This window comes from Astyanax mexicanus, chromosome 5 (genome assembly GCF_023375975.1).
Source record: "Astyanax mexicanus isolate ESR-SI-001 chromosome 5, AstMex3_surface, whole genome shotgun sequence".
Lineage (NCBI taxonomy): Eukaryota > Metazoa > Chordata > Actinopteri > Characiformes > Acestrorhamphidae > Astyanax > Astyanax mexicanus.
The window spans coordinates 49,640,705-49,710,927 of record NC_064412.1 but is presented as its reverse complement, the minus strand read 5'-3'; the positions used below and the strand labels follow the sequence as shown (position 1 = coordinate 49,710,927).

The window sequence follows — 70,223 nt, the reverse complement described above, 5'->3', positions numbered from 1 at the left end:
GCAAGATGGCATCACAAAATCAGATTCTGGGTCACGGAGGAGAGGAGGAGGATCGGTAGAAAAAAGGAGGTACCTTTGGGGTTTCTGGATGCAGAATAAGATTGTCTAAATCAGTGGTTCTCAAACTGTGGTACACAAAGCATTTCAGGGTGGTACACCCGATGATATGAGAAAATTTAATGCATGCACAAAAATATTTTTATATGTTTTAACCTTCAACTGTTATAACATCAGGTGTGTTTGCTTACACTTCAGCTCTTTACAGTTTCATATGCCCTACAACTTAACCCTGTGGAACTCCACAATTCACAACAGTTCCTGTATTAGTAATGATAGAAATTTAATTAGCCTATAGTTCCAGGGGTTACTTCTCTGTAGTCCACTACTCCCCATTCTCTCACACTCCCCACTGTGCAAAAGGACACTGGGCCAGATCCGTTTTGAATTGTGCCGGATCCGGGCCAGATCCTTTTTGCTATCTGGGTCCTGTTATTTTTCCCTCTGTCTCAAACTTTTCGATATGTTTTAGAAGGCTTACTGCATTTACAAAAAAAACAATAATTAAATTGCTTTAAAAGTTTAAGATCTGCTGGTCTAAATAAATACATTTAATAGTTTATTAACAAGAAAATGGCTGAAAATTGATCCACCTCAACAAGATGATTGATATTGTACAGAAATGACAGACAGCAAAAAATACCAGTTTTAAAAAAAAAGTTTAATAAAGACAAAGAAGATACACTCTTGAGAGGCTCTATATGCTCTATGCATTTAATGTTTAATGAAAATGTGGGAAAACAGCTAGTTTAATTTGTACCCATTGCTGACTGATGTGCAAATAAACACACACACACAGCTTGCCTAGTAATTGTAGACATATGCCAAATAATATAGGACAAATGACAGGTGTGGGCTATAGAGGGAAAGAAAGTCCCCAATATTGAGCTTTGGAGCAGTGGAACTGTGTAGTTTGGAATTGTTAAAATCCATCCAATACTTAATAAGCTTGGGTACTGATAATTTTTGCAGAATGCAATCAAATACTCACAGCAATCCTCCGAATCTTACCTGGACATTAGACACACTTACACACTTGCTTACGTACAAGAAAAGCAGAAGTAACTCTTTTTAATACCACTGAAGAAACAATGTATGATCATGTAAAAATATATACATAATTGACAAATAAAGCACTAAGGCAAAATCAACATATTGTGTATGTATAACTGACGTTATTACACAATTTTTTGAAACAATTATTACATATAAAAAGAAAAAAAAGGCTTTTGTAATAAAAAAAAACACCCATTATAACGAGATCCCTCTGGCCGATAAATGGCATCATATCTTTTGCGGCTCTTTGTGTGAAGGAAAGTCATTCCCCCAGGTTTGTCCCTGGTGTGCAGTGTCCCCTAACTCCCTTAAGAGGTGCTAACTCACGGTGCAGTGAGGGATGAGAGAGATAAGACTCCAACTGTGCATGAAATTGCACCAGATCAAATCAGCTGCATTCGCCTTCTGCTTAAAATAGCTCCGTTCACCTTCTATTACCAGCCAGGTACAAAACAGCAGCGGCACAGACGAGCGGGCCTCACCTGCAGAACCCCCTCATACTGATGCAGAACCACACGCCAGTGCGCCTCAGAGAGCCAGCCAACGTTTCATATTTATACTGCATGCTTTTTCAGTTTGAATAGAGAAAAGGACTGCACAAACACAATCATCATCAAAAAAATAATAATTGGTTGCACCCAGAAGGAAGTGTAGGATTGTGAGGGTATTTAGAAGGAAGATAAAAGTTACCAGGAACGATTAATGATGTGAGCAATTCTTATGTCAAATTTATTAAGCTTCACACACTGAAATGTGCAATGCAATATTGCAGAGATGTTCCTAATGGTGATTCTGCAAATCCTTTTGGAATAGCGCACCGGTGTGTGCAATCAAAAAATGAAGACCAAAGGTGATCTTCATTATACTGAATTGCATCCCATACACCAGGCCTTCTGAAGGTGTGACACATGACAACAAATCTTTGATTGTGGTGCTGACCACTCACAGAATCATTAGATGTTTCCACCAAGACAAAAGCGTGATTTCTTACTGATGATGACCTGCTGCCTTTCTGATACACTACATGAAAGTCTGACATAAAACTATTGCACTCATTATTGTTTTTTTTATCTTTGTTTTAATGGTCTGTGTGCATGTAGTCCGGTGTCATGCAGCAGTCTGCCAATGGTGCTGGCACTAAAAGGATGTACTGCTTTTACTGAGAGGTACTGGCATCATGCCTAAGCCAGGTGTGGGGTATAGAGGTATAAAGACCCCCAGTATTGAGCTGTGAAACAGTATAACTACATTGGTGTGAACAAGTGTTTGCCCTCTTCATGATGTCTTTTTTTTTTTGCATTCTGTCACTGTTTTAGTTCGTCAAACAAAAATAAATATTAGTCAGACAACACAAGTAAAAACAGCAGTTTTTAAATAAGTGTTTTTATTATTAAAGTTGAAAAAAATATCCAAACCTACATGGCCCTGTGTGAAAAAGAGTTTGCCCCCTAAACCTAATAACTTGTTGGGCCACCTTTAGCAGCAATTGTCTTTCTTGCAATGAGTTTTCACAGTGCTGTGGAGGAATTTTGGTCCAATCATATTTGCAAAATTGTTGTAATTTAGCCACAGTGGAGGGTTTTCCAGCATGAACCGCCTGTTTAAGATCATGCCACAGTATCTCAAAAGGTTTTTTATGTTATGACTTTGACTAGTGTGGGACCCTAATTAAGATATTAGGGACACTAGGCCACTCCATTCTTCAGCAATTAAAAGTTGGACTTGCTGGTGTGTTTTGGATCATTGTCCTGCTGCAGAACCCAACTTTGTTTTAGCTTGAGGTCACAAACAGATGGCTGGACATTATCTTTCAGGATTTTTTGGTAGACAGCGGAATTCATGGTTCCATTTATCACAGCAAGTCTTCCAGGTCCTGAAGCAGCAAAACAGCCCCAGATCACCACACTTCCACCACCTTGTTTTACTGTAGGTATGCTGCTCTTTTTCTGAAATGCGTTCTTTCTTGTACGCCATATGTAACGGGACACACACCTTCCAAAAAGTTCAACTTTTGTCACACCATTCCACATATTTTCACAAAAGTCTTGGGGATCATCAAGATAATTTCTGGCAAAATTTATATAAGTCTTAATGTTCTTTTTGTTCAGCAATGGTTTTCATCTTAGCACCCTGCGATAAAGACCATTTTTGCCCAGTCTCTTTCTTATGGTGGAGTCATGAACGCTAACCTTAACTGAGGCAAATGAGGCCTGCAGTTCTTCGGATATTATTGTGGGATCTTTTGTGACCTCTTGGATGAGTTGAGCTGCACTCTTAGTGTAAATCTGAGCGGCCGGCCACTCCTGGAAAGGTTCACCACTCTTCCATGTTTTTGCTATTTGTGGATAATGGCCCTCATTGCGGTTTTCTGGAGTCCTAAAACTTTATAAATGGCTTTATAACCTTCTTCAGACTAATAGATCTCAACTTTCCTCTTACTTTCTTTTTTATTTGTTCCTAAATTTCTTTGGATCTCGGCATGATGTCTAGCTTTTGAGTACCTTGTGGTCTACTTGGCTTTGTCAGGCAGGTCCTATTTAAGTGATTTCTTGATTGAGAACAGGTGTGGTAGTAATCAGACCTGGGTGTGGCAAAAGAAATTGAACTTATGTAAGATTAACCAGTTATGTTTTAACTGAGGGCTAACGCTTTTTAAACAGGGCCACATGTAGGTTTTTTTCTCCCTTAATAAAGAAAACCTTCACCTTTTAACCTGCATTTTGTGTTTAATTGTGTTGTCTTTGACTAAAATTCTAATTTGTTTGATGATCTGGAACATTTAAGAGTAACAAACATGCAAAAAAAAAAAAGAAATCATGAAGGGGTAAATACTTTTTCACACCATGCTATGTTTACCAGAATGATGGAGCTCAATCCAATACTTTGAGGATGATTTTGGAAGTGCTGCTGCTTGTTCAGCACTTTCTTATGGTTGCCTGTATGCCTGGAGATGTTCAAAGCCTGCTGTAATACAGAATGTCAGTGCTCACAGATGGATGAATTTATAGTCAATTCTGCACAACAGCATCTCTCTGGTTTCCCTCAAGCAATATAAGGCTCACACAGTTCAGATTATATCATTTTATGACTATTTTGAATATGTGCTAATTCCTGCAGCTACAGAGATACAGAAGTGACACCTCTCTAAAATGATAAGAAGTCTAACATCGTGAGAACGCTGCTAAGACAGCGCCTCAGTTTGAAACCTGACTCTAATATGAGCGCTGTTCTGCCAGTGTTCTCACCTGATCTCTGGAACAGGATTTTGGAATGCAGTGGATGGTATTGTGGAAGTGTCGGTTTCGTTAGTTTTTTTTAGCACCTTTCTGAAGTGGTTTCCCAGTCTGTGTTTTTCTCTCTTCTGCAAGAGGTGTGAGAAAAAGGTGCAGAATAAATTGATTTTAGGCTTGTTTGCTTCACCAGTTTTATAGCCCTGAAAAATTCTCAGTAACAAAGCTTTCTTTATCTTCTTTTTAGCCTTTGATGCAGACCATTCTGAAGATGTTCTTATAAAAGCTGTTTCTTTTTCTCTGTCACCAACAGAGTCACTGAAATGGAGAAGCACTTTTTCTTGACTATGAATTCCATTGGTTCATTTATTAATAGGGACGCACCACTGTAGTGGACATAAATCTGAAGCCTGTAAATCAAGCACTATGTATTCAGATTGTTGGAGTCCTATTATACTTTCCAGTCCACAGGACACCCTGCCCTGAGGAATTTATATGCATGGAAAAGGCTAGGTGAAATTTAGGTGGGTTTTCAAAATATACCCATCTTTACCACCCACATTACTCTCCTTTGTGTCTCATCTTGGCTTAATGTGCAGAGTACAACCCAGATGGGACTAGTGTAGGTCGATTATTGTATTTTTTCGCACTATAAAACACACCGGATTATAAAGCGCATTTTAAAAGACACTAAAGGGAACTTTTAATTTAGCAGGTCTTGCCACTGGGTGATGGTGGGGTAGCTAACTAAGCTAAGCTAAGTAAACAAAACTGTATTAAAAAAGACATTCATTTAAAGTCAAACGACCGCTGGATGTTAATCTACACAGATTTCTCTCCTGAAAACTGTTTATTTGGGTGAGTAAAGCTCTTCCGTTTATTTATACTAAAATGGCGCCGAGTGGTCCAGCGGTCTAAAGCGCTGCCACTATGAGCAGGAGGTCGCAGGTTCGAACCCCTGCTCATGCAGCTTTGCCTTTAAGCTGTCGGTGCTCAGAGGGAGCACAATTGGCCAGGTGGGTGGGTAGATGGCGCTCTCTCCCCACATCACTCCTAGGGTGATGTCTGCAGCACAGGGCATCTGTGAGCTGATGTATCAGAGCCGAGCCGCTGCGCTGTCCTCCAGGCGCGCTGGCTGCTCGGCAATGCTGCATCAGCAGCAGCTCGAAAAGAAGCCGTGGCTGACTTCACATGTATCTGAGGAAGCATGTGTTAGTCTTCACCCTCCTGGTGTGTTGGAGCATTACTAGTGATAGGGGGAGTCCTAATGAGTGGGTTGGATAATTGGCCGTATAAATTGGGGAGAAAAAGGGAAAAGCATTAGCTGGAGCATTAGCATTAGCCGCCCAACAGAGCTAAACTGAGGTAAGCCAGGGTGATATTAGCTAGCGGTTCGTCACACGTAGCTTGTTTTAACACAGTAAATGTGCAGGCTACAGTCCGATTTACTTCCCTCTGAGTGGCGCAAGAGCTAGCACAGTTAGCAGGTAATGCTTATGCTGCTTTAGCAGTGTTCAGCTTGGTTTGAAGGCTTGTGGTCATTCATCTTCCTCTTGATTATATTCCAGAGGTTTTCAATTTAGTAAAATCAAAGAAACTCATCATTTTTAAGTGGTCTCTTATTTTTTCCAGAGCTGTATATTCTATCTAGCTCACATTCCAGCAATGTAAGCTGCACATAAGCATATTGGCTGAGGTATTGATCTGCAGCACATATGCAGTTTTCCATACTTCCAGATCTTCAGTAACTCTGATAGAGTATCAGTACGCTTCTAGGAGAACAGAGCGGACAGAGAGAAAGCTTCACTCGCCCCACTCGAGAGGCAAGACAATCACTTCATTAAATAGACAGTGAGGGATGGGCCTGTTCACCAGGATTGGACGAGGCATCCAAGCTGAGAGCATGCACAAGATACATCTATTAAAACGTCCTGAAGACAGAGAGGGAACGAAGCATGTGTGCGGGATACACTGCCAACTGCACCAACAGGGCCAAAGAGACCACTGACTGCAAACAGAGCTAGAGAACTAATGTAGCCAGGTACATAATATGGAAAAGTATTGGGGCACCTGCTCATTAACTGTTGAAAGATTGTGAACCCCTTTTGAATTTTCTATATTTCTGCATAAATATAAGCTACATCATCAGATTTAAAAGTAGATTAACCCAGTTAACAAGTAATTGCACTGGGTCATTTATTTATTGAGGAAAATGATCCAATATTACATCACTATTGCACACTTTGCTCTTGGAATGATCTTTGTTGGGCTCCTGGGAAATAGGAGTCTCGAATTTCCTCCATTTGCACACTGCAATCTGTCTGACTGTGGATTGGTGGAGCCCAAAGTCTTTGGAGATGGTTTTGTAACCTTTTCCAGTCTGATGAGCATCAACACGTCTTTGTCAGAGGTCCTTAGAAATCTTCTTTTTTATTATGCAATGATCACTTCCACAGACATGTGCTGTGAGGAGTAGACTTTGATAGATACCTGTTCTTTAAATAAAACAGTTTGCCCACTCAACCCTGATTGCCATCCTATTGATTGAAAACACCTGATTCTAATTTCACATTCAAATTAAATGCTAATCCTAGAGGTTCACATACTTTTGCCACTCACAAATATGTAATATTATATATTTTTTCTCAATAAATTAAGACCAAGTAAAATATTTTTTATCTAATTTCTTTTACTGGGTTCTCTTCATCTAATCTGATGATGTTTTAGATTTTAGGTCAAGGGGTTCACAGACTTACAAGCACCACTGTACATACCTTCCTACCTACGTACCTACCTATCTAACTAAAGCTACGTTCACATTACAAGCCATATTGTTCAAATCCGATTTTTTGCTCAGATCGTATTTGGATCTTTACGGTTCACATTCACAAATGTAAGTGATCTGTATGTGTGGGTAATGTGAATGAATGTGTCCCTGAAATGCCTCACATGCGCACATTGATACCTGTATAAACGTCTCCTTCTTCACCAACAGTAAAAAACATCATATTTAAGAGACGACTCGTAGCTTTATAAATGGAAATGAATGAGTTAGCAGCTCATATGTGGAGCATCTTTTGTTTGAGAGTAGGGGTGGGTGATATGGCTCTAAAATATACAATACAATACAATTATACAATACATACACCTAAAGCTTCACAGTAAATAATAGACTACTTTTAAAACAGAACAGCCCTATTATCACAATATGGATTTTCAATATCACGATATTTCTGTGTCACGATATATTGCATACGATATAATATTGCCCACCCCTACTCGAGAGAGAAAAACGTAGCGCATGCGTAAAAGCAAAAAGACGCATGAATTCTGATTTGACCGTTCACATTTATGTCGCTTGTCCATGGATTGGATATGTATGCGATTTAGGACCACATATGAAAGTGGCTCAAATGATAGCTCTGATATTTAAAAAATCTGAATTGTTACGTTCACACAGCCACAAAAACAAAAAAATGTGATCTGAGACACATTGAACAAAAATCAGATTTGAGTCACTTCAGCCTGGTAATGTGAATGTAACCTAAAGGAATAATGTCATCTCTGACATCTCTGAATCAGACTGGAAAAAATCCACAATTAAAGTGCATGCAGTTTTAGACACAATAGGAAATCTGTGAGGCTATGAATTAGAAAAGCCACACTGACAACAATTTCTAAGCCCATATCTATAAATGTGTTATTAATAATTAATACAATATTTCAGCAATCAGTGGACCAAATCAAATACTGAAACAAAGTCAGAAATCCAGTTTAGTCTAGTTCAGTGTAAATTTGGACAGGGATAGATTACTTTTGAAATACTGTATATATAAAGAGGATAAATTCTATCTATCCCCAGTTTCCCAGCCATTACACAAACACTGTCCTTACAGTACTTCAAACTGCAGACTGTTATTGAACCTGGGACGCTGTTACTATTCCAGTGGGATATTTTATACAGTGTGTGATAGTGGTGTTAGTGTTTAGTGCTGTTGGCATGTGAGACTACCGGTACTTCTATTTGTGGAGCATGGCTTGTTTTAGCTGGGTAGAAGGCAATGGATTTTACATAGAAATATGACAATTTAAGTACCATATTGATCTCTTTAGGTTTTAAACTGATAAAGAAACTAATATTAACTAAACGGTAAGGCTGCATTATCTAGAATAGCTTTGGCCTATTTAGCACAAGATACTGTATTGTCCCTCACAGATCAGAAATATATTAAATATATTGATTATATTTGATTATATATGTTATATTACAGATATATTACTTAATTTAACTTGTAAAATTAATTTAAATGTGTTTGAAACAATTGTTGTAAATAACATATCATTTAAAATTGCAAATGCAGTCCAACAATATTAATAATACTATGAGAATATGCTTTGACTGAATGGAACTTTGTATATGGTACACATATGATATCCTTACATCCTAATTTAGTTAGTCTGGTATGTAAATGGCTGATGTTCAAATGCCTGACTGTTTAGGTGATAAATATTGTTTTGATTCTCAATAAACTAAGCTAGTTTAAAAGAACACACGCAGTATATTAAGGATAAATACATATTTGGCCATTTCCATTTGTCTTTCATAAAATCATTGTACATATTGTCACTGTTTAATGAAAAACAAGTATCTCCAAAATGGCAAATTTACAGGAGAGAGAAATAAAAACTTCTTAACTTTCGATAAAAGTCAATATAAAAATAGTTAATTTCAGGTCATTTTGGAGAAATTCTATTTGTCCATTCAACAAGAAATGTTGACACAGTGTAAGTGACAGTTTGTGTGTCCAAATTATGTAGTAAACAAAAATCCACAAAAAGGAACTTACTTGTTTTTCATTGGACAACGACAATATATTTATTTTCTATATGGAGTGACATCCCTAGGGGTGGCTGTTATTTTTTTAATTAATAAATTAAAATATATATATTGTATATGTTTTATATATATTTTTAAGATTTTGAAAGTGATTTTCTTTCTGGTTATTAGTATAATTTATAATAGAATATTAGAATGCATAGTTCAGGCTCATGAAATGACACCAAACTTCAGCTAAATAGCAAGAGCTCCCTCTTGTGTTTATTTTACTGATGCACTGGCTGATTTGGGTGCTGAAGTCCCAAAGTCATTCAACAGGGATTTAAACATATATCAGTAAATGTCCATTTATTAATCACATCTGTAAGTAATTATTATAGGCCTAGCTACTAGTCTAGACTTGCCTTGATCTGCTAATGCAGCATTATATTACATTATATCATGCTATTCTCTTTTATATTAACATATATCAGCGTGCTCTTGAACTGCATAACCTCTGACCATAAAACAGACTAATATAGCCTTGCACTAATAGCTTTTTAAACGATTCAAAGTTAAATGGTAAACATCATTAACTTACAATCAGGCAGAGCTATAATGAACCATGCCTGGCTTTAAGCTGGGTTGTCATACTCTGTACTGTAGCAGATCTCCAAGGAAACTGTGTGTGTTTACTCCACCCACCCACCAGCTGTTCCTCACTCCAACACACTGACTTACACACTCTAAATAACCTGTTTTTACTCTAAACTCCTAAATTACACTTTTCTTCAGAGCCATGCTGGAAACTTCTGCTTATCTCGGCTTTAGATACGATAGTTTGCTAACCTCGTTTATGTGCACCATGGTCCTTGGAGGAACGTTGTTTCGTTTCACTGTGTACTCTGTAACTTATATAGCTGAAATGACAATAAAAACCACTTTGACTTTGACTTTGGAGGAGTCTGGGAGCTCAGGTAAGTTTACCTGTTATATAACGTTAACTGAAGCTGAACTCAGATGCTCCAGTTTTATTCCTCGTTTTAATTCGTTTATTTTCTTTTTAATACTCCGTAAACACACTCACAGGCTGGGAAGGCTTTAAAGATAGTCCCAGTTTTTCTAGAAATTAGGGAAGAAGCGTGTTTAGGGCGAACGGCAACTGAAAACTGTAACTTAGTTAGTTAACTAGCTAAATAAACAATAGTTAGAACCGTTAGCTTAGCTTAGCTTAGCATAGCTAGATACCCACGGACCATTAACAAACAGTTCTTATAACTTAGCCTAGCTAAACTAAAGCCAGCTAACGTTAGCTACTTTCTGGAAGACGAACTAAAGGCTAAACTCGTCAGAATAATCTTGGATTAACTTAAATGTTATGAGGTAAAAGCAGGATTATTCAGGTTTATTTTGTTGTAAGATATAGTAGCTAACTTACCAACTAACTCTAGCTGGATTTTCGCATATTTTCCTCACAGAAAGTCTGGCGTTAACCCTTTCAAAAGTGATATGGCAAATAATTTCCAGACAAAAACACAGTATTCTTGTATTTTTACCATCACTGGATGAATGTAATAAGTAACGGAAACGTTAGAGTTAACAGTAATTTAAGCTGTAGAGGCTTTGTTTTTATTAATATCGTGCTGTCTATGCGTGTAGGTGCTAAAATATGCGATAGTATATGTGTTTTTGTTTTTTTACCAGCATGTTAGGTTAATATATTTATAAAAGAGCGAAGTTAACGACGTCCAGCTTCCAGCGATGACTCGAATCGATTCATTTGAACGAGTTCTGAACGCTGATTCGGGCACACAACGATTCACCTAAGATAAGGTGAAAAGTTATTATCACCGCACAATGTACTAATAAATAGAGCAGCAGTCTTGTTGTGCTTACAAATAAAATAACTAATTATAAAACACAAATGAAGACTTAGCAACAATACTGCTACATCAGTATACATTACCACTGAAAAACTTTAGGCACACCTTCTCTTTCAGTCTGTTTATTTCTTAATTTATGTTCTACATTGTAGATTAATATTAAACAGATTAAAGAGAAATCAATTAAAGGAACACATATAGAATTAGGAAGTAAACAGTAAAACAATCTTTGTGCTTCATAAACCTGATCACATGGTGATTTGGGATGAGCTGGGGCTTCACAGAGTGAAGGAAAAGCATTAACTATTGTTCAGCACCTCCAGGAACTCCTTCAAGATGCTGAAAAAAACTATTCCAAGGGACTCTACCTCATCTAGACACTGAGAAAATATAAGCTAAATGTACACTTCACATAATTCTGCATGTGTTCCTGTATAGCTTTAATATGGTATTCAATATTACATTTACAATGTAAAAAATATAAAAAGAAAGTAAACACAGTGAATGAGAAGAGATGTGTTCAAACATTTGGCTGTGTTTTCTTTAAGTGCACTATATTGCCAAAAGTATTCACTTGCTTGCATTGCTGTGTTTGGTAATGTAAGGATTAGATGAAGCTGCACGGTCATGGAAACCCATTTCACGAGTCTCTCTACACTCTACTGTTCTTGATCTAATCTAAAGCTACATGAAGTTTGGAAGTGTGTAGTGATGTTATTTTACACTGACAGTTGCTGCCTTCCACTGTGTTATACTATCACTGACAGTTGGCTGTGGAATATTTAGTAGTGAGAAAATTCCACAACTGGACTCGTTGCACAGGTGCTGCATCCTATCATGGTACCATGCTGGAGTTCACTGAGCTCCTGAGAGTGACCCATTCTTTCACTAATGTTTGTATAATCAGTCTGAATGCCTTGGTGCATGGTTTTATACATCTGTGATATAGTGCAAGACAATGCAGGTTTACCCTGTTCATTTGATTAGCACCACCACGTGGAGTAATGAAGCAGTGACTTTAGTAAGTCTAATTGGGGAGCGAGTCTCACACCACAAATCAATAATATATTGCAAACAAAAGTGATACAATCGATCACAATAACATATAATAGAATATATATTTGGTCCCACCCTTACTCTCTTTAATGCCCTTTAAACAAAATCATACAAAACATAAAATCTTAGTAGCACCAAACAAGGTGTAAAGCACAAAACATTAGGATTGTGAAACTTCTTCATTCTCTACCCAATCAAATCAACTAAAATGTATTTGTATATGAATTTTGGCAACTGATATTATCACAAAGCAGTTTTAAAAAATCTAGTAATAAGACAATAAAACTTATCTGGAATGATGGCGCTCTGCCAAATACTTTTGAATAGGATGAGCTGAGAAACTGGGGAGATGTAAAGGGGAGATGAAAAGGAAGTGATGATAACCCAACATTGTGAGCCCAGTAACACTCTGATTGTAATCAGATCCTCCCCATGAGGATTTGCTTGATTTTGGCACTCCCCAAATCATCTCAAAAGTATTGGATGGAGCTCCATCATTCCAAAGAACACAGCTCCACTGCTCCACAGCTCAGTACTGGGTGGCTTTATGTCTTTATGGCTATATGTAAGGGGTGTGCCATATCATATCATAAGCAATAATATCACCAAGAGAAAAAAGCAAAAAAAAAGCTTGAAAGCAGTCTATTTTTAATATGTTTTTTTCATATATATACAGTAGATTTACCATGAGAGTTTCAGTTTATAGAAATAGACTGTTCAAAAGAATCGGTTCAGTAACTTGATTCCAAAGGAATCAATAGTAACTTCTGTCAGCGTGAAGGGACGCCGTTGCTAGGGGGCGTGGCTACGCTGCTGCTTGTTTTGGGCGCGGTAATTGTGTTGCTAGGGGGCGTGGTCTTATCAGCCGTCCTCACCAGGACAGATCAGAAAATAGCGCCACCCATCGGGATTAACCCTGACCAGTTTAATACTGAACATTTACTAGAGTTTCACTGCTGTAACCTTAATAATAATAATCTCAGTGATTGTCAGTGAGTCTTTTTTTTTAAACATAGTAAAAAGAAACTAAATATCTATATTTAAATATTTTTGTTTAATATTTTCTCATTAGAATATAATAATGGTTAAATAAGTGTAATATAGGTGTATTGAATTGTTTTACTTACCTGCAGGATGTTAAATTTCAGGCCTCATTGCTTTACACACTGCTGACATGCAGCACTGATCAATATTCACATTGTATCTGGTAAATAAAACATTATATTAAATACTAATGTTTTGTCTAAAATCAAGCACTCAAACTTCATTTTAACTTGGGAAAACATTGATGGTAATCCTCCTTCTTTAAGGGCATCCTCATTTCCAATGCAGCTGACCATTTGCTATTTAAAGGGTCTGGAAATTTAAAATAATATTTAAATAAAGTTTTTTATTAGGTTAAACTAACATAAGTTACTTAATAAACAAAACAATAAAAATTAAAACAAACAGTTATTATTTAGGAAGAATTAAAATGATTCAGAATAAAAGAATAAGTAATGAGGCTGCAGTCACATTAAAAAATAAATAATTAGAATAATACAAAATAGCGAACACAAAAAACAATAGAAGACTAAAAAATGAAGTAACTAAATTAACACTAAGATATAAAGTAAATTATAAAATAAACTGTAAAAATAAAACAAACATGAAAAAAACATAAAATTTAATATTTAAAAATAGTAAAATAAATAACATAAATAATAAAATGTAAAATGTAAAAAAAAAAATGCATTTTGAATGACTTTGATTCATTGCAATGCTTTTTAAAAATCATGGCATGTTAACAGTATTTGTTTGGAACGCTATATTTTTGTCATCATTTGTTGCCATTGCTGTAATGATTGAGCATTTTGTATGATAGTACATTCTGGAATGATTTAGTTCAGTTAGTGAGGTGTGGACTGAAGGAGGGGCATCTGGTTGTCTAGAAACAGAGGCCAGTCAAAAAGCTGCTGTAGTATAGAACAATGGAGTTCCACACTCTGCTAAGAAACTAAGAGTGTTTACACACACACTCCGGGGTAACAGAACTACACTGATCATCTTCAGCTAGATATTTGACAAAGAAGATGAGTCATTTCCAAATATACAGCCAGGTAAACAAAGCTCTTTTTTTAGGAGTGTGTCAATAAAGTTATATATATATATATGTATTAAAATTATTGATCTAATAGTGTTACCTCTTATTGTTATTAATACAGAAAGGAGGGATTTCTACATTTGTGTGCATATTTATTATTTCACTTGATATTATTACAGTGTACTCTATTTCATTCAATTTTGCTCAGATCAGTAAAAGTTTGTTATCTATCTGTTTGTCTCCATGTCGGTCTCTCAGTTGAGCTGTCCATCTGCATGTCTTTCATATGCTTGTCTGCATCTTACTGCTTACTTGCTTGTCTTTGTATCTGTTCTCCGATACATCTGTTTATGTACTGCTCTGAAAAAAAATTAAGAGAAAACTTCTGTTTCTGAATCAGTTTCTCTGATTTTGTTATTTACAGCTATATGTTTGGGTAAAATTAACATTATTTTTTAATCTATAAACTACAGTTAACATTTCTCACAAATTCTAAATAAACATATTGTCATTTAGAGCATTTATTTGCAGAAAATGAGAAATGGCTGAAATTACAAAAAAGATGCAGAGCTTTCAGACCTCAAAAATTGCAAAGAAAACAAGTTCATATTCATAAAGTTTTAAGAGTTCAGAAATCAATATTTGGTGGAATTATCCTGTTTTTTAATCACAGTTTTCATGCATCTTGGCATCATGTTCTCCTCCACCAGTCTTACACACTGCTTTTGGATAATGTTATGCCACTCCTGGTGCAAAAATGCAAGTAGATCAGATAAGGTTGATGGTTGTGGTCATCAATCTTCCTCTTGATTATATTCCAGAGGTTTTCAACTTGGTAAAATGAAAGAAACTCATGATTTTTAAGTGGTCTCTTATTTTTTTTCCAGAGCTGTACATCCATTGGTTTGTCTGTCTGTCAGTCTGTAGCTCTGTCTATGTATTTCTTTCTATCTGTCTGTCCGCATTTTGTACTATATGTCTGTCTACATCTATCCATCCATCCTGCTTGCATGTCTGTCTGTCTATCTGTCTGTCCTCATGTCTGCATGCTTAGTTGAGTGTCCTGCATAATAAGCTCTATACCATTTGTGTAAATGACACATAAATATTGTACCTGTTAGTGTGTGTGTGTGTGTGTGTGTGAGTGTGTGTGTGTGTGTGTGTGTGTGTGTGTTGGTGTCGTATGTTACTGTTTAGGGATTGTTGAGCGCTCTGTGGGTTTGTCTTACAGATACATTTTCAATGAGTTGGATCAATTCTCTGGTCTGATAGCTCTAACCTCTCTCTCTTTTTCTCTCTCTCTCTCTCTCTCTCTCTCTCTCTCTCTCTCTCTCTCTTTTTCTCTCTCTCTCTCTGTCTCTCTCTCTCTCTCTCTCTCTCTGTCTCTCTCTCTCTCTCTCTCTCTCCCTCTCCCCTCCATAAGCCCTTCTTTAGAAGTGGTCACTACTCCTCATCCCGCCCTCTCTTCACTAAACCTCTTATCATGCCAGGCCAGTTCTCCCCAGCAGAGCCCCGCTCTCCGCTGGTCACTCCCCTGTCCTGGAGCACCGGACCCCCTGCCCTGCCCTTCCACTTCCGCTCCCGCACCGAGCCCATGGACTGGCGGCGTCTCTCAGCTCTGGACGTGGACAGGGTGGCGAGAGAGATGGACATAAACGTCCTGCAGGAGTTCATCACCGCTGTGACCTTCTGTGATGCTGAGAGTGAGCGGTGCCCACACTGCCGAGGGGCCACAGACCCCACCCTGCTGAAGGTCCTGCGCATGTCCCAGCTCAGCACTGAGTACCTGCTGCACTGCCAGGACTACCTGAGCACTCAGGTGTCTGCCCTGGAGGAGCGCCTGCATGGGGCACTGTCCCAGAACCAGCGGGACACAGAGGAGCAGGCGCGGCTGGAGAAGGAGTTGCAGGAGGTGAAGCTGGAGAGTCGGCGCAGGAAGAAAATGATCTCGACTCAGCAGCTCCTCCTACAGGCCAGTGCCAATAATTACCACAAGGTGAGCTGCTTAACCCTTTCAGACCCTGAGCACATTACAGTGGACATGTGTTTTCTTTTTTATGTTTTGTTGCACAGAACACTAATTAAAGCCTATTGTCCATCAGAATAGAACATTAACCAGCCAATGAAAAATTTACAGTAGCTTAGCCCCTGCCCACTTCATTAGAAAGAAAACAAAAACAAAACTGCAAATCAGGCATTAGGGCATGGCAGCACTAGAGCCAACTAGGCAAAAAAAGTAAAAGGTAATTTTTACTAATTTCAGATTTAGAACACTTTTATTATGTTAAAACTACTGTTTTATGATGCTTTATAAAGCAAAAAATGTCAATATCAAATCCAAAATAAAAATGTTAAACACAGACATCAAATGCAATGTATATTACAGAAAGCAATTAAATATTTTAGTTAAATGCATTTAATTTTTATACAGATTTCTCTAAGTCTGATTTTGTGTGCACCAAACAGAAAACAGAAAAGCATTTTTATATTTGTCACTGGGACATAATTCAGGTCTAAAAATGGTTAATTACCATAATACCTGTATGAAGCCTGTATGAAAACTTTATTGAGACACAAGCTTATTGATCAGTGTTTCTTCTAAAATCAGTTTCATCTAAAAGATTTTCTTCTTCTTTTGTTAAAGTAACTATCTCTACTGTCCAGTGGGGAATGCTTCCTCCTAAATTTTCTAGCATTGCTCTAAAGATTTGATTGCATTTAGTGACAAGATAAACATTAATAAGGCCAGAAAGTTGTATTATCACCACCCCAACTCATCTACAACTCCCAAACTCATTTCACCATCCCAAAAGTATTGTATAGGGCTCCATCATTCCAGAGAACACATTTCCACTGCTTCAAGGCTCAATACTGGGGGCTTTATACCCCTCTATAGTAGGGCTGCAACTAATGATTATTTTGGTAGTCGACTAATCTGATGATCTTTTTTTTTTTCGATTAGTCGATTAGCCAATGATTATTTCTGTCATGTCCTCATCTATAAAAACAACAGAAAAACAGCTAAACATAAGATTTAAAAGGCATTTAAATGTCCACATGTTGTTTAAACGTGGAGAGTACTGATATTTAGTGAATAATTATGTAATCTGTTGAGTTTGGGCACTTTTGGAGACACAGACCAAGTTTTTTCTGTCCCCAGCACTTTGTGTAATGTGGTACTGTTACAAATTAACAATTAGTCGACAATGAATAAATAATTAATAATAATCATTGTAATTTATATCGACTAATCGTTGCAGCCTTACTCTATAGCCCATGCCTGGCAATAAGCATGGCACCAATAGGTTTGTGTTAGTTTATCTACTTCAGAGAGTCCTTTTTTATTGGCAGTACTCCTCTACTAGGACTAGATTAACTTTGTGTTCATTTTTTTTGCGCGTATGTGTCAGGTGCAACTTAAAGCAGCTGAATACAGCATTAGTTAAAAAAAAATGTTCACAAACTTTTAGACAAATAAACTAATGTCAAAAGTCACGAGGCAGCATTCTGTAAACTGAATTGAAAATATGAACTTTTTTTTTCAGGGAACAACCTAAAAAGACCACTGCAGTATAAGTTGTGAGGTGTTATCTTGTGAGTGAGGATTATTAAACACTGGCCAGCAAGCTCATGGTAAGGCCAGGTGAATTGTGGGAGTTAGAGTCAGGCATTTAAACATTCCTCAAACCACAGTGTCAAATGTGTATCAGGAATACCTCATGAAAGGCATTGACACTCACAGTGGACAGTGCACTGGGTGGTAATTATAATGATTGTGATCGGCGGAGTCTGGCTGAAACTGTCCGAGTGAACAGACAAGTGACTCTGGCAGAAATCACATCCACATTCAATCAATAAATACAGAAGAAATATCCCACCCACATATCCCAAAGGTCAGTGCAGTGTTCTATGTGACATGGCAAATGTCATTATTTGACATGATACTAGTTCCCGTCCCAGTCCCATGACTTTTGGCATGTCAGTGTAGTGTAGCGTCTAAGACATTGAAGACAGTTTTGATGAAAAAGCCAATCTCTGCAATGATAAGTTAGGGTGTTAGCAATCTTTGAAAGTTTGTAAAAAGAAAAAGTTGGGATGTTGACTAAAATCTCCTGCTCGTCTCTCGTTTCAGTGCCAGTTCTGTGAGAAATCCTTCGTCAATTACTCCTACCTGCAGTCACACATCCAGCGGCGGCATCCTGAGATCACAGATGCAGGTACAGAACCTCCCACGTGTATCATGAGGAGAACTCACAGTGTGTCAGTCCTACAAGTTCTGGGAGTGGGTTTAATCATTAGTTTCTTAAGACATGTTTTGCAAAATGTGAGAAAATATGCAGATTTTCTTCTGGTTTAATGTGTGGGCTGCTGGGTCTAAAGTGTATCACGCTATGCAGATTTGCTTTTTGATGTGTGGAGATGTGTGGGGAAGGGTCATCTGTGTTCAAGCAATACTCTGATTTATTGAGTTCACATATAGCAAATGTAATGTGTAGGCCTGAATATGCCTGTCCTGATAATTATAATTATATTATCGACCTATTGTTAGGCCTGTCACAATAACTACATTATTGACTTATTGTTGAATAAATGAACATGACCTCAGTTATTTTAATAATCATTATATCGTCCATTGTGTTTGCACTTACAAAAATGCACTTACTTAGTGCAGAAGCACAGAGAGACACCGACACATGGAGTGAATTAACTAAAAATGTACCTTTATTAGGAAAAAAGCCTTCTATCAACACCGAAAACAAACATAAATAAACATAGTAACGGCCCAGTGCGGCTCTAGTTGCTTAACTTTAGTGTCTTAGGTTCATGTTGCCTTAGCCTGAGGCAGTGTCTTTATGCCGGTTCAACGCGGGCCAGCTGGGACAGACTGGGGCTGCATGTCATGGTGTGGGGCAGACCCACGGTTCCCCTGCCTCCGCACTTCACAATGTGTGTCTTTAAAAGGGTTATTTCCTTTGTTAAGATATTATGTTATAATTTTATTAGTGCCAAATTAGTGGTTTAAAAATGCCAACAATATAGTTTATCGCAATAATTTCTGGGACAAAATATTGTTTGCTATTGTGACAGGCCTACCTATCGTACAATAAATGGACTCTCCCACAGGTCAGACGAGGGACAGACATTTGCAGATAGAAATGACAGAGTTTATTACAAAAGGGACTAGGCTTACAAGAATTGTGAGGGACAGGCAAGGTCAGTAACAGAATGGCAGCAAATGTAAACACATTCCAGAGAGAAGTCAGGCAAGCAGAGTCAAACACGGTAAATCAAACAAAACAAGGGAAAAAGCAAAAGAGAAATGGTCGGTAACAGGTAATCAATAGAATGGGCAAGGCAAAAGACTATAAATGGTAATACAAAAAAGGGTCAGTAGTGAAGAAGGCAAAGCAAAGAAATATGTCATAGAAGAGCTAGAAAAAATAGATTCAATACTAGATGCAAGGAACTGAGTAAACTGAGGGGTACATATACTAGGGAGGGCAGGTGGAGCAAATTAGTAACTTGGAGAGCAGGAGCACCGTAGCGTCAAGTGATCAGTGTCAGAGTCAGGTTAGTCCAATGTGGGTGTATGCTGGGAACTTAGGTCTTTATGGCACAGTTCACAGAGTCTTGAGCAGGCAAATTGACAGCATCATGACTGACATGGACATTACCTTAAAAATATTAATTAATCATTATCTTCTATTGTGTTTATTTGTATTTTTTTCATGTATATAACAGTAAACAGTATTTTAGCCAGTTGTGCAATGCCCAATGTTTCAATAACTGTGATTTCATACTCACAGTGTGGACTGCAGTGGGTAAACAAAAATACATATATTTCCCAAACTATGATTAATATTTTTTGAAGACTGTAATTGCTTTTTTTTTTTTTTTTTATAATTCTAGTATCATTATATTTGTTGAATTTAATGGCCTGACAATTACAATAAAAATTGTTTATCGCAATAATTTTTGGGATGATATAGTGTCCACAAAAAAAAATTGCGAGCCTGCATTTACTGTGCAGATTCCAGTAGAGAAGTGGATGATGCTTCTGTAAATAGGTAAAATAAGTCTTCTGTTCTGCACAGTTTTTGACATTGAAAAGTGGCATTTGTGAATATAACTTTAAATCTATTTTTTCAGATAAATTGACCTAAATAAATGATCTAAAATAAAGGTTTTTCAGAGTACGTGGTTGCAGCAACCTGTAATCTCATTAAATAGTTCTCAGCTTCAAATAGCAACTGTGATTCTGTTTCAGAGAGACAGAAGAAGAAGCAGGTGGAGCAGATGGAGGACGGGATCGAGGAACTGAAGGAGAAACTGAGGCTGACTCAGCTTAAACTGGCAGCAGAGAAGGAGGCAGATGCTCACCAGAGACAGCAGGTGCGTCTGGACCTGCATGACAAGCAGCATTTTAGGTTGTGCTGCATATTTGTTTTATTGCGATTAAAGTGGAGAGAGTGGATGCAGGGCTAGTCAAAAAATTTATTTAAAGTTAAAGTACATATATATAAGATCAAATATTAAAGACAATGTCTACATACAGTACCCATGAAATGTTTGGGCACACCTTCTCATACATTGTATTCTTTATTTGTGTGTAACCCCACCCATCCCCATAGGTTTTAATGGCAAAACAGACAACGTTCAAAGAAGTTTTTTTCCAATATACTGTAATTATTTTAATGTAACAGCTAGTATAACCTCTGCTTATATTGACAAAGTTTTATATCCCCACAGAATTTGTTTTTTAACACGTTATTCAGCTCTATTCAAAAAGGTGTGGTTATTGTAAAAGGGCTGGGTTACACGTAGCCGGGGTGGGACCAATGACTTTATGGGCGGGACCATAGACTGTGTGAGCTCAGCCCTCAGGCAGCCCTCAGGGGCGGGGTTATTTAAATGAGTAGGCTGTCTCTCTACAGTCTTTTCATTGAACGAATGGGAACGGCGACACATGGCGTCCATCTTTTTTACAGTCTCTGATATTAACCAATACAAGCAAACACATTAATTTAAATAATTGCATCTAAATAGTCTCATAATGTTTGTCACTGCCCTTAACCCTTTAGGAGCAGGAGGAGCAGCGTAGGAGAGAGACGGCAGAGAAGGAGGCGATGGAGAGATGGAAGGAGGAGGAGAGGAAAAAGTTTCAGCAGGAGATTCAGGAACTGCGCCAGCTCTTTCTGCAGGAGTTTAAAGGCATGGCTAACAGGAGCTTCTCCATAGAAAATGTGAGGAAAAATATCAGCAATATCTTTCTGGAGCCACTAGATGGAGACACACACTTAGATCCTGAATAAATAAGACAGACTAGTTGGACCTGATAGAAGACAGCATGCATGTGAAGAGGTAGAGCTGGTATACAGTAAAAAGGATGCTTTAAAAGTATCCTCATATGCTGTCACAACGATCTTAAAAAAAAAGATATGATAAAACTGGCGCTCATCAGGCAAGGAATACCAAGGGCCCCCTTTTTTAGTAATCTATAATCAAGCCATCAACTGTGCACTGCTTAATTTAGGGCTTGTCGGTGTGCCAAGCAGCGTATCACTTGACATTCCCTTTAAGAGCACTTTCACACTGCAGTTTAGTGACTGAGCGCACAAAACATTTTGCTTCCAATTTTACTCTCACATAAATTTATATTAGGCTTACAAATTAATTCTGTAAAAAGGATAAATGTTTTTAGTGTAATATCATGATATTAATGTCCTACATCTTGCAATTACATTTTGTCACATCTGAAACACTTTTTTAAGAAACATAATGGAATAAATTACCAGATTGAGCAAATACACATCTTAATACATTGTATTATTATTATTTAGACTAGCTATATTGTTACAGATTTAAAGCAGTTCTCATATAAGTAATTTAGAGAACTGTCCCAAATTCCATTATATACATTTTTATATTTTATATATTTTTTCTTACCTCATTTTACAGTGTACAGTTAGAACTAAGTCAGTAAACACAATTCCACATTGTAGAGATCATAATTTGCACGAATATCATGCTTCACAGTATATATGACCTTGATATGGTTTATATAACACAGAGACATTCAATCAAATGTTTATAGAAGCGCAAGATAGGCTAGGCTACCGGTATAGATGCTTCGCAAAATCCGGACACTGTTACAATCTGTAACAATAGACTTTCAATAAGCAGCAGGTATTAAATGAATGATAACTGATGGTAATCACAGCAGCCCTGTAACAGATCATAAGCAGAAAATGCTCCTTTACCTCCAAGTTTCTTAAACTGGCAGCCCAATGAATTAATCTACTTTTAACTTTTAAAATTATGACTTTACTCTCGTGACTTTTCCTGGTAGGCTACAGTATTTTTTTTTTTTAAACCAGCCATTTCACAGCACTGTTCGCGGTACAGCTTATAGTCATGTGAAAAAAAAATAATAGTTTGGTGCGGCTTTAGGTGCGCTCAGTAGCTCAAAAATTCTGGTAGTACCTCTCCCATGACTTCTGGCATGCCAGCGTATTTACACAGAGAAAATGGCAACATTTTTCTTTCTCTAAATGATGAATAAATGATCATGTCTATATATGAAGCACAGAAAATACAACCCGGTAAAAACTCACTCATCTGAAGGTCAGTTTATCACAGCAAAGACATGTAAACATTTTATTACAATCTCTTTCCTGCTAAACTAATCCAGTCTGGATAGGGTTAATATGATGTTTCTGTGTGTAGAAACTGCAGGAGCTGGAGAGCAGAGAGCAGAGTGGGTCTCCTGTACGAGGTGAGGACGAGGTGGAGAGCGAGAGAAGACTGGTCAAGGAGAAACAGCTGAAGGAGCATATGGCTCAGAAGGTCTGGTTTTCTGCTACTTCATATCTGTCCTCTGCTTTATACATAAGTCTGACGGCAGACAAGACTATTATAATGTGTCTGCTATCTTGCTTGCTGTTTTTTCTTTAGAGGAATGAGTGGAGGAAGAAAGTGAAAGAGCTGCAGAACCTTCACCAACAGGAGAAAGAGGAGGTGAGAGGAGTTACATGGTTGGTTTCAGATACAGATGTTACATGCACTGCTGTAACCCCACTCAGAAAAAGCTGGGACAATGTGGAAAAAGCAAAACAGCAGTGTTCCTTCATTTTCTATTTATTTGACTGTTATTTGATTGCAGACAGTATTACCCAAAATATTTAATGTTTTGTCTGATCAACTTCATTTCATTTATGAATGGACTCTCCTAAACTCACATTCTCCCACCTTCTACCATCCCAACCCTGAACTACAACTCCCATCGACCCGCAGGCAGGCATCCTACGCAGGCAGCACGCATCAGTCAGCCAATCATAATCAGCATATTTTCTCTACATCACTGGAGTATTAACAAAGCTCAACTTTTACATTTTCTCATTTTACTTTGTTTGTATACATGCATTGTATATTGACGTCTTTGCAAAGTATTGCCAACTAGTGCTGTGCCATCTGGTACACAGTAATATTGTTAATTTTATTATTGTTAATAATAAAATTAAATAATGAAAAATCCATGTTGTGATAATATATGGATGGAAGTTTTTTTTGCCGTTTACTTGGAAAGTGTTTGTTTATATATTTAAATCAAATTAATTTTCTGCAATCAAGTAAAAGTCAGAGTAAATTACATGAAATGCTATTTTTGTTTTTTCCGTACTGCCCCATCTTCTGATTTCTACTGTTTCTGATTTAGGATTGTATTTAGATTGGCAGCTATCATATCACATATTATATGAAACCCTTGTCTTTAAATTACTTGAAATTAAATCTATACGTTTGTTGGTGTGTATCAGCTGCAGAGTGAGAATGTCCGGCTGCAGAGGGCTCTGACTGTGGAGCACAGCTCCAGCTCCAGCCTGCAGAACCTGAAGCAGCAGCTCCTGTCTCTCTCCTCTCAGATCAAACAGAAAGACAGACTCATCCGCTCCCACGAGCAGAAGGTGAGAGGGTTGGGTGTTGGGTATAGTGTTTAATAATGAGTTGTGTATTTGTTTCTAATCTATTTAATTTGAAATATTCATAATTATTTTAAAACTACTGTTAAACTGTTGAAATAACTTCTAATATTTATTTGTTGATTTAAATGAAATGACAAGACAAAACTGAGGTAATACTGAACGTGATAAGACAGGAACTGACTTTTGCCATGTCCTGTGTAAGCTACAGAACACTGCATTGTTTTAATGTGGTTGTGAGTTCCATCATTACCATCCACTGCACTGTCCACTGTGGGTGGTAATATCTTCTATGGTATATTCCTGGTACTCACGTGACATTGTGGTTGGAGGAATGTTAAATACTCACACTTTAACATTTACATCCCATCCACCTGCACCCACTATCAGACTTCACACTAATTCAATTAATTTCAGTTACATCTATGTTTGCATTTCAGATTAAGAAACTATCTGCAAGACCACTGTCAGGTAACTGGCCAGAATGATATTGGATCTATCCTGTGTGTAGTCTAATATTATATGTATATAATTTTAGACTACATATAATATATTGTTCCATATAATATATTATTCCCTGTATTATTAATCTGTATGTTTTTTGTTTTTTTTTGCAGGTCCACCAACAAATGTTGTTCCAAAAGCACAAAACTCTTCTGTAGAGGAAGAAGATGATGATAATGAGGAGGAAGAAGAAGAAAGTATGATTTTAAACAAATTACATTACATTACACACATTTTATATAACTTAATTGATAAGTTAGCTTAATTATTTACTTCAAATGAAAATCACATCAGAAGTCAGATGTATACTATACTGTTATGTCCTGTGCTGTATGGGATTCTGCAGGGCTGGAGGATTCGATGGAGGCTCAGAGGAAAGTTCTTGAATCACTGAGAGGAAATTCTGAGTTGATGAAGGAATTTAGACCCATCCTAGAGGAGACACTGGAGGAGAGACTGGAGAAGATGGGACTGAGGAAGGTAAAACACAAACACACAAAATAAATATGTATGTATAAATAAGTGTGTATTGTGTGTAATTATTTATTGTTTTGTATTGTTATTAATTTTCTTATTGTATAAATGATATGCTAGGATATGATATGATAGGATATCATCAGTGCTTAAATAACACTGACCCAACTGTACATATATTTTACAGCAGAATCTATATCAGAATCTTCTACTGCAATCTGTCTGTATGTAGAAACATGATAAATACGATTTATTTTATTTAAATATTGATGTAATGATAAAATATTATCACCCACCTCTAGCAACATATAACTATGTACACCAAGGGTGGAGCTATACTATTCATAATAATATTGTAATAAAACTATATTGAATCGACCAAAATTTAAAAAATATATATTGTGATATAGGTTTTGGCCATATTGTCCAGCTCTAAGGTATACTAACTGTAGTGGTGTAGTCATTAATAATATTAGATTATTTAAATACTTATTAAGTTTTAACATTATGTTGCCTATAATATAACAATTTACTTATATGTAATAATTTTATACAGTTTATATTTATATGAAGTTCATAATTATATGTAACACAAAAAAAAAAAAAAAAGAAATGTCTGAATACTTTTGTCATGTACAACAGAATCACAACCTGCAAATGAATGCAGCCATGGGCCAGTAATGAAAGAGTTAATTTCATTCTGATACAACTATAAGATATTGATTCTAATATTCTGCTATATATTTAGGGCACAAAAGGAATCTCTAAGCAGACGCTAAAGAGTCTGAGCTCGGTGGTGTCTGCTCAGCGACTGCAGAGGACCAGGAGCCAGGTCCACCTACAGGACCTGAGGGAGAACCTGGTGTTGGAGTTGAACACCAGAATGAAGGATCTGCAGAAGAACCAAAATATTAAATCTTCAGCTACACACACCCAGCGTAAGCATAGAAGCATATACATATATATACCTGTGTGAACACCACAGTACCAGAAAAGAACACCACAAGTACACAAACATGGAAAATCTCGGTTCGTCACCCATTAAACAATAGAAGAAGAAAAAGGAATTAGCGTTGTGCTGAAATTCAACTCCCCATGGCATGCAGGCATGGCTATAACAGACTATGCTGGTGATTCCTGTATCTACTGTAACTGTAGATTAACCCTTATTTTTAACAGAATTAAAATTGTATAGAATTAAAAAAATACATTATCCAACATAAGCAATTCAACAACAAATTAATGCAGAGTAAAGGGAGCCTCTGCCCATTTACAGGTGCAGTTCAAAATGTGAAATTCATATAGATATATTACACACACAGTGATCTACTTTAAGTTTATTTCTTTTATCATTGATGATAATGACTTACAGCCAATTAAAACCCAAAAGTCAGCATCTTCGAAAAATAGAATATTATGTAAGACCAATTGGTACTTTTGGCAGTGTGGGCAGTGTGCCAAGTCCTACTGGAAAAAGAAATCTGCATCTCCATAAAAGTTATAGGTTCCATTTATGAATAAGCTTGACGCTCTACCACACTCCCCTTAATTAAGTCCACCAAAAAAAAAGGAAATACGACAAGAAATCCATTGGGTTTAAAGTTGAACAGTTTACTTCGTCCAAAATTAGGTTTACATTCTTCCAAAGTCCTTCCAAAGTTAACCAAAAGGGGAATTTAACAAAGAAAGAAAGAGAGGTCAAAATAACTGTTTGGCTTTAAGTCTCCATCTTCTCCTTCTTGTTCACCAACTGACCCTCTCCCCCTCCCTCTCCTGCTGTAAGATTTTGTGGGAAAACAAAACTGCACTGACTTTAGGCTTGATAATAAAACACAGTGGATCAACACCAGCAGATGACATGTCTCTCCAAACCATCACTGATTGGTGGAAACTTCACACTAGACCTCAAGCAGCTTGGACTGTGTCTCTCTCCACTCTTGCTCCTAAGATGCAGATTTCATTTTCTAGCAGGATTTGGCACACTGCCCACACTGCACCTGATAGTGACAATATGTAGAAAACTTTCAAGCTTAAAAAGCTTGTACATTTAATACTCTTTGTAATATAGTATTGTGTGTGAAATATTTATCGTGACTGATGTTGTATTTTGTTCAGAGAGGAAGAAGCCCCACAGTCCAGTGATGGAAAGAGGCTCTAAAACCAGACAAAACAGCTCCAAACACTCCCATCAGAAGACTAGCACTCTGCAGCCTCCTATACCTGCGCCACGCGGAAAAACACCAGCACACACTCCGACTGCAGCTGCACACACTCCGAAGAAGAAGAAGAGCGGGTAAACATGATCTTACGGGGAAATATTACGTTTCTCACATAATGTTCCCAGCTAGATAAATACTAATGTTATGGATTTTTTTTTTATTAAATCGTTAACACAAATGATGTTGCAGTGGCGTTACTGGAACGTTTTAAAAGTTTAATAAAAACGTTCTAATAACATCCAGAAAAATTAACAGATTGAACGTTCGTGTTGGAGTGACTGTCTCTACAGTCACGGTAGGCAAGATACTATTACATTTTGGATTCACAGCATTGCTGTGATGATTTGAATGCATTCGGCAATTAAAGCACCCCACCTCATTACCAACTCCCAAACTTATCCCATACAAAAGAGTAGAATAGATTGGAGCTCCATCACTCTAGAGAACAATGTTCCACTGTTTCACAGCTCAATACTGGGGCTTTTTACCCCACTATAGCCTTTGCCTGGCATAAAAGAATGGTGTCAGTTGGTTCATGCTTGTTTTATGTTCAAACTCTAAACCAGGGGTGTCCAAACTAGGTATTTTAGAAATAGAATGAAAGCGGCGAGAGTGTGGGTTTCTAATGCAGAAAAACATGCCAAAGAGTCTAAAAGCGGAGAGAGTGCGCATTTCTAGCGCAAAAAACGGGCCAAAGAGTCTAAAAGCGGAGAGAGTGCGCATTTCTAGCGCAAAAAACAGGCCAAAGAGTCTAAAAGCGGAGAGGGTGCGTGTTTCTAGCGCAGAAAACCAGCCAAAGAGTCTAAAAGCGGAGAGGGTTCGCATTTCTAGCGCAGAAAACCGGCCAAAGAGTCTAAAAGCGGAGAGAGTGCGCATTTTTAGCGCAAAAAACGGGCCAAAGAGTCTAAAAGCGGAGAAAGTGCGCCTTTCTAGCGCAGAAAAAGGGCAAAAGAGTCTAAAAGCGGAGAGGGTACGCATTTCTAGCGCAGAAAACCGGCCAAAGAGTCTAAAAGCGGAGAGGGTGCGCATTTCTAGTGCAGAAAACGGGCCAAAGAGTCTAAAAGCGGAGAGGGTGTGCATTTCTAGTGCAGAAAACGGGCCAAAGAGTCTAAAAGCGGAGAGGGTGCGCATTTCTAGCACAGAAAACGGGCCAAAGAGTCTAAAAGCGGAGAGAGTGCGCAATTTTAGCGCATGAAAAGGACAAATGAGTCTGAAAGTTGCCGTAATTAAAGTGTTTAATATCAAGAGACATCATGAAATAAAACATCAATTTGAAAAATCTTAGTTTACACAATACTGTCAAAGATAAAGATAGTAAGTCAAGTAAAATGATGTGTAAATGAAAGTAATCAGAAAAAATTTATTATTTAAAGTGGTATATTTCATAATTTGTTTTATTACAGAGTCTTTGGCAAATATATTTCTCCTTTTGCCCCAAACAAAAAAAGTTTGGACACCCCTGCTCTAAACAGAGAATCCTGTTCTATTGATAGTACTTCTGTACAGGGCCTGGACAAGCCACATGTGTATGTGGGTGCATTTGCACATCTGTGTCAGCAATGGGTGTGACTTAATGGAAGAAAAGTATCTAAATGCATTCATTAGAATGAATATTTGGATATATAGTATAGTGCACATGTATGAACAGTTGGTAAATCATTTATCCAGGTATTTTAAAGGGTTAGGCCATTAAGCAAAGTAGCATCAGGTCCAGATGTTTGCACTAGCAGTCTTTTCTTATCAGCCAGCGCTAATGTGTGTTTAACCTGTGCTTTCCTTCTTTCAGCACCCCACCCTTCAGTTCAGAGGAGGACGAGTCGGCCGAGGACAGCGCCTACATCACCAGCTCTCGAGGCAAACCCTCACCCTCCACACACATCACCCCACCAGCAGACCAGCACAAACCCAGCACTGAGCTGGACTGGTCAGACAGTGACACATCAGAGGAGTCAGACCAACCAAAAGGTCTGCAGGCGTATGGTACACACGGTGAGGGAGAGTAGGGTTTAAATTAAATTTACTAGTATTTGGGTTTATATTGTAACAATGACTGTAAATAAGCATATGGTTCCATTCCCCCCCCCTTTTATTCTTATTTATTGTAAATGATGATAAGGAGGGGGCCATGTTTGTTTGCAAAGCATTGATATAGATTATAACCACAGTGATTATAAACACACAGAATAAGTAGTATAATATGGAAGATGGATGATCACAAGCCATCAAACCAAACTGAACTGCTTGAACTTTTGCACCAGGAGGAAAGGCATAAAGTTATCCAAAAGCAGTGTGTAAAACTAGTGGAGGAGAACATGATGCCAAGATGCATGAAAAAAAACTGTGATTAAAAACCAGGGTTATTCCATCAAATATTGATTTCTGAACTCTTAAAACTTTATGAATATGAACTTGTTTTCTTTGCATTATTTGATGTCTGAAAGCTCTGCATCTTTTTTGTTATTTCAGCCATTTCTCATATTCTACAAATAAATGCTCTAAATGACAATATTTTTATTTGGAATTTGGGAAAAATGTTGTCTGTAGTTTATAGAATAAAACAACAATGTTCATTTTATTCAAACATAAACCTATAAATAGCAGAATCAGAGAAACGGTATCAAAAACTGAATATTAAATCAACCTTGATATATACTGTAATATGTAAAAAAGGGTAAAACATTTTGATTTTGTTTTTGATTTCTGCCCCCAGGTTCAGTCGTCCAAACCCTGACAAGAAGTTTAGAGAAGCAGCTGAGCAGCCCGGTCACCAAACCTGCAGGAGGGGTCCAAATGTTTCCTCCAGCCACCTTGCCTTCCAGACCTTCTATCACCAAACAGCAGGCGGTACGATAAAACTGCTCCATACTGCATTTGTATGTTGAATCGTGGACGTGGCAGATTTTTATAAACTCCTATTTAAATACTCTTTCATGCATTTAGTACAGTGACTTATATAAATATTTGGCTGCATATGACTTAATTTAACATTAAATATCTCTTTAACCCTTATGTGGTGTTCGGGTCTGTGGACCCGTTTTCATTTTTCATCAAATGATACTAAAAAAATATTTTTTCTAACTCTAACTCTAATTTTCGATAAACACACACTGTACACCCCCCACCCCCCTCCCCCCCCCAACCATTTATATTACATACAGTATGTTTGGCCAAGGGCTAATAAACATTGCTTCATTTGTAAATGAAACTAAACAAATTTACTTCTCATATCTTGAGTTAAATTCATTTTCTTTTACATTTTATTAAAAAACTAATAAAAAAGAGTAGCACTTTTTGAAAGAAATGTAACATAAGAAAGGTAAAGGGCAAATATTAACCATGTAAGCTGTTTATATTGCTTGAAATTTAGGTAAAGCGAGCATGTGTAAAGCATTTTAATGTAAAATTGCTTAATTTTGCTGAATTAAATACAAGTAATAAAGTAAACCAGTAACAAAAATATGAACACCACACAAGGGTTAAATATATCACAATATATAAATATATCACCTCTATTTGCAACATGACATGAGTTCTATGAAAAAAAATAAGTGGTAACACATTTTAGAATAATAGCACAATTTTTTTGTAGACATTAGTTATTTAATGCATGAAAGAACATTTCCAATAAAAGCATTTCCCTCTGATCAACCAATCTATGAAATTTTAAATGGAATATGTAACACTCATGCATGTTTTACCAATAGTAAAGGCAAAAGCAGTTTATATATATATATATATATATATATATATATATATATATATATATATATATATATATATATATGCAATTGTTACTTTGTAAAAACATTATGCAATGCTTATGAATGTGTTATAAAGCCTGTATGTAGGTACATTTCAAATAATGTAACCCTCTATACTATATACATATTAAACACACTATTCACTATCCAGTCAGCAGGTCTGTGTATGGAATAAATAAGCTATAAAAACTGTACATTTACATTACAGTTATGATCGTTTGATTTTATACACATTTGATTCCATTCTGTGCTGTCGGTAGGTGTCGGAGGAGGAGAGTGATTTGGACCTGTCCTCCATAGAAGATCTCACTGCCCTGCCCACAGGACCTCACAGGAGCTCAGATATGGGTGGCACCTCAGGTACCAGTGTCTGGAGCTCAGCAGCCAGCCGGGCACGAGTGTGGTGAGCTGTGCTGTTGGGCACCGTGTCTATCACTAAAGTGCTTTAAATGTTTAAAGTAAAGGATCCGCCAAAAACACTTACTAACTTTTTGTGTAGCTCAAATTCAATGCCTGAAGTCTTGGGACAGGAACTGTATTGTGTCCCATGACTTTTGTCATACCCCATACAGGCTAACCCTTGCTGCAATTAACTGTGGAATGTGTGTGTGGGGTCTCCTGCATTAAATGTATAGTGGATGATATTTTCATTCAATTCAACAATCCCTTGTCTGTTAACATGGACAACTCTAGCCAGATGCTGCTGGAAACGATCATTACCACACACTGCACTGTCCACTGTGGGTGGTAATATTAGCCTTCTATGCCGTACATTTTTAGTTTCACTAAATTCCGAAACACAACTTCAGAAATGGAATGCTTCAAAAGAGAACACCTCGCAGCTTATACAGGCATGAACATTCCTAAGCCTGTCTTTGGGTTAACATTTTATGAGTAATTCACATACTGCTGTCCCATGAATTTTGGCATGTCAGCGTATATAGTGTCATAAATCGCGTAAACTGAGGTAAATATGTTTGTATGTCATGTAGTATGAATGATGTAATTTGGTCATAATAGCAGCGATTTATGACAGTTCACTGTTAGTGACATAAGCCTTGTTGCTCCAGTGTAAAAATTATAGTTTGACCACATTTTCTGTTCATACTATGTCATTATAAGTTACTAATTTATCTATGTGGACTAGGGGTGTAGCAGTCTATAATAGCATTTTTAGTATTGGTATAATATATACAGTGGTGTGAAAAAGTATTTGCCCTCCTATAGATTTCTTTTGTTTTTGTTTTTTTGTCATACTGATATTTTTCTCAATATCAAACTAACTTTATTATCAGACAAAAATAACCTGAGTCAATATGAAAAATATATATATATTTAAATATTTTAAATGTTAGATAATTCTATTTATTGAAATAAAAAAAAACTATCCAAACTATTCTAGCCCTGTGTAAAAAAGTGTTTGCACCCCCATAAATGAACTGTGCTTAATCACACTTTTTGGAAAGCTGAGTTCAATTTTATTACTAACCACAACTACGCCTGATTAATGCCAGACCTGTAGAATCAAGAATGATGATCTATCATTCTAGAAATAGTTAGAAAGTAATTTTTAAGGGCTTTGTGATTCACAGTACACCACAGTTAAAGCTAAAATTCACCAATGGAGAAAACATACAGTAAAACACAGGTGAACCTTCCCAGGAGTGGCTGGCTGAATAAGATTATTCCAAAAGGGCATGAACAACTCATCCAGGAGGTCACAGTATAACCCAGAACAACATTTAAAGAACTGCAGGTCTCACTTGCCTCAGTTAAGGTCAGTGTTAATGATTAAATAATAAGAAAGAGACTGGGTGAAAATGCTATTCATAGAAAAGTTCCAAGACAAAAAAAAACACTGCTGAACAAAAGAGAACACAATGGCCCGTCTCACATTTGCCCAAAAACATCTTACTGATCTCCAGGTGTTTGGGTTAATATTCTTTGGACTGACGTGACAAAAGTGGAACTTTTTAGAAGGTGTTTGTCTCATTAAATCTGGCATAAAACTAACACATATTTTCAGAAAAGGAACATCATACTGAATGTAAAACATGGTGGTGGTAGTGTAATGGTCTGGGGCTGCTTTGCTGCTTTAGGGCCTGAAGAACTTGCTGTAATAGATGGACGCAGGAATTCTGCTGTTTACCAGACAATCCTCAAGGAGAATATATCCGTCCATCTGTTTGTGACCTCAAGCTCAGGTGTACTTGGGTTCTGCAGCAGGACAACCACCCACAGCACACAAACAAGTTCACCTCTGAATGGCTTAAAAAAACAAACAAAAAAAACCTACAATGTGGCTGAATTAAATAAATCTGTAAAGAAGAGTGGAACAAAATTCCTCCACAGAGATGTGAAAGACTCGTTGCCAGTTATCAGTTAAGCTTGATTACAGTTGTTGCTGCCAAGAGTGACACAACCAAGTAATTAGGTTTAGGGGTCAAACACTTTTTCTCAAAGGACTAGATTAGTTTGGACAGTTTTTTTTCCATAAATAAAATAAAATTATCATTTAAAAAGGGCTTTTTTATTTACTTAGGTTATATTTGTCTGATATTAAAGTTTGTTTGATAATCGAAAAAATATCATTATAAAAATAATACAAAAACACAAAAATCTGTAGGGGGCAAATACTTTATCATCTGATCCACTACAGTTTTCTACCACAGTTTTCTACCACAGTTTTCTACCACAGTTTTAAAACTACAGTTCGGTTCGGTACGGATACATAAAGTGTTACACCCTTAATTAAAGAGAAAATATGCACACAGAAAATGTGGATTTAAAAGGGCTGTTATTTATATTGTTATTTTGCACATTAATTAGCACAAAGACAATCAGCTATGAAGTAGGTAATGATCTATAGTTTCATTATCATATTTTATAAAATAACATATGAGCCATTTTTTTTTTTTTAAATATTTATATATATATATATATATATATATATATATATATATATATATATATATATATATATATATATATATATATATATATATATATTTACTGAAGGTACATTATTTACAGTGTCTTTAAATGTTTTTTTATAATTCTGTATTTGTATGTACTAATAATACATAAAATATTTGTATTCTTTTTTTAACAGTAACAATAATTCACTGACAATAAACACACTTTTATTCAGTGCGTTTGTGTACAGAATGTTGTGACTTTATTTTACCAAAAGAATAAACATGATAGAAATTTAAACACGAACATATAACATACAACAAGCATAAACATAAACAGGAAAAAATGATATTAATAAAAAAAAATGAGAAATTAAATCACATTAAAATTACATGAAAGCTGTGAACATTCAAATACAGCACAATTTTATATTTATTATTATTTTGTTAGTCATACGTTACACGCTAAGCTAAAATACAGTAATTCAGTATATTACATGACAAGTGGGTTCTTTGACGGTTTAAAAATGTGATATAAATGTATAATAAAACCATCTACAAAAGGCTGTGGAAGCATCTAAATGTCATAATGTAAATCTAAATTGTCATAATTCTATATACAACTAGTCCTGTCATGATAATTATGTTACGAACAGATACTGCTTTTGTCTGTTAAGACAAATTTGATATTTGATATTGATATTTGAATGATATTTTCTGAATATTTAAGCAATAATACACTCGTGGTTTGTGCTATAATGTATAATGTTGGCACTATAACTACACCTTGAGTGTCTTCTTGCAATTATACCACAGTTCCATTATCACTGTTTATTAAAAGATTTTAAGTTAAAGAGGATGAGAAAGTACGATCTGTTTGGTTAAAAACACTCGGCGCGTTAAAATAGTTCCATTACTGCTCTGTTTGTAGCTGTGCTGTTTGGTTTGTAAGCGCTGCATTGATGCTAGGTTACCTGTATGTGGTGGAGTAATACATGGAAAGCTTCACATGGAAAGATACAGTGCATTACCGGCTGATAATGTCATTCAAAAACTCCTTTCAGCCAATCACATTGCAGGGTTGGAACTAACTGTGGTATAATTGCTTAATTATTTCTCGCTGTTTTTGGGACTTTATATCTTTAAAAATTGTTATCATGACTGGCCTATATCTAAATCATAATGAGCTACAGTTTCAGTGTTTGAATATTATTTCTTTATTATTAAATTGTTGTAAAGTGTATAATATTGCAATAATAGCAGTCACAATATGCAATAAAAAAAGGTATTGTGACAGGCCTATGTGCCACACCTTTCCTTAGACCATACTATTACTACTTCCTGGTAGATACTGGCTATTAGTACATTTTCATTTATATCAAGAGCCTGAGATCATTAACGTGCTTCTACATTTTCAATAAAAAGCTATTTTCCCCTGCTGTTAATAGGCTCAAATCTTGAGTGTAGTCCTGCAGCTGGTTACTGATGTTATTAAACGTAGTCGAATCTCTGGGTGGAGTGTCTGCCGTCCATACTCTGCCCTCTGTGTGACTCGTTGTAGGTTTTGGACTTGGCCTCTGACCGGTAGATGCTGGCAGCTTTGTACGCTGTTCCATCGTAGCTGAAGATACAGGATAAATTGGATTAGTAAAATATACATAAAAACATATTAAAACCTCTGACTGATGCTGGAGCTAAAACTCACTGCTTTTCAGGCATCATTCCACGACAGGCCAGACACAGCATAACTCCGGCCACTAGCAAAATACCTCCACCCACCCAGCCGACAAACAGGGCGGCGCCAAATGTGTATCTGTAAAATAAAATTTGATTTATTCACTCATCATCAAACAATATTTATATTGGAGCCAAAAAGGACTGAACCAACAGGAATTAATCAGTCAACTTTTATATAAACTCTGATTACAATGCTGTAATGGCCCTTATTTACAATGTAGCTGAGCAAATACATAGAATATAGATTGATAAAGAAAAAAAATGCATTATAATCATAATAAAATTAAATATAGAACAAGCTAAATAACATAGTTATTGTCAAATAATATAGTTAATTTTAACTTAAATCAAATAAAACCAAAAACAAAGAAAGTTAAAATGGGATTACAAGTTGGTGGGTAGGTTTGACATTGGACGATATGTGAATGATTCAAGTTTATGCACAGAATGACCCAACAGTCACAATTGTGGACATTCATTGAGTAGTGGAGGCCCTCCACGAGTCATCCTGTTAGTGCCAGCACCATTGGCAGACGGCTGTATGGATTATCACAGGACTCCATTAGGAACCTCTACAACTGTCTACATGCTGAGATGTCTGGCATGTTGCAGTGTTACATGTATGTTATGCACTAATTCTGTATGTGTAGTTCAATTAATATGAGCAAGATTTCCCCTTATGAGTATAAATATTTAATCATTTATAGTTCCTGGTACTGTTTTTTCCTCATTCTGAATAATACTGAAATCTATCCCTTCCTTCTGGATGCAGCTATTTGTTTTAAAACATATAAAAAGTGGACAGAAAGAAAGAAAGTGTCAGAAACTGTGTATCCTCACCTCGGAGTGAGAGGTGACCCAACAAAGCCTGTGCTCCCGAAACTCCCGCCGAAACCTCCAACTGAGGTAAAACTAGTCAGGGCGAAGTTGGTCACAATGAGATTTGCGAAGATGGAAACCCCAGCGATGGCGCAGATCCCTGCGGAGAGAAAACGCAGCGTGCATCAACAATTTATGAGAACATAATGGGTGGAAAAATGAAAAATTGATGATGGAAAACACATATTTCTCACCCGCCACGATAAACATGGCCCCTGAAGTTATCGTCATGGTCGCTTTCACTCGGTCCTCCATGTTCCCCATTCTGAGGCATTTGAGGGCAAATATAGCAATGAGGACCCCGATTACCCCCAGAACTATACCCACTATCATCAGCGCCCGCACGCCCTGGAACAGACCTGAGGACCAATCAGAGAATTAACAATAAAATCAGTTCATACAGAAAATAATACAGTCTTAATATTAATTTCTCCACACTTTCCACACTTCACAGTTATAATAATCATGATTTGGCTGAGGCCATCGAACAGTGCAAAATTCAGGGCCAAAAATATGATTCCTGATAATCACACCTTCACTCCAGACCAGTGAATCCTACAATATACAGAAGTATAAAAAAAAAAACATTTCTACCTATGCTACACACAACATACTCAAATACGAGTTAGTATTAATAATTAGTACACAATCAAGATACATCTTTTATTTGATAGTAATAAGACAGAGAGTAATTTTATAGATTTTTTTTTTCCCATCTAAAAACAAACAAAAAAATATATATATACATATATACAAGTATTCCAGTTATACAGATACTGCTTTTTTTTCATATATTTCCATATATAGATTTTTCAGAGTAAATAAAATATATATATAATACTGTAAAATTGATTTGGCCAAAATGTATGCATATATATATTTCTTTTAAATATATCAATATTAAAGTTGTACTTTTATACAAAAAAATGTATACTCAAATAACTGTTCCAGTTTTAGCTTTAAGAGAGTTCAGACTAAAGGGCGTCATAAAAAGAAAAGTATACATTCTGATCAATTAAAAAATTATAATGTAATGTAATGTAATTATAATGTTACTTTACAGATATCCTAATTTATAAATGTTGAAATGCCCCTCGGTTTGCTTTATTATGTCATTTGTGTCGATAAACAGACAGGAAACAGTGTGATATTCTGAAAAAAATCAAAGTAAGAAATATATATTCCAAAATATATATATTTTTTTATACTAATATTATGAATAACTTGTAATATTAATAATAGTAAATAAGTACTAGTATAAATTAAATATATGTATATTATATTGTTTTACATTGTGTATGATACTGGTTTTATTTTTTATTTTTTTCAGAAACTAATTTTGGTGTTTAAAGCTACTGAAAACCCGTATCTCCACCTCTAGCCTTTGATACTAGGCTAGGCTGATTTACTTATTTGAGTCTTATCGTTCTGCACACGAAAAACACAGCTATCTTATCAGCGCCACACCCAGAGAGAAACACGCTACCTGCTACTTAACGGCCAACGGCACTGACAACCTTTCACCAATTAATCATCTGTGACCTCATTTAATCTGTCCTAATCATCTATTCCCTAGTATTACACTAACTTACTGTACAGTTATTTAAAAACGGCACAATTTCACAAAATTCACCAAAAAACAAAAAACTCACCCGGCAGTCCCAGAATAGTGAAATATGGCCGACACTGCGTCGTACCGTACTCTGTCCCCACGCACGAGTACCACAGCCCATAATACGCATAAATACTCGTAACTACGGTAAACGACCGGTCCTCAATACTCCACATGTCCATGGCCGCGGCCGAGGCGATCAGAAACGTCCCCAGAGCCGAGAGCATGAACCCGGCTACCTGCAGCAGCGACGCCGACATCCCCCTACTGACCCGTCACTGCCCACCACTGAGAACCAGTATGAATCTGCCACAGTAGCAGGAGGGTCTTATCATGGTATCCAGGAGGAAGCTGGTCCTATCTCATGTTTGCTCAAAATGTTCATGAGTTCCGTTCCCGCTTTCAGGTTTCGGCTAACGATTTCACCTAGCTGTTTCCGCTAATGACTAATTAAAGGCGTGTCTCTGTTTCAACACATGATGGCGTCACTTTTCATCACTTAACAGTGTCGATCTTCTCCACCTGGCAACGCGCCAATATCTTTTATTTTTCCTTTTTCAAAAAAAAAAACAAAAAAACGCAGAATCAATTTTGCAATGTTTTGTAACGAAATTTAAAAAAAAGTATACAATTTACAGATGTACAGATTTTACATATTTTTGTCATTGTCCAAGCAAAAAGAGCTTTAATGTACTTTTAACTTTTTACTTTTTATTCAATGTATGGGTTTTTTGTTTTAATTATTTTAGTATATATTTTCTCAGAATATTTAACAGTTTTCTGTTAACTAATAAGATAAAAGTTATAAAACAAATAGTAGCTAATTCCACAAATGACAAGTGCCTCTGTTGCAACACTGTTTTAACACCTAATGGCATAATTTTTCATCACTTAAAATAATTGATTAATTAATCATCTGCACCAGGTGCGGTGCCAAGATTATATTTATTTATTTATTTTCTTTTCTTCAAAAAAAAAAAAATGCATTATATTGCGGAAAGTCTTGTAACGTGATTTTAAAAAAGGCTGCTTTTTTGTACAGATTTCAGACTACTGTCCCAATCAGAACAAAAGAGATAAAACTGTTTACTGTTACTGTTTTAATAAATGATAATATAACCAATTCCTTCTCAATTTAATCTTGTGTACAGATTTTTACTGTCATTGTGTATAACAAATTAAATAATATATATATATATATATATATAATATATATTATATCTTACTGTTTTCTGTCTGTTTACGAATATGATTAAAAATAATATATGTTTTTGTAATATTATCAAAAACAATGAACTTTCATTAAAAAAATGAAATTTCATTAACAAAATGATTTACTCAAATGACATACAGGGAAAATACAGGTATGATTACGGTAATAAAAAAAATAAATAATAATAATAATAATAGTGCATTTTCCTGGAGTTACAAAATGTTACATTTGTGTGTGTGTGTGTTTTTTTAATTTATTTTCTTGCATATTTTACATATTATAATCAACAGTAATATATCTGCATACCAGCAGTGTTTTCATAAAATTATGGATTGTGTACCTACATTTTTAATAAAAAGAAAACATTTCTCCTAATAAAAAAAAAACTTTTCACAAAACTTTGAGACAAAAAGCTGCTTAAAATCAGGTAAGTAATGTATTCTTCTCTTTTGTAAAAAATACTCTTTTTGTTGTTTTAAGAGAAAATACTGTAAAATTTACTGTAAAAAACACATTACCTTGAATTTGTTCAAAAGCGGTTATGGTGATTTTTCATTACAGATTTTTTTTCATTTGCATAAATTTTTTCTGATTTAATATAGAATAGAAAAGGGAAATCACTCATGACCCGTGTTCCTCATTTTTGATCATCTGTCAGGCCTCTTACCTGGCAGTCCCAGGATGGTGAAGTAAGGTCGGCACTCGGTGAATCCCGAGCTCTGCCTTACACACGACCTCCACAGGCCGGCGTAGCTGTAGACGGACGTTACGGGGTTATCGTACAGATCCTCTGTGCTCCACATGTCCATAGCCGTCGCTGCGATGATCCCCGCGACCCCTATGACACCCAGCACGAAGCCCATCACCTGACACATAGTCACCGCCATGCTGCCCAGACCCCTCAGAGGCTCTGCACTAATATTATAACTCTAGTGATGGAAGAGTAGTACTAATGCAGTAGTAGTGCAGCGGTAATGCAGTAGTTCTCTAGTCCTAGTCCAGACTGTGAGCAGTGGCTGGACTCCTCAGCTATAAGTGTGAGAGTGGCAGGCAGGTACAGGTGGGTTTGACCTTAGTTGTGACTACACCTCTCTGCATCTGACCAGGTATTTGTCCACAAGAGCCGTTAGCAGGCAGGGTGGGACTACAGGAGAACGGTCACAGGAAGGAGGCTGGACTCGATCTGAAATCGTATCGAAACTCAGATAAGCAAATGTACGCAGAAACTTTCCGAGGAGGGAAGTTTCTGTACTTCCACGCTTGTTTTGTAGTTTTCTTCTGCCTTTAACCCTTGTGTGGTGTTCATATTTTTGTTACTCGTTTACTTTTTTACTTGTATTTAATTCAGCAAAATTAAGCAGTTTTACATTAAAATGCTTTACACATGCTCGCTTCACATAAATTGCAAGCAATATAAACAGCGTACATGGTTAATATTTGCCCTTTATGTTACATTTTTTTTAAAAAAGTGCTACTCTTTTTTTTATTAGTTTTTTAATAAAATGTAAAAGAAAATGAATTAAACTCAAGATATGAGTAGAAAATTTGTTTAGTTTCAAATTTACAAATGAAGCAATGTTTATTAGCCCTTGGCCAAACATACTGTATGTAATATTAATGTGTGTGTGTGTGTGTGTACAGTGTGTGTTTATATATGTTTTGATATATGTTTTTCACAAAAAATGAGCCAATGCCAATGAGTATTGAAAAAATATTTTTTTTGTATCATTTGATGAAAGATGAAAACTGGTTTTCATTTTTCATCAAATGATACAAAAAAAATATTTTTTCAATACTACTTTCAACACCACACCAGGGTTAAAATAAAGCAGCTGACTTTCTGTACATTAAATTGTTACATTCATAAAATATATGAACATATATTTTATGAAAATGAACAAATATATGAAAATATATGAACAGTGTATTTAACTGATGTATTACTTGCTATTGCATAGATAAGATCAAAAATCAGATAATATACAGTTCTGTGCAAATGTTTTAGGCACCAAATCAAATTACACTAATCCATTTATCTCAGACTTATGAGTGTTTTTACCTGAAAAAAGCACCACATATGATTTAAACAGATGCAAATAAACATACTGTACATACAGTAAAACGCAAAAAGGAATTCTCATTTTTAACTATGTTATATCCTGTGATCCAAGCTGAAGAACAAAGTGTAGAGATTCCAGATTATTCCTGGATGCTCCTCAGGCAGCATGTGTATATTATGTTCAGTTCCGTCAGCAGCTCACCTGATTTACCTGATTTACTGATTTATCAATTTACCAAACCAGGTGTTGATTAATATGATGAGAACTAGAAATAACTCAATTAAATTCAGATGAGGAGAGATTAGGAGATGTTTTAAGGAAAACAGTTTTGCTTTTTGTAAAATTGCTTTAGTGTTTAGTGTTTTAGTTTTAGTTAGTGTTTTACTGAGCTAATAAACACAGATAAGACACATACATATTCTTTCCTGAAATTCCCACAGGTGCCTAAAACTTTTGCACAACACTGTACCTTAGCTTGTGACGTATTACTCGCTTGGCAGTTGTTGTTAAATATAAATACTAATATTTATTATTTAGTATTTTTTATAAATTCCCTTGTAATTACTATGAATTATTAAGAAATGTAATTATTAATTATTAATATTAAGGACTGTTATCCAGTACGTCAGCACATGTTAATGTTACTACTTCTAACACTTATTGTTGAGTAGCGACAATGTAAATTATATCACTGTCCTATATTACCACAATAAATACTGTAAATTATACAGTAACAAGTATAAATTACAAAAAACACTCCAACACAACAAATCATTACAGGCCTAATTAGACACTAAGTGCCCTATTTTAGCAATCTGTAGAACACTGCTCAGTTGTGTATCACACAGCTGGATCTAGGGCGTGTCGTGTGTATTTGGTATTGTGAGGCCACAATAAATACGCCTTGCGCAAAAGACATGTACTATTTCTCTCAATTAATCATGGGTGTGTTTTGGTTGTAAAGTGAAATAAACCAATCATTGTTCCAGTTGTCATTCCCTTTTAGAGTCAGGCGAGCTCTTACTTTGGCGCATTCGTATCTTAACAGCGCTGTGCTTTTGTGCATCTTAGCAGAGAATGCTGACCTGTGCAGTCATGCTGTGAAGATATGAACTTCAACTCGGTTTCAAGACTTAAATGTTACATAGAGTAAATAAGTGAACTGAACTTCAGTCAATCCTTTCTTTAATAAACTTTACTTAATATATTTTTGCTGCATCAATTCTTTCTTTTAGTAAACTTTACTTAATTTATTTCTGCTGAATCAATTTATGATACACAATATGTTATAATTCCTGAAATTTAAATATTTTTTAAGTTAAAAAACACGGATGGCATGTAATACATTCTTTATAGTATAGTAATAAGAATGTATTACACTCCATCCATGTGTTGAGACAGTGAGCCTTGGTCTGTTTACAAAATACATTTTTGAGATTATGTAAATATTTGAATATTGTGTGGTTTAACTAAAGATTTCAGGATAAATTTCAGGAATTATTTTATATTATGTATCATAAATGTATTAAAGATACATTTCAGGAAGTAATTTTAATTAGGTAATATTGTATGCAGAATTAAGTAAAGGTTACTAAAAGAAAGGATTGAATCAGCAAAAATAAATTAAGTAAAGTTTAATAAAAGAAAGGATTGACTGAAGTTCAGTTCACTTATTTACTCTATGTAACATTTAAGTCTTGAAACCGAGTTGAAGTTACTTTACTTTATTTATCTAAAATTAAATTTACTTAAAAAAAAGCTTTAAAAAAAATTTTTTTAAAGTAAATTTTACTCATTTTTTCAGTGTGGGAAAATCTACGTTTCTTACTGGTAAGTACAAGTTTGTGTTGGCGTTCATGTGCTATTATCTCGTAAATACGATATTTCTGACACGACTTGAAGGCAGCATTAATCTCTGTCTGTAAAACTGACCCTAAGAGTTAACACAACTGAAACTACATATCTGTTTAAATATTCTGTAATAATGAATCTACATCTGCTAATAAGACACTGGGCGAATGTTTTGTAACAGTTTTTGCATGATGTTGTTTAACTAAGTCCTATTAGCTGTAGATGAGTAAACAGAAGCAGTTCCTCACCGGCAACACATGCAAACACTGATATGATTGTTGTGAACTGAAACCAATACAGGCCGATACTGCATTACTCACACACCAAGATCACACACCTTAACATGGTCCTCTAATATCTGCCCTGAACCCTGAAACTTTCAGAGAAATTACAGGAAATTACATACAAAGAACCAGAACATTGTAGATTAACTTTAAAGACATGAAAACTTTTCCATAAGGGACACATTATTTGTCCTCCACATTAATCCCCTGATCTAAACCTGATGAACTGAGATGGTGATTTGAGGTGATTTAATTGGGATGAGCTGGAGCTTCACAGCGTGAAGGAAAAGCAGTAACTATTGTTCAGCACCTCCAGGAACTCCTTCCTTCAAGACGCTGAGAAAACTATTCCAGGTGACTCTCCCTCATGAAGACACTGAGATTAAAATAGCAAGAGTGTGCAGATCTGTCCTCAAAGATAAATGTGCTGCTTAGAAGAATCTAAAGTATAAAACATATTCTGGGTTGATTAACACTGTTTACTTACAAAATAATTCTGCATGTGTTCCTGTATAGCTTTAATTGAATGAGAAGAGGTGTCTCCAAACTTTTGACTGGTACTGTAGGTCAACCAGAGATGGCAGAACTTCAGTTTCTGAATCAGTTTAACTGATTTTGCTATTTATGGGTTTATGTTTGAGTAAAATGAACATTGTAGTTTGATTCTATAAACTACGGACAACATTTCTCCCAAATTCCAAATAAAAATATTGTCATTTAGAGCATTTATTTGCAGAAAATGAGAAATGGCTGAAATAACAAAAAAGATGCAGAGCTTTCAGACCTCAAATAATGCAAAGAAAACAAGTTCACATTCTTAAAGTTTTAAGAATTAAGGAATCAAAATTTGGTGGAATAATCCTGCTTTTAATCACAGTTTTCATGCATCTTGGCATGTTCTCCTCCACCAGTCTTACACACTGCTTTTGGATAACTTTATTGCACTCCTGGTGCAAAATTTCAATTAGTTCAGCTTGGTTTGATGATTTTGGATAATTCATCCTCCTCTTGATTATATTCCAGAAGTTTTCAACTTGGTAAAAAAAAAAAAAAAAATCATTGTTTTTACAGTTTTTCTCAATTGGTTTGGCTCATTTCTTGAAACTGAGATGACATTCCTATAACTAAAAGGTAAATTGGCCAAACAGACTTACAGTTCTTCACAACACTTCAGATAACCAGCAAAATGTCATATGTCTCCCAAAACGTTCATTCTTGCTTCAAAATGAAGTCTTTCTCCCATATAAATAGTCAGTACCATAAAAATGGCATAGATCCTTCTCAATTGCTTTGGCACATTTTCATTAATTTTGTCCATCTGTCAAAATAAACTGGACGGTGCAGCAAAACTACATGGATCCTCATCACTGCTCATATCGCTCCAAAAACAGTTTACCCACGTGTCAAAACTGATTTCCTTTCTCACACAAATCATCAGTGCCCCCAAAATGCATTGTCCCTTTGGCATTGTGTAAGTACTGCAAGTCAAAATGCTTAGATGTTTTGTCTTTATGGCAGAGGTCTAGCTAAAGGAATACAATGTTCACACCACACACACTGCACTCTTTCTGCTGAGGAAATTGTAACTATTTTTATTTACAAGTACATTTTTACACATTACTGTAGGTAGAAAGAAAAGAAAATACTAAGGAAAATGTATCAAATATACTATGTATACAAATTACAAAAACCTGCAAAAACAAAACAAAATACATTACAGTAGGTAAAAAAATAGTCAAGCATCACAAATGCAATACAGTAACATTCTGACTACTCTGTGTCACTCCCCTCTCTCTCCTGCTCATCTTCCTGGCCATCCATCCGCTGCAGTCTGTTTGGCCATAAATTCTCATCAACATTGCATCTGATATGTTCTTTAGCAATGCACTGTGGGAAGAATGCCTGAGCCATCCTCTACACTGATCGCCACAGGACTATATAATCATTATATCATCACAGGACTATATCATCATTATATAATCACAGGACTAGCATCAAAGAACTAGCACCAGGCCAAGATGTATACAGTGGATAGAAAAAGTCTACACACCCCTGTTCAAATGGTAGGTTTTTGTGATGTAAAAAAAATTACAATAAGACAAATCATTTCTACCTATAATGTGACCTATAACCTGTACAATGCAATTGAAAAACAAACAGAAATCTTTCAGGGAGGTGAAGTAAAAATAAACAACTGAGATATTGAGGTTGCATAAGTGTGCACACCCTTTTATAACTAGGGGTGTTGCTGTGTTCAAATTTAACCAATAACCTTCAAACTCACTTTAAATTGAAGTCAGCACACACCTGTCAACAATTAAAGTGCCTCTGATCAACTCCAAATAAAGTTTAACTGTTCTTGTAGGATTGTCCTGATATTTTTGTAGCCACATCTTTCAGCACAAGCCATGGTCCACAAAGAGATGCCAGAGCATCAGAGGTATCTCATTATTCATAGATATCAGTCAAGTGAAGGCTACAAAAGTCATTAAATATACCATGGAACACTTTGAAGACTGTCATCATCAAGTGGAGAAAACATGGCACAACAAGACATTACCAAGAACAAGACATTTGACAAAAATTGATGATAAGACAAGAAGAAAATTGGTCAAGGAGGCTGCCAAGAGGCCGACAGCAGCACTGAAGGAGCTGCAAGAATTTCTGGCAAGTACTGGCTGTGTAGTACATGTGACAACAATCTGCCGACTTCTTCATATGTCTGTGCAAAACAAACATCCAGAAAACATCTAAGCTCTACTTAATTTTCCAAAAATTCATCTGATATCTACCAAACGCATGTGGGAAAATGTGTTATGGTTTAATGAAACCAAGGTTAAACGTTTTGGACATAATTCCAAAAGGTATATTAGGCGCAAAAGCAACACTGCTCGTCACCAAAAGAACAGCATACCTACAGTGAAGCATGGTGGTGGCAGCATCATACTTTGGGGCTGTTTTTCTTCAGCTGGAACTGGGGCTTTATTCAGGGTGGACGGAATTTTGAACAGTTCCAAATACCAGTCAGTATTGGCAAAAACCTTCGGCCTCTGGTAGAAAACTGAAGATGAAAAGGAACTTCATCTTTCAGCACAACAATGACACAAAGGACACATCTAAATCAACAAAAGAATGGCTTCAGCGGTATAAGATTAAGGCTTTGGAATGGCCCAGCCTGAATCCAAACCTGAATCCCATTGAACATCTGTGGGGTAATCTGAAGAGGGCTGGGCACAGGAGATGCCCTCACATTTTGTCAGATTTTGAGCAGTTATGCAAAGAAGAGTGGGCAAATTTTGCCACATCAAGATGTGTCACGCTGATAGGTTCCTACCCAAAAAGACTGAGTGCTGTAATAAATGCAAAAGATGTTGCAACAAAGTATTAGTTATATGTATTTAACCAGGTGATTTTTTTGTTTTATATTTTTTCGCTGTAAAGATTTATGTTTGTTTTTCAATTGCATTGTACAGGTTATAGGTCACATTAAATGTGAAAAAAGTTATGAAATTATTTGTCTTGCTTTAATTTTTTTTACAACACAAAAACCTTGCATTTGAACAGGGGTGTGTAGACTTTTTATATCCACTGTATATAGAGCAATGCCAGCATTCAAAATAATAGACAACAAACTGATGGATTGGTCACCAGTAATGTGGGACACTCATTTTCGTCAAAACCTGCTTTCACCTGTTACCTACTCACCTGATTGTAATGAATTTATGAAATGTTCCAAAATATGTGTTCTGTATTGTATTACAATTTCTTAATTCATTTTGAGAATTGAGCAGACTATTCTGCAGATGATGACTTATATGATGAAATTGTGCTGACATGTTTTGAAGAGAACAACCATTACACTGAGAACTAACCAATTAAGATAGATCAACTAGATGCATTCTTTTGGAAAATGTACTAAATGTAGGATGATTGTGTTAAGTGTAGGCTACTTGTACAAAACCATTTGCAAAGATGTACTAAGTGCTTGAGACATGTACAAAGCATTTGAAATGTGATGAAAGCAATGAGAAATGCCATTCTGTTATGAGAAACTGCAAGTTAGTTTGGGAATTTGTCCATGTTATTTTGAGAATGTCATCTCAGTTTCAAGAAATGAGCCAAACCAATGGAGAAAAACTGTAAGTGGTCTCTCATTTTTTTCCAGAGCTGTATATATACACTATATTACCACATATATTCGTTCACTCCTGCAAATCATTGAACTGGTTAAATTGGTGAAATTGGTTTCAGGCATGCAGAGTGTTTCTACAAACGTTAGTAAAAGAATGGGTCGCTCTCCTTGGTACCATGATAGGATGCAGCGCCTGTGCAACGAGTCCAGTCGTGAAATTTCCTCATTACTAAATATTCCACAGCCAACTGTCAGTGATATTATAACACAGTGGAAGAGACTGGGAACGACAGCGACTCTGTGCTCTGTCAGTGTAAAATAACAGAGTGGGGTCAGCGGATGCTGAGGAACATAGTGCACAGAGGAACCATCTTTCTGCAGAGTCACTACATCACTACACACCGCCAAACTTCATGTAGCTTCAGATTAGTTCATCACTACACACCTCCAAACTTCATGTAGCTTTAGATTAGTTCATCACTACACACCTCCAAACTTCATGTAGCTTCAGATTAGTTCATCACTACACACCTCCAAACTTCATGTAGCTTCAGATTAGTTCATCACTACACACCTCCAAACTTCATGTAGCTTCAGATTAGTTCATCACTACACACCTCCAAACTTCATGTAGTTTCAGAGTTCATCACTACACACCTCCAAACTTCATGTAGCTTCAGATTAGTTCATCACTACACACCTCCAAACTTCATGTAGCTTCAGATTAGTTCATCACTACACACCTCCAAACTTCATGTAGCTTCAGATTAGTTCATCACTACACACCTCCAAACTTCATGTAGCTTCAGATTAGTTCGTCACTACACACCTCCAAACTTCATGTAGCTTCAGAGTTCATCACTACACACCTCCAAACTTCATGTAGCTTCAGATTAGTTCATCACTACACACCTCCAAACTTCATGTAGCTTCAGATTAGTTCATCACTACACACCTCCAAACTTCATGTAGCTTCAGATTAGTTGATCACTACACACCTCCAAACTTCATGTAGCTTCAGATTAGTTCATCACTACACACCTCCAAACTTCATATAGCTTCAGATTAGTTCATCACTACACACCTCCAAACTTCATGTTGCTTTAGATTAGTTCATCACTACACACCTCCAAACTTCATGTAGCTTTAGATTAGTTCATCACTACACACCTCCAAACTTCATGTAGCTTTAGATTAGTTCATCACTACACACCTCCAAACTTCATGTAGCTTCAGATTAGTTCATCACTACACACCTCCAAACTTCATGTCGTTTCAGATTAGTTCATCACTACACACCTCCAAACTTCATGTAGCTTCAGATTAGTTCATCACTACACACCTCCAAACTTCATATAGCTTCAGATTAGTTAATCACTACACACCTCCAAACTTCATGTAGCTTCAGATTAGTTCATCACTACACACCTCCAAACTTCATGTAGCTTCAGATTAGTTCATCACTACACACCTCCAAACTTCATGTCGCTTCAGATTAGTCCATCACTACACACCTCAAAACTTCATGTAGCTTCAGATTAGTTCATTACTACACATCTCCAAACTTCATGTAGCTTCAGATTAGTTCATCACTACACACCTCCAAACTTCATGTAGCTTCAGATTAGTTCATCACTACACACCTCCAAACTTCATGTAGCTTCAGATTAGTTCATCACTACACACCTCCAAACTTCATGTAGCTTCAGATTAGTTCATCACTACACACCTCCAAACTTCATGTAGCCTCAGATTAGTTCATCACTACACACCTCCAAACTTCATGTAGCTTCAGATTAGTTCGTCATTACACACCTCCAAACTTCATGTAGCTTCAGAGTTCATCACTACACACCTCCAAACTTCATGTCGCTTCAGATTAGTTCATCACTACACACCTCCAAACTTCATGTAGCTTCAGATTAGTTCATCACTACACACCTCCAAACTTCATGTCGCTTCAGATTAGTCCATCACTACACACCTCAAAACTTCATGTAGCTTCAGATTAGTTCATCACTACACATCTCCAAACTTCATGTAGCTTCAGATTAGTTCATCACTACACACCTCCAAACTTCATGTAGCTTCAGATTAGTTCATCACTACACACCTCCAAACTTCATGTAGCTTCAGATTAGTTCATCACTACACACCTCCAAACTTCATGTAGCTTCAGAGTTCATCACTACACACCTCCAAACTTCATATAGCTTCAGATTAGCTCTAAAACAGTAGAGAGTAGAGAGAGATTAAATGGAGAGTTTCCATGTCTGTGCAGCTGCATCCAAGCCTCACATCACCAAACACAGCAATGCAGGCTCACGGATACTTTTCGCAATATAGTGTATTTAACAAATTCAGCAACCAACTACTTCTACTTCTACTATCACTGCTTTCCACCTCTGGTGTTTAGGACCAAAAATAAAGTTCAACTTTTGATTTGGTGTTGTACAAAAGATTTCTCATTCCATTTCTCAAATTCCAAACACTGAATGGCAGTTTTAAACATTCCAGACAGCAAATTACTAATTCCAGACGTGCTTTTAGAAGTTTTGGAGAGACTCATGTGGCATGTTGAACACTGTGTGCTGAAGTTTTAATAAACTCAGATAAAGACCTAGAACACACAGCAGCAGATTAGATTAACCCTACCCTGTATTAACCCCTTAATAACCGCATATCTTAGAGTGCCTCACTTCCTCACTCTCCATAAAAACGCAGTCCAGACCAGGGGTGTCCAAACTACGGCCCGCGGGCCGCTCCAAAAAAGGAAACGGGCCGCAAATGGCCCGCGGGCCGTAGGTATTTTAGAAATAGAATGAAAGTTGGCCCGCTGTTAAGCAGGTTTTTATAATGTGAGATTCAAAGTTTGAACGCTAGGTGTCAGAAACGGGCCAAAGAGTCTAAAGGTGGAGAGAGTGCGCATTTCTAGCGCAGAAAAACGGGGCAAAAGAGTCTAAAAGCGGAGAGGGTGCGCATTTCTAGCGCAGAAAAACGGGCCAAAGAGTCTAAAAGCGGAGAGAGTGCGCATTTCTAAAGCAGAATAACGGGACAAAGAGTCTAAAAGCGGAGAGGTTGCGCATTTCTAGCGCAGAAAAACGGGGCAAAAGAGTCTAAAAGCGGAGAGGGTGCGCATTTCTAGCAAAAAGTCTAAAAGTTGCCGTAATTAAGGAGTTTAATATTAAGAGACATCATGAAATTAAACATCAATTTGAAAAATCTTAGTTTACACAACACTGTCAAAGATAAAGATAGTAAGTCAAGTAAAATGGTGTGAAAATGAAGTAATCAGGAAAATGTATTATTTAAAGTGGTAAATTTCATTATTTGTTTTATTACAGAGTGTGGCCCGTGACTTCAAATATATTTCTCCTTCTGGCCCCCAACAAAAAAAGTTTGGACACCCCTGGTCTAGACCATAGCAATTTAGGCACATTCTACATTTGCACATGCTAAAAATCATGGAACAAAGAGCAGTATGTAACTCAAGGGGATGGCTTGGAGAATCCAAGTTTTTGAGATGGCAGTGGTGTGTGGAGGAGCATTGTTTTCTTGGACCAGAGCACCAGAGTGTGTGTTCAAAAAAGGTTTTAATTTCATAACAGTTACATTTATATTTGTGGCATTTAGCTGACGCTTTTACCCAGAGCAACTTAAAAGGTTTATTCATATTACAGAGGTGGATTAATGTAGTTTTGGGAGTCTTGCCCAAGGACTCCTATTGATGTAGAGCAGTACAGTCACTCACACTGGGAATTGAACCACAGTCTCCCACATGATGTTGTAGCTCACTGGCATTCAGTGGTGTTATCCACTGTGCCACCACAACCACAGTAACACCCAACATAACATTGTGCTGTCAATCTATCTGTAGTAGAGACCAAATGTGATCTTTTATACTTTACATTCTTTTAAGCAGCACATTTATCTTTGAGGACAGATCTGCACACTCTTGGTATTTAATTCTCAGTGTCTTTATGAGGGAGAGTCACCTGGAATAGTTTTCTTCTGCGTCTTAAAGGAAGGAGTTCCTGGAGGTGCTGAACAATAGTTGCTGCTTTTCCTTCATGCTTCAAACTCCAGCTCATCCCAAATCACCTCAAATCACCATCTCAATTCATCAGGTTTAGATCGGGGGATTAATGTGGAAGACAAACTATTTTTTTTACTGTTTACTACATAATTCTATATGTGTGCCTTAACACTTTTGATGTCTTTAATATTAATCTAAAATGTAACAAAAAGAAAGAAAAAATGAGAAGGTGTGTTCACGCTTTTGACTTGTACACTATAGGAGTATCACTGTCCAATGAAAATGACCATTTGACCATGTTTAGCTTTTTTATTTTTACTACATAATTTTAGGATGAATGGAACAACAGAAAATCTCCAGAATTACCTCAAATAAAATTTAAAAATACATTTTTTCATTAAGAAAGCTTAACTCTTTCCTGTAAAGATGCTGTTTGTTTGTTTTTTTAAACTTGTCAATATACAGTATCAATTACTGTTACTTAAGTTTGAAACCATCTCATCCAGTGTTTTTTCTTTATGTTTATTATTTTCTACACTGTAGATTATTACACTGAAGATGTACGTAATTAAATTGTATAATATGAAAGAGTTTGGCTGAGCTGGTTTGGGAATAGTGCTCAGCACCTTTGGAGCAAGACTGTTGGAGAACCATTCCGGGTTCTACCTCATGATGCTGAGGCAAGAATCGGCAAAACTGGCATCAAAGGTAACGTTCTCCATATCTCAACAACAGCAACTTTACAGGAGAGAGATTCCTTCTTTCAGTGGAAGTCGATGTAAAACGAGTTTATTTTAGATAATTTGGGATAATTTCTGTTGGTCTATTCATTAAGAAATTGTAACACAGTGTGAGGGACTATTTGTGTGTTTTTTTAGTATTACGTATTAACCCTCCTATTATGTTCATTTGTCAGGAACAGCAATGTTTTTTTTTTTCAGCTCAGTTTGACTCAGTGTATGTTAAATTATCCAAAAGATATCTGAAACCAAAAAATAAACCCTAACGAGCAGTGGGAATATTTAATTACTAATTCCATTATTAATTATTTTATTAATATTTACTGCACTGGTGTTCCTTACCTCTAACAGGAAATGCTTCAATTGGTACTTTTGGTATTTTCAATTCAACTGGTATTTTTCATAAAAATAACATATAAGTTCAGACTTTTTTTTAATGTTTCACTACTTATTTTATTTTGAAAGGCCAACATATAAAACACAATAGTTTTACATAATATTGAAACACTGCAATTTTGTTTTAGCACACAGAAAATGTTCATACTGAAAAAAAAATAGTTTGAACTATTTTTCCTAAATATTTAAACTATTAAACAGGAGGGTTTAACTAAAAAAATCAACAAAAATGGAGATACTTGTTTTTCATGGACAGCGATGATATTCTGCTTTTGATATCTTCTCTAATCATCTACAATGTTGAAAATAATTAAAATCAATTGAATGAGAAAGTAGTGGCTCTAAATGTTTAACTGGTACTTTATTTTAAAGATAATTAAATCAATAAAAAATATTTAACAAAATGTAAAAAATAATTAAAAATAATACCAAACTGAACTGAACTGTAGTGTAACTGTAGTGTAACTGCAGTGTATTTCCAGGCCTTTGAAGATGATACACAGTAGAAGGATCCGTGCCGGTCGGTACAGGTAATGGCGCTGGCGAGGGTACAGGAGCTCGTGTCCAGAAGGATCAGGCGGAGCTGCTACAATGACTCGGCTACCTGTTATCACCTTATCACTCTGTCAACAGAGCAGGTTACCTTGGCTTTCTTATCGCCGTCAATTCATCGCAGAATGAGATTAAATGTTGAATTATATGTTTCCCCGTTTCTCGCCTGGCAACACACACCCCTGCCTACTGCCAGTCTTTCAGAGGGTGCCCGCTTATTGTTTGCCCCATTATACTGCAGGACCTGGAATAGCTTCCATCCCCACAAAAAGGATAAAAGTTTCTGCTCCTTTCCTGCTCTTATACCCTCTTATACCCCGAGCCCCCGCAATCACTTTTGGCAGACCATTAGTGAAGCAGCAGAGAAAGGATCCGGCGCAGGCTGGCGCTGGCCAAGATGAAAGCTTCTCTGGGAAAATGGTGACAAATGGGGGCATTTACAGCCTTTCACCTTCAGATACACGTCCTACTTCCTCAATGACTCTCCTCCTCCTCCTCCTCCTGCTCTCACTCTCAACACAGAACACAGAATTCCTCACAACAGTATCTTACTTTACTGTAACTTAATTTAGATTAAAAAATTAATTACGTTTACACATTTCTTACAAATACTACAACCTACAAAACAATCATATGAATAATATAACATGAAATGTTGGTGCCACTATAAAATACTATAATCTACAAATATAAAGGGTTTATAAATGGATTAAAAAAGAGTTTATTAATGATTACAAATAAGGTTATAACCCTGGAGGAAAAGAAATTGCACTTAATTGTATTTAACTGTCTCATAAATATACAAGCAGATGTATGTATTTATTTGAAATATAAAAAAAATACAATAATATTATACTTCTATCAAATGCTTGCATTGACCAAAGTGTATTTTTAGTAAATGCATTTTTATTTAGTATATTTTTAATATAAATAAATTCTAATTATTATATTTTTAAAGGCTTGATCTCTTTTTTTCTTTTTTTTTTACAAAATGTAATAAAAATAAATATTTAAAAAATACATTAATAATATGCTTTTATCAAATTCTTACAGTTAAACATTGATCACATTTTTCATTACAAAATGTAGTGTGTTTTAAATAAATGCATTAGTGTGACGTTTTTAACATTGTAGTTAAAATATATATACATGTATACATATATTCTCAAAGTGTAATAAAAAACAACTAAACAGTAATTCATTTAAAGTATGATTTATCTGATGATCCTATCATCCAGATGCTTTGTATGTTATTACACATGTAATTAGAATGTTATTACTACAATGGTAAAATGTACAGGTGTATTATGCATTACTTGCATTTTAATTTCACCAAAAGCATATTTTAAATATGGGTTTAATTACTGGAAGTATTAGTTTAAATTCTAAAGTATATTTAAAAGAATTCCATTTTAGTACACTTAATTAAAATAAGACATTTGTAATTTTTTATGCAATTAAAGTATAAATAGTATAAATTAAACAATTTAAATACGAAAACCGATCAATAGTGTGCTATACGTATACTATAGTGAACTGAAGCATAATAATGTTAAGTACATTAAAGACACATAAATAAAAATAGCTTTAGTGAGCTGTTATTTGCAAAATAGCGATCCCACATTTATTTATACTGTCAAACCTTCTTCTTTCTTAAATACTACTTTTACTGTCTTTTCCGTCAGTCAGCATCAAACCTGGATCGTAAGATAATAAGTTTAATCTAGTTTAAACTACCCAAGTTGAATATTTAATCAGTAATAATAAATAATGCAGTATATATTCGCATGCTAATTGATTACACTGACATTCTATTTGATAATATTTACCTTGACATTTTTTGAGAGTGACAACTGATATCTTCATATTGTAACAGGTATTATTATAAAAGTGATGTTTTAACTAGTTAATAATGATTTAAAGCCATTTATAAATAACCCAATGAATAATTATGTTTATAAACCTTTTATAAGGATTATGGCGTCACATCAATGTCAGAAGCCGAGGCACAAAAATACCAGGTGAAAGAAATTAACCAGCATGTTTTAACATTTTGCATGTGTAAATTAACTTCTAGCCAGCGCAAATTGCAATAAAAAAAGGGAATTGTGTGCGCACTAAATAAAATATTGTTTTTTCCTTCTTGAATTTACAGTTCTTCTCGCGCGCCATTCAAATTATCTGCAGCTGTTGTTTTTGCCGAGTTTCAAAAGGGGTGGTTTTGACCGTTTGGGGGTGGAGTCAGAGTCACCTCCCTCAGTGAATGCTATTGGCTAATGTCTCCAGGGTTTGTGAAGGACCGCCTACCTCTAAGAGCCGGAGGAGGGCGGAGAAAGAAGGACAGCAGGAGAGTTATGCTAAAATCCAAACAACCGGCTCTCCGGCCAATTAATAATTATATTTATTAACCCTTTATAAGGTCGTTCCAGGCACTAAACCCGGGCAGACCGCAGAAGAGGGCCGGTCACTCCGGGCACTAAACCCAGGCAAACAGTGCCGAAGAGCCAGTTATTTGGATGTTAGTTACTATATTCACTAATACCACTTACAACTTTACTGTACACAACACAAGCCTTATGTTCACCATATCCAGAAGCTCCGCCCACTTCTCTACAATACAGAGTTACTATATTCACTAATACCACTTACAGCTTTACTGTACACAACACAAGCCTTATGTTCACCATGACCAGAAGAAGCTCCGCCCACTTCTCTACTATAATACAGAGTTACTATATTCACTAATACCACTTACAACTTTACTGTACACAACACAAGCCTTATGTTCACCATGACCAGAAGAAGCTCCGCCCACTTCTCTACTATAATACAGAGTTACTATATTCACTAATACCACTTACAGCTTTACTGTACACAACACAAGCCTTATGTTCACCATGACCAGAAGAAGCTCCGCCCACTTCTCTACTATAATACAGAGTTACTATATTCACTAATACCACTTACAACTTTACTGTACACAACACAAGCCTTATGTTCACCATGTCCAGAAGCTCCACCCACTTCTCTACTACAATACAGAGTTACTATATTCACTAATACCACTTACAACTTTACTGTGCACAACACAAGCCTTATGTTCACCATGTCCAGAAGCTCTGCCCACTTCTCTACTATAATACAGAGTTACTATATTCACTAATACCACTTACAACTTTACTGTACACAACACAAGCCTTATGTTCACCATGTCCAGAAGCTCCACCCACTTCTCTACAATACAGAGTTACTATATTCACTAATACCACTTACAACTTTACTACTGTACACAACACAAGCCTTATGTTCACCATGTCCAGAAGCTCTGCCCACTTCTCTACATTACAGAGTTACTGTATTCACTAATAACAATTACAGCCTTACTGTACACAACACAAGCCTTATGTTCACCATGTCCAGAAAGGTCATATAAAGATTGTAGGGTTGTATATGATAGTAAAGGGTTTTATAGAGAGTGTAGGATATTATAGGGAGTATAGGGTATTATACAGAGTATAGGTTAATATAGGGTCAAGTTTATATTTACAGCCTTTAACCGTCACATACACATACTGCTTCTTCAATGACTTCAATGAGCTTTACTCTGAACAGAGAAAGCCATACATGGCTAGCCTGGCACCACTAGAGGGCACTACAGAATTGCTGCAGAGTCAGGGTTGCAGGGTTGGTACAGAGTAGGCAATGGGCACATGTGGGAGGAGGAAGCAGATTTGCAGAGAGCATGATAAGAGAATGCTTCCCTTCAGTCTCAGCAGTTCCCGAAAAGAAACGTTGTGCCTGGGTGAGAGTATAGTGTATATATAAAGTATTTTTCTGCAGGCATCTCCACAAGACATCCCTGTGAATGTGTTCGACTGGTCAAAAGAGGACAATTAGGATTTCCTCGCCACTTCTTTCCCTCTGCAAATGAGTGCCGGGCACAAAGCCGCCTTAAAAAATTCCCCTCACTCAATCTCCAGCCTTTCTTTTCTTCTCCCTCACTCCTTTGACGTCCTCTCTCTTCCTTTATCTCCTGTCCATCCATAACACCACCACTGCCGCTGCTGCTGCTGCCTTCAGCGAACTGACAGCAGATGTGAAATCCTTTCAGAAGGACGCCTCGGGCCTAAGCTTCAGTCTCACAGCCAGTATCCACTACTGCACCAGTAGCCTATCCACTAAGAAAAGCCATTCGCGACGTCCAACATACTACCGTACTGCTGTAGTAGCTCTTATTCTTCAGCTGGAGCCACTTTAGAGTTGTTTATGTATGCTCATCCTCAAAAAATGGCTGCAAAAATAGTTGTAGCCACAAGAGAAGTGTAGGATTGCAGTGCAAGTTGGAAGGAAAAAGATCAAACTTACCAGGAACAATGAACAATTAGTAATTTAGACTAATACATACAGAAGTATTGGGTAATGCATGTGTAACACAACATACCAGACATCTCAGCATCTCAGATGTGAGTTGTAGAGGTTCCTAATGGAGTCCTGTGATAATCCATCCCGTGCAGCTCCAGTAATCTATAACACACATCCTGCAAATTTTGCAGTTGTTGTGGAGTGTTGATAACCCATCCAATAGCATCCCACACATTTTCACTCAGGGATACAGTAGGTCTGGTGATGCTGCTGGCCATGGTACAGTATCTTTATCTTCAAGGCAAGCATTTCAGATTGTAGCAGTGTGTGGGTGAGCATTGTCCTCTTGACTGGTCCAGACATGGATTCAGTGAAGACACCAACAAATTCAAGTGCCGTTCTGAATCACTCTTTGACTGTTTGGCACAACTACCCACCAAATTGATTTGATCAGCCTAGGAACAGTCTTTGACACATTGAGTTTCACATTTTAGCTGGTCTAAAAGCATGATAATGACCATGCTATACAACCAGTATGACCAAGTTGGTTGACTATGCTGGTTCACCAGAAACACCACACAAGTTTTTGACCAACTTGAACAAGCTGGTCGACCAGCATGACCAGCAAAATGAAGCAGGTTGACTGGCATACCCAAAATTAAACGTAACATACACCATGCTGCTCAAGGTATTACCTGCTTTTCAACCACCAATAGGAAACATAGGGTAGGATAGGGAGTATGGAAAGTATGGGATTGTATAGGAGGAAGTATAGGGCCATATAGGGTAGTATAAGGAGTTAAGGTAGTGTAGAGAGTATAGGGTAATATAAGTTAGTATGATGAGATTAGGATAGTGTAGGGCGTATAGTGTCATATAGGGTAGTATAGGAAGTATAGGATAATATGAAGAAGTGTTGGGAATTATAGGGTCATATAGGCAATTATAAGGTAGATGGAAAGTTTAAGGTACTGTTGGAAGTATAGGGAGTTTAGGGTACTGTAAGGAGTAGATGGCCATATAGGGTAATATAGGGAGTATAGAAAGTGTAGGATAGTATAAGAGGATGTATAGAGAAGTATAGGGTCATATAGGGAAGTGTAGGGAGTATAAAAAGTGGTCTTTAGGGGAGTTTGAAAAGTTTAAGGTAGTGTAGATAGTGTAGGGTCATATAGGGTAGTATAGGGAGTATAGAAAGTACACAATAGTATAAGAGGATGTATAGAGAAGTATAGGGTCATATTGGGTAGTATGGAAAGTTTAAGGTAGTTTAGGAAGTATAGGGTCATATAGAGGAGTATGGGAATTTTAAGGTAGTGTAGGGTCATATAGGGTAGTATAGGGAGTATAGAAATGATAGGATAGTATAAGAGGTACGAGATAAGATAGTACGAGAAGTTTAAGGTAGTGTAAAAAGTATCGGGTCATATAGGGTAGTATAGGGCAGTATGGGAAGTTTAAGGTAGTGTAGAGGGTTAGTGTGTGAAGTATAGGTTAGTATAGTGACAATATGGTAGTATAGGATTTCCATTCTATGACCATTTTCAAAAAATACACAAGATCTCAGTGAGTGGAAAACCTAAACCTATTGTAACGACCCTGGGGTCACAATGCTGGCAATGAAGGGATCAAAGGTTAGACTTTGCTTAAGCTCCGTACTGGCTGTTCCAGAACTCTCTTTAGCTAACCCTAAAAACCCTTAAACGGTCCTAAAGTAAGCTCCCGCCCCACCCCACCCCGCCTCCACCTCGTCCTCCGTCCCCGACTGCCGACCTCAATATCACCCTTCATTTTTTAAAGAACCGCTGTGACAAATGTGGCTGCACTGCTGCACCGCCGCCTTAAGCTCAGGCTTTGGCTACTCCGAGCCTCGGCGGGACGGGTGGGCTCGCCGTGGAAGGGCCAGGCCAAGATCCCCTCCGTTTTGAAGGATGGGTGCAAACTTCGCCGATCCCCGAGCAATTAACCAATCGGGTCCGGCAGGACGGCGTGACAGAGTGAGCACATCACGGCCCGCCGCGGCTCACATCCGTTATGCATTCAGCGCGGCCAGATCTAAATTAGAGAGCCAATTAACTCCGCTAATAGCCCTCTCCAATTTAATCTGGGAGACAATGGGGGATTGAAGACGACGCTTTATTAAAGGCTGGAGCTCACACAATATCCTCTTTCTGCCGCCATTCGCAGGGCCTTCGCTCGCCGCCTTGTTTTTGCTTCAATTAGCCCACCACTTCCCCATGATTAAGTGCCTATAATTATTTTTCAATTAAGGCTTTGATCTGCTGTGTACTGTATACAGCTCCATGGCGCAGCGCGAAGAATGAGGAGGAGACAGTGAATTTGTTGCCTTTCTGTCTGCGGTTGATGGCGAGCGGCAGCGAGATTACGGTAGTGGTGTGGGACCTCCGCACACAGCTGGATGAAAGCTGGGGCTATTTCTTTTCCTCGTTTTAACCGCGTCGCACCGCGTCCGTGTTTGTGCAGTCCTGGTACGCGGGCGATGCCGAGCGAGGCAGGATTGAGTGTTTCAGGATTAGGGGAGATAAAGGATGGTCCGGCGGGGTTGGCGGCACAGCTGTGGCAGTGGAGTAATAGGTTCTGGCCTTGCAGCAAGAACAATAGGGCCATTACAAAGCCCTTATCTCCACCACAAGCTTTTAATTACCTCATAGGATGGATTTTTTTATAATAGCAATTATTACTCATTAATGCGTGAATTAATGGTGACATTTCGCTTTATAAGGTGGCTCACAGACAATTATTCACGGGACTTTAAAATGCCACGTAGAGTAGGGCGTCATAAAGCATCTCTGCTGAGGAACGTCCAGTCTTAAGAATAATGCAGCTTTCATACACGACTCGGCCAAAGATTCGTGAGAATGGCCTTTAGTTAATTTGGTGGGGACAGTTGCCAAAAAGCAGTGGGATCTAAAATTCACAAAATTCCCCCCCAAAAAACAGCCAATCCTTTTGGGCACTAGTGCTTCTCTTTATTACCGCGACCTATATCCCCAGAAAAAAAAAGTTGGGACAGTATAGAAAATGCAAAAAATAATACCACTTACACCTTTACTGTACACAACACAAGCCTTATGTTCACCATGTCCAGAAGAAGCTCCGCCCACTTCTCTACTATAATACAGAGTTACTATATTCACTAATACCACTTACAACTTTACTGTACACAACACAAGCCTTATGTCCAGAAGCTCCACCCACTTTTCTACTGGAATCTGGAACAATTTTAATAATAAGTAGGAATGGCAACATTACACAGTAACTGATAACAGCTTAACCGTCCCAGCTTTTTTGTGGATGCAAATGACCAAATAAAATTGTGAATAAGCTAAAGCATTACCTGTAATGTACTTTATGAAACAGTAACTACTTGGCCAGACTGTTGCTTTATTCAATTCCCGTTGAACCTACCTGTTCTGGAACCTGATCAAAGTGCGGCGCTGTCTGACAGGGCGGCTCTAATTATCAGTATAGCTGCAGGGATTAAGAGCGATCAGAGAGAGATGCCATTCATGGCGGTGTGAAAGTGACAGCTGCTTTTGTGCCAGAAGCCTAAACCAGTAGGCCTCACTGCACCCTCCAGGCCCTGTCTGCCATCACACGCATATATACACACACACATATACATCTATACATATATATCTACACACACACACACATAATAGCAACGTTTAATGCTGCATTTAGGTGGTGTCATTTTTATTGGAAACACCCTCTGTTGTAGTCGTGAACTGTTTGAAAGGCAGGGCAAAAAAAAAGGGAATCTATTATTACACTATATTCTAGAGGGTGCATGGCTAGAATAAAAATAACAAAATTAATGGTACAGATTCAAGTTTAGGAATGGGAATGAGTTTTTTAATTTTTTTATTTGTGTTATCACTGGCAAATCAAATCTTGTAATACGCAAGTGTCCAAAAAACAGGTAAAAGGGCAAGGAAAAAGAGAAGTCTATAAACAAAATAAAGGGTCAGCAACGAAAAAAAAAACAAAAAACAATACAGGGCAAGGCAAGAGAGTGGTTGATAAATACAAGCAAAGAAGCAAAACAGATTGATGACTAGATTCAATACCAGTCGAAGAAGAACTGAAAACATTGGGTATTTATACTGGTGGAAACAGGTGTGTGCAATTTAGAAGCTTGGCGAGCCAGAGCACTGAAGCATCACATGATCAGCAATGTCCGGGAGTCTTTGATGTGTGTATAAGAGTCCATGGCAGGCAGACTGACTGTCATAACTGAAAACATCATATTTAATACACTGGTGGGCACCTCTTAATTAGAGGGGCACCCTACTTACTCTTTATCATGTTTTCTCACCTGTATTTACTTTACTGGTAAGGGCACCATAGCTGGCACTTATTTTTTGATCTAGAGGAACATCACCATCATTTATTGCAAGAAGGAACAGAGTAGCATCACTCAATCATCCTCTGAGTCTTGAGTCCACCAGTAAGAAAGGACTTATTCTGCATTTAACTGGTTTTGTTTTATTGGGAAAATATAGTATAGTTTCCCACCAGAAAGTACCACATGAACTGAAGTGAAACACATGCAAATTTTTGAGGCAGCACAAACTGACTATTTGTGATGTAAACACTTTCCAGTAGGGGTGTACAATATAGATATATAGGGGTGTACAACAGGAATATATAAATATACTACTGCTAAAAGTTATCTACACTATGGACCCTATTATTATCTTATCTTTAAGCTCTATAGCTGTCAAATGTCCACCATGCAGCCGGATTTAGGGCGTGTTGGTGTGTCTTTGGTATCGTGAGAACGCAAAAAATATGCTTTGCGCAGCTCAAAACACGCAAAAGGCATGTATTAATTCTCTTAATTAATCATGGGTGTGTTTTTGGCGTAATGTGAAACAGACCAATCAGTGTCACTGCCCATTTCCCTAAAGAGCCAGGTGTGCTTTGACTTTGGTGGATTGCTATTTTAATGCCGCAGTGCTTTTCTGCTTCTCAGTAGAGGAAGCTGACCTGCTTATTCATGCTGTAAAAGTGCATGAGCAGGTATATTATGGGAACAGCAAGACAGCTATGACTGTTGACGGTTGACTATTGTCAAGGTTCAAATCAGTCAGTGGCGCACCTGTGTTTTTTTCACAGCCAAGATAGCAATACACCAGAAATTTAATTAAACACACCTCACTTTCAGACCACCATGCCCATCAGCGTCAATATATTCACAAGCATGTTGGCTATTTTACCGGCACAGGCGCATAGTGTGGAAATACTGTTGACGACAGTCTTGTAAAAGTCTTCTCTGGACAGTAGAGACAGCTACTCTAACAAAATCAGGATAAACTCTTCATAATACTCTTGATTTCTTGAGAAAATGGAATGAGCTGGTATCCCAGGAAGTTTGTTCATGCAGTGCGCTTGATATTTCAATAATTGAAAGAAATCAGCATCGATCAGAGCTAACAGTTAGCCAACCAATCTGAACCAATTCAAATAACATGTAAATATTAATGCCTAAATAAATATTAATGTTATGTATTCATGTGTTTATACTAAGGTGTACGAGCTGAGAGAATTACATCAAAGCCCAGAACAAATAAGTGCTCTGTAATAATAAATCCTTTTTTATAATCTCACTTTGTATGTAACACTGTTCACATATTTTATGCATGCTTTATTTTTTTTTTACCATCATATGCTATTCTATTAATCATATTTCATATGTGGTGGAGACAAACACTAGCTCTACAGAACCTTAATATTTATTTATATACAGCAGCTACCTCTGTGTAAAAGAAGTTTACATACACTCATCATGAATCATATAAATGTCATGCTTATATTGAACTTTCAGTGATTTCAGTTTAATACAGGTCATAAACTGTCATGCCAAAAAGTCATGCGACAGCCATGTTTAAACTAATCATTAGTTGAGGAAGGATAACCACTGGCCTATGTGCTCATGGCAAGGCCAGGTAAATTACGGGAGTTGGAGCAAAGTCTGATAGTCGGTGCAAATGTTGTGCAGGGTATTACCATATTTTTCACACTTTAAGGTGCGCCAGATTATAAGGCGTACTATGAATGAACGTCTGAATTCAAATTTTCTGGTCTATTTTCATACATAAGGCGCACTGGATTATAAGGTACATTATGCGACACTAGTAAGGAACAGGGGAGTCGCCATTTTTTCCTTCTAATTCAGCAGGTCTTAAAGCTGGGTGGTGGTGGGGGGTTATGTTAACTAAGTTAAGTAAAGCTAAGCTAAGTAAACAAAACTGCAATTCTTAAGTCAAATGAGAACTGGATGTTAATCTATACAGATTTCTCTACTAAAAACTGTTTATTTGGGTGAGTTAAGCACTTCCGTTTATTTACAGCAAGCTTAGATTCCTGAATTTCTCCAGCACTAAGGCTGGAGCATTAGCATTTGCGTCTAACCACTAACTGACAGCGTTACATTGAGTGACACTGAGTGTTCCGGTAAGCCAGGGTGATATTAGCTAGCGTTTCGTTCCACTTAGCTTGTTTTCACTCAGTAAAGCGCAGGCTACAGGCCGATAATACTCACTTCTGAACGACGAAAGAGCTAGCATGGTTAGCAGGTAATGCTAATGCTGTTTCAGCAGTGCTAGCCGGGATTAGCAGCAGGCTACAGTCCGATATACTACCTCATGAACAGCAAAAGAGCAAGCACAGTTAGCGGGTAATTCTAATGCTGCTCCAGCACTGCTAGCCGGGGTTAGCAGCAGGCTACAGACCAATAATACTCACCTCTGAATGGCAAAAGAGCTAGCAAGGTTAGCGGAAAATACTAATGCTGCTCCAGCAGTGCTAGCTGGGGTTAACAGCAGGCTACCGGTTGATATACTCCTCTCTGAATGACGAAAGAGCTAGCATGGTTAGCAGGCAATGCTAATGCTGCTCCAGCAGTGCTAGCCGGGGTTAGCAGCAGGCTACAGTCTGATTTACTCCCTTATGAACAGCAAACGAGCAAGCACAGTTAGTAGGTAATGCTAATGCGGTTTCAGCAGTGCTAGCTGGGGTTAGCAGCAGGCTACAGTTCGATATACTCCTCTCTGAACTGCAAAATAGCTAGTGCTGTTAGTGGATAATGCTAATGATGCTCAAGCAGTGCTAGCCGAGGTTAGCAGCAGGCTACAGTCCAATATACTCCTCTCAGAACGGCAAAAGAGCTAACACGGTTAGCAGATAATCCTAATGCTGCTCCAGCACTGCTAGCCAGGGTTAGCAGCAGGCTACAGGCTGATAATATTCACCTCTGAATGGGGAAATAGGGGTTACCAGCTAACGCTAATGCTACTCTGAACTGAACTGAACTGAAACTCTTGTGTAACGCTATACTGGCTCTACTGCTCCTTAATACCTGACTAATAAAATTCATATCATCGCTGCCCAATGAAAAACACTTATCTCCAAAACAGCAACTTCACAGGAGAGAAAAAACCCTGTAAACTTCAAAGTCAAGTTAAGAATAGTGTATTTCAGGTCATTTTGAAGAGTTTCTATTGGTCCGTTCATCAAGAAATTTTGGCACAGTGTAAGGGACAGTTTGTCTGTTCAAATTATGTAGTAAACTACAAATCGACGTAAGTGTTTTTCATAGGACAGCAATGATATATTGATTTTTGGGAAAATGTATTTATATGTATTTTAGATGCACCTTATAGTGCGAAAAAATACAGTATACTGTATATCTGCCTGAGACTAAGCTGCATCCTGAGTTATGCCGCAATCATATAACGTTGCTTTAACATGTAACAGTTAAGCTGAAAGATTATAGATGAAATAAAAAGTACAAAGCACTTAGTGCAACACAAAGGCAGAAACAGGGTGTGTCTGCATTCCTGTACCCGCCCTCTATTTAAAGAGTAATTACACCTGAATTCACCTGTATACATGCAGCACGGTTCACACCGAGGCTGGGAAGCCCGGATTTGTACAAGCATACAAATGAAATCTCTCATCAGCAGTGCGCCATTGACTAGTGAAGGATTTTGACTTTAAATGAATCCCAGGGGCTTGGCTGGAAAACACTGATTAAACATTATGGTCTGTGGTTTGACATGATGTCTACAGCAGTGAACTCTCCTCATGTAAACTAGAAGCTGTAAATGTTAAAGTCGTGTTGTGTCAAGCGGAGAAGTCAGCTGCATAAATGCAGAGTAAAACACTTATCTGACTGAAAGCATGAGTATAAAAGCTCTGTTTTAGGGGACGTTTTTATATAAAAGAAAGATTACACGTAAAAATGCAACAGCAAAAGGCCAGAGCTCTATAGAATAGATACATATACACAGCGGGGTCTCAAGGTCTAAAATCTTCTGGAAATAAAAAAAATATATATATACAGTATCGGTCTAAAGTTTCGACACCTATGCAAACCTATGCATTACTGTATATTATTATTTCTTGGTGTCAAACAAATGTTTAATATTTTAAATTATTCAAAGTAACACCTCTTGCTTTTTGCATTTGGCATTTTCTCAGTCAGCTTTATAAGGTAAAGTCACCTGGAATTCAGGCTTTCAGTTAACAGCTGTGCTGAACTTGTCAAGAGTTAATTACTTGAGTTTCTTGCCTCTTTATGTGTTTGAGAGCCATCAGTTGAAAAGATGTAAAAAGGTAGAGTTCACTACCACTCAACTGAGAAGTTGAGTGCAATCAGAAAAAAAATCAAGAACCATCAAAAACATTGTGATGAAACTGGCTCTCATCAGGACCACCCCATGAAAGGAAGAGCGAGAGTTACCTCTGTTGCACAGAGTCAGAGTCATCAGAGTTACCAGCCTCATAAACTGAGTATTTTGGTTTGTTTAATACTTTTAAGTTACTACATGATTCCTTATAGGTACCTTCATAGTCTGGACTTCAGTATTCATTTACAATATAGGAAAATAAAATCATTGAATATAAAGATGTTTCCAAAATTTTGTAAACATTTTGTCTGGTATTGTATAAAAATATGTGTGAATAAAAGTTTAAATCTTATAATTTTGACATACTGTTACATATAAACATTCAATTTTTTTTGCCAAAAAAATTACAACAGCAACAGCATAAAGAAAATGCATTAAGAAGCAGAAAGTAAGTTATCACTCCATCACAATTAAGAGAGCTGCCCAGTTCACAAGCCATGGCAGCGATTGTGTATTGGACCGCGACCCTGATGACATGGGTTTGATCCCGTGTGAGGAGCGATGTGTTTTACCTGCTTTGGGTTCAACAACCCTCTGGGCTGGAGAGCTACTTGGCTGTAGCACTCCATCCCATTACACTTCATTTTCCAAAACAGAATTTTTGTGTGGCCCGCCACATAATGGCTTGGAAAATATCTGGCTCGCGGCCAAACTTAATTGCCAAACCCTGGACTAGAGGATGAGCAACGCTGTAAACTGTGCAGCATCAGATTCAGAGCTTCAGTCTTTGATTTTACTTTATCTACAGGGTGGAGCAGCTGTAGGTAGGAGTGTGTAATAAACACACAGTGTTTAACAACCCCAGCAGCACTGCTGCATCTGATCCGCTCACTGTACCAGCACAACACACACTACTAACACCTCATACACCACCACCAGTGTCACTGCAGTGCTGAGAAATATAATTATAAAACTACACAGGGTCCCGTATGAATGTGTGCAGAAACAAGAAGGTGGTCATAATGTTATGCTCGATCAGTGTGTGTCTCTCTCTTTTTCTCTGACAGGTGGAGACGGGGTAAATTCCTGCTGACTGATGGGCGGGAAGAGTCACTGGAAGGCTACATTTTAATTGCCAGCCTGTAATTAAAGCTCAGGAAGGCTTAAATATGCAGAACCCTAATGAGGCGTGACATTAGATTCATCCTGAGTACACACTGTAGTCTGACATATGCAAACACAGACACACACACACACACACACACACACACATAGCACACACACACCATTCTGCCCTCCACCATTCAGTGTAATAATGTAGAAAGAAGGAAAGAAGAGAACATAGTGAACAAAATAGATGAGACATGAGAACAGAACCACTGACAGAATGAAAGTAAAGGATGAAGAGGATGAAACAAGAGATGAATTGATATAGAAATAGAAAAAAATAGAAAAGTATTCTGAATAAATAAATAAATAAGAAAATCATCTATATATATATATATATATATATATATATATATATATATATATATATATATATATATATATATATATATATATTTCTCAGGTCTCAAACTGAATCTAAATGTTCACATATGAGGACTGATTAGCCACTGGGTGTTGTCACAAGAGTGCTTTGGGTAGTGTACCTCTTGGTGAGAGGTTGTTGATCAATAAACATTTCTCTACCAAGCACTCAAAGATTTTTGCCCAGTTAACAGACTTGGAACGGGGGTCCATCACTGCACAAAAAGGAGCAGGATGGTTATTTTGACAAATTGCCCTCCATTTAGGCCATTTATCCAATATGACTGTTACCTTTAATATCACAATCTAGACTGGTACCATATATTTACCAATAAATACAGGTTCTGTCTAGGATTCAACAACAGTTGAGTTCAAGTATGGTCTCAATGTTCAACTGTATCTTATCTTGTATCCAGACTAGAGGCACCAACGGGGTACTAGAGAACAGTTTTCCCCAATAAACCTCTCCTTTCTCCCTAATATTGTAATCACTCAAATATATAAAAATTACATTCACACATATAAAAGAAAACTGCAGTTAGGTGAGTGACAAATAAAGAAAAAAAACATTTAAAAAAGACAATAAGAACAAAATAGGAAAATACATAAAATAGAAAAAGACAGTTTAACGTTTCTTAAAACAAATAAGAAAAGAAAAAGAGAAAGTGAGTAAATGAAAGAAAATAAGAACCTAGGAAAAGTAAAGAAAAGAATGAGGGGCAAAAACAGTTTAAGAAAAAAGTAAGGAAAAAAAGAAATAAAGAAAGAAAGAAAGAATAAGAATTAAAAAGAAAGAATGTTTTGTTACGTTTACCATTAAAAATACAAATGGAAAAGAAAGAAAGAAAGAAAAAGACGGAATAACAATTAAAAAAAGAATGTATTGTCGTTTACCAGTAAAAATACAAATAAAAAAAGAAAGAAAGAAAGAATTTTTAATAATTGATATTACAATAGAGAAATAATAGTCCTATAAAAACCCCATTAGAAAGAAATGGGGAAATATCTTTTTCAACAAAAATAATGAAATAAATGGAAAAGGCAGGAAGAAGTGAAGGGCAACATAGGGAAATAGATGGGAATGGAAATAAAGAGCGGAACACCCATCAGAAGAAAGAAATGAAGGAGGGAAGGAAAGAAAGCAGCGGAGAGGCGGTGATGGGGAAGTGTGGCGGGCTGGTGGCGAGGGGTAAAGTGGGCAGAGATGGGAGTGTGGTAATGAAAGCTGGTGGAGGGGGGGGAGCTGTTTAAGCGGGAGGTGGGAGGGAGGTATTGGGGGGGGCGTGTGTCGGGGGGGAGGGGGTTTTGGATTGTGTCTGAAACATTTTGTATGACCTCCTCTCTCGGCCATCCATCAGAACGGCTGCCTCATTATTCTAACTAGCCGGCTCTTTTCTTCTGTTGCGGGACGCCATCAGTAGCAATCTGCATGCCAATTATCGGCCAGACCCCCTGATACCCCGCCTGAAAATGATCTGTCAAAGGGAAAAAAGCCGAGGAAAAAGGAAACCGAAAAGGCTTTTGCACCATAGCCCCAATCTCTCCCCTCCCCTTCTATTGTACTCTCTCTCTCTCCCTCTCTCTCTCTCTCTCTCTCTCTCTCTCTCACTCTCGCTCGCCCCGTACGGGTACTGACAGGGCTTCCTGGAAAATTAATCTATGGAGAGTGAAGAGAGAGAAGGAGAAAAAAATTATAAATGTAGCTATTCTCTCCGGCCAGCTCGGCTCTCGCGGCTCCGCGGGGCACGGCGAAGTGGAGAGGGAGAGGAATGAGAGAGAGAGGAATGATAACAAAAGGATATTCCTCCTGCTCCCAATGTTACACCGAGGGGGTGAGGGCGGCCCGGCCAACGGCGGCCATCTTTAAACGCCCGGTGCCCTTCCAGGTACACTCCTTCCTCTCCCTTTCATTCCACTCTCAAATTACAGATGGGAATCCAATGTTATGTCAAGGTTCTGATTAGGCTTGAATAAAACTCCGTCCTCATCTGTGTGGTGGGAAAAAGAGCAAAGCCATATGTAAGCGATGATTACACTGCGGATTTCGACTTTGGGACAGTGATGATCTGCATGCTTTTGCTGGACACTTCGCGGGCTGTTATAACTGACTGACTGGTCAATTATTTCAAATAAGGTCAGCAAACCCCATAA

General features: G+C 37.1%; 2 protein-coding genes across 4 annotated transcripts; one reads left to right on the top strand and one right to left on the bottom strand.

Moving 5' to 3' along the window:
- Window positions 1–9,863: 9,863 nt before the first annotated feature.
- Window positions 9,864–34,029, top strand: dzip1l (DAZ interacting zinc finger protein 1-like). 2 transcript variants are annotated; one of them, XM_049479320.1, is made up of 16 exons: window positions 9,864–10,136; window positions 15,616–16,177; window positions 18,314–18,398; window positions 20,450–20,574; window positions 21,264–21,425; window positions 22,909–23,028; window positions 23,137–23,199; window positions 23,997–24,143; window positions 24,599–24,629; window positions 24,776–24,859; window positions 25,009–25,142; window positions 25,885–26,074; window positions 27,252–27,429; window positions 29,142–29,344; window positions 30,066–30,199; window positions 31,377–34,029. In XM_049479320.1, the coding sequence occupies exons 2-16, from the start codon at window positions 15,665–15,667 to the stop codon at window positions 31,521–31,523; spliced, it is 2,316 nt and encodes a 771-aa protein (XP_049335277.1). In that variant the 5' UTR covers window positions 9,864–10,136; window positions 15,616–15,664; the 3' UTR covers window positions 31,524–34,029. The 2 variants fall into 2 exon arrangements, with proteins under 2 accessions (XP_049335277.1, XP_049335276.1); XM_049479319.1 differs by having other exon boundaries at window positions 15,605–16,177.
- Window positions 34,030–34,090: 61 nt separating this feature from the next.
- Window positions 34,091–40,572, bottom strand: LOC103046798 (claudin-18). 2 transcript variants are annotated; one of them, XM_007253651.3, is made up of 5 exons: window positions 40,140–40,572; window positions 36,842–37,006; window positions 36,609–36,747; window positions 35,737–35,844; window positions 34,091–35,652 (listed from the first exon to the last, which is right to left on the bottom strand). In XM_007253651.3, exons 1-5 carry the CDS (start codon window positions 40,357–40,359, stop codon window positions 35,523–35,525), a joined length of 762 nt encoding a protein of 253 aa, XP_007253713.1. In that variant the 5' UTR covers window positions 40,360–40,572; the 3' UTR covers window positions 34,091–35,522. The 2 variants fall into 2 exon arrangements, with proteins under 2 accessions (XP_007253713.1, XP_049335279.1); XM_049479322.1 differs by lacking the exon at window positions 40,140–40,572 and adding an exon at window positions 38,300–38,593.
- Window positions 40,573–70,223: the final 29,651 nt, after the last annotated feature.

Excerpts from the sequence above, each read along its gene's own strand:
- dzip1l (XM_049479320.1), top strand. The coding sequence starts at position 15,665 with ATGCCAGGCCAGTTCTCCCCAGCAGAGCCCCGCTCTCCGCTGGTCACT. Across the intron at positions 18,399-20,449 it reads TCCTGAGATCACAGATGCAG|AGAGACAGAAGAAGAAGCAG; the intron begins GTACAGAACCTC and ends ATTCTGTTTCAG. Across the intron at positions 29,345-30,065 it reads GCAGGCGTATGGTACACACG|GTTCAGTCGTCCAAACCCTG; the intron begins GTGAGGGAGAGT and ends TTCTGCCCCCAG.
- LOC103046798 (XM_007253651.3), bottom strand. The coding sequence starts at position 40,359 with ATGGCGGTGACTATGTGTCAGGTGATGGGCTTCGTGCTGGGTGTCATA. Across the intron at positions 35,845-36,608 it reads GGGTCACCTCTCACTCCGAG|ATACACATTTGGCGCCGCCC; the intron begins GTGAGGATACAC and ends TTTATTTTACAG. Across the intron at positions 35,653-35,736 it reads GGAATGATGCCTGAAAAGCA|CTACGATGGAACAGCGTACA; the intron begins GTGAGTTTTAGC and ends CTGTATCTTCAG.